The 60,948-nt window shown below is 30.9% G+C and overlaps 6 protein-coding genes and 2 long non-coding RNA genes across 11 annotated transcripts; 4 read left to right on the forward strand and 4 right to left on the reverse strand.

Moving 5' to 3' along the window:
* The first annotated feature begins 11,102 nt into the window (after nt 1-11,102).
* On the forward strand, nt 11,103-13,779 carry LOC103502037 (transcription factor DIVARICATA). Of its 3 annotated transcripts, none has more exons than XM_051079496.1 (3): nt 11,246-12,449; nt 12,563-13,005; nt 13,300-13,779. In XM_051079496.1, exons 1-3 carry the CDS (start codon nt 12,025-12,027, stop codon nt 13,347-13,349), a joined length of 918 nt encoding a protein of 305 aa, XP_050935453.1. In that variant the 5' UTR covers nt 11,246-12,024; the 3' UTR covers nt 13,350-13,779. The 3 variants fall into 3 exon arrangements, with proteins under 3 accessions (XP_008464055.2, XP_050935453.1, XP_008464057.2); XM_008465835.3 differs by having other exon boundaries at nt 13,321-13,779; XM_008465833.3 differs by lacking the exon at nt 13,300-13,779 and having other exon boundaries at nt 11,103-12,449; nt 12,563-13,265.
* Nucleotides 13,780-26,284: 12,505 nt separating this feature from the next.
* On the reverse strand, nt 26,285-28,396 carry LOC103502034 (50S ribosomal protein L4, chloroplastic). The gene is made up of 2 exons (XM_051079497.1): nt 27,424-28,396; nt 26,285-26,504 (listed from the first exon to the last, which is right to left on the reverse strand). The coding sequence occupies exons 1-2, from the start codon at nt 28,274-28,276 to the stop codon at nt 26,467-26,469; spliced, it is 891 nt and encodes a 296-aa protein (XP_050935454.1). The 5' UTR covers nt 28,277-28,396; the 3' UTR covers nt 26,285-26,466.
* Nucleotides 28,397-31,772: 3,376 nt separating this feature from the next.
* Nucleotides 31,773-33,097, forward strand: LOC103502098 (josephin-like protein). 2 transcript variants are annotated; one of them, XM_017047645.2, is made up of 3 exons: nt 31,773-32,041; nt 32,123-32,257; nt 32,547-33,097. In XM_017047645.2, exons 2-3 carry the CDS (start codon nt 32,171-32,173, stop codon nt 33,015-33,017), a joined length of 558 nt encoding a protein of 185 aa, XP_016903134.1. In that variant the 5' UTR covers nt 31,773-32,041; nt 32,123-32,170; the 3' UTR covers nt 33,018-33,097. The 2 variants fall into 2 exon arrangements, with proteins under 2 accessions (XP_016903134.1, XP_016903135.1); XM_017047646.2 differs by having other exon boundaries at nt 32,126-32,257.
* Nucleotides 33,098-33,136: 39 nt separating this feature from the next.
* Nucleotides 33,137-33,685, reverse strand: LOC127144030 (uncharacterized). The gene is made up of 2 exons (XR_007815607.1): nt 33,385-33,685; nt 33,137-33,312 (listed from the first exon to the last, which is right to left on the reverse strand). It is a non-coding gene; the product is annotated as an uncharacterized LOC127144030 (long non-coding RNA).
* A 25-nt stretch (nt 33,686-33,710) lies between these two features.
* On the forward strand, nt 33,711-35,150 carry LOC107992047 (uncharacterized). Its single transcript, XR_007815608.1, has 2 exons — nt 33,711-34,421; nt 34,540-35,150. It is a non-coding gene; the product is annotated as an uncharacterized LOC107992047 (long non-coding RNA).
* Nucleotides 35,151-36,054: 904 nt separating this feature from the next.
* LOC103502033 (uncharacterized) lies at nt 36,055-36,559 on the reverse strand. The gene has a single exon (XM_008465830.3). It carries the CDS (start codon nt 36,468-36,470, stop codon nt 36,180-36,182), a length of 291 nt encoding a protein of 96 aa, XP_008464052.1. The 5' UTR covers nt 36,471-36,559; the 3' UTR covers nt 36,055-36,179.
* Nucleotides 36,560-46,668: 10,109 nt separating this feature from the next.
* On the forward strand, nt 46,669-48,202 carry LOC103502032 (uncharacterized). Its single transcript, XM_008465829.3, has one exon. It carries the CDS (start codon nt 46,834-46,836, stop codon nt 47,989-47,991), a length of 1,158 nt encoding a protein of 385 aa, XP_008464051.1. The 5' UTR covers nt 46,669-46,833; the 3' UTR covers nt 47,992-48,202.
* Nucleotides 48,203-49,791: 1,589 nt separating this feature from the next.
* Nucleotides 49,792-52,742, reverse strand: LOC103502031 (uncharacterized). Its single transcript, XM_008465828.3, has 4 exons — nt 52,612-52,742; nt 52,401-52,508; nt 50,597-52,248; nt 49,792-50,342 (listed from the first exon to the last, which is right to left on the reverse strand). Exons 3-4 carry the CDS (start codon nt 52,072-52,074, stop codon nt 50,117-50,119), a joined length of 1,704 nt encoding a protein of 567 aa, XP_008464050.1. The 5' UTR covers nt 52,075-52,248; nt 52,401-52,508; nt 52,612-52,742; the 3' UTR covers nt 49,792-50,116.
* Nucleotides 52,743-60,948: the final 8,206 nt, after the last annotated feature.

The following is a 60,948-nucleotide window of genomic DNA, read 5'->3' on the forward strand; positions in this document are numbered from 1 at the left end:
TACTTCAAATAGTACTTCACATTGAATAACATATATATATATATATATATATATATATATATATATATATATATATATATATTGGTCCAAAGCCATGGGATCCACTTATATTTAAAATTACTAAAATCCTAACTGATTGGATGAATAATGATTTGATAACTAAACTAATGAAAAGTAACCGAAAAATGGATTAGGTTGAATTAGTTAATGTTAGAAATTGATATTTAATTTGGTTAAAATAGACAAAGTTACAAATTAACCAACTTGGAGAGGAATATTGAGATGATATTATTTAAACATAATTAATAATAATATAATATTGTTTAGTTCTCACATTTCCAATACTAATTTTATTTTTTAGTGCTTTCAATTTATTTTAAAGTGTCAGCCACCAACCACTGAAATTATTTATTTTGTCTTCTTTTATATATATATGTATAAAAATGTTAGTACACAAAATAAAATAAAATAAAATAAAATAAAATAAAATAAAATAAAATAAAATAAAATAAAATAAAATAAAATAAAAGGGGGTTCACCAGCAAAATAAAGAAATATATATATATATATATATATATATATATATATATATATATATATATATATATATATTAAAAATTGGTTGTGTTCCCCCTTGAGCCTGTGCGCATGCAAAAGAAAAAGGAGACGCAAATCCCATTTTATCAACTACAATTCCAACCAATTATTGTCAATCAAATTATGCCAAACACCCTCACAAATATACTAATTAAATTTGGTTATGTATCAATATTTTTCTAAAAATACACAAATATAATTAACTTTATATAACCCATAGACGAAGTAAATCAATCTATAGCCTTTTTAAAAATATTATTATATTCTTACTTAATTCTCTAAAGTTGCTACAATTATATATATTACGAAAATTAAAAAATTGAACATTCCATCCAAAAATACATACATACTATTTAATTATATATATATATATATATATATATATATATATATATATATGCTTGACTTGAATATTATAGGTTCAAATTTTACAACACATATAGGTTAGACATGCTTAAACAATTTATCCATGTCGTATTTTTAAATGTTCAATTGTATTCTACTTAATTTTGATATATATAGAGGCTAATTTTTTTAAATTTTACCATTTTCTTTATCAAATATTAATTTATAAATTTTGAAGGTTGTATGATCCATTAAACCTTTGAACTAATAGTTGTCTCAATTTAAAGTTTATACGCGTATATCAATTTGCACTTTCTTTTAAATTTCATCCAACTAACATCGTTTGATAAACTTATAATTTAAGAGCTCGTTTAGATTTACTTAAGAAAAGTATCGTTTTTTTTTTTTTATAAAGAAAACTCATTTTTATTCCAATTATTTTTTATAAAACTTGGTTAAAATATACTTTAAAGTCAAGGGACGATGGTTATAAATATAATAATCAAATTCAAAATATTAACATATATTAATAACATTTTAAAAAATTATAAATATAGGAAAATATGTCATAGTTTTCTATCACTGATTTACAATATTTTAAATGTTGTTATACAGTTAATTATTATCCCTAAAAATGATAATTATCCTAAAATTCTATCTTAAGTAGTTGCTAAACACCTTAATTTCTTTCAAAATAACATATTTTCTATATTAAACACAAGAATATGTATTCCAAGCACACACCTAAGTTTATAAGTTAATTAATTTAGAATCTTTGTTATGATCATCTCTAGATTTTTTCAAATGTAAATTTTACAAAATGACAAGGAGTAAATACGTGGACTGATTTTAAAGAAAATTTTGCAAGAAATCCTAAGTGGATCCATTTATATTTATATAAAGTTTAAAAGTTTAATTGATACGTATGTTTTAAAAAAAAAATAAAATAAAAACAAAACAAAACGGATGGCCTAAAAAGTGACACACTTATGCAAAAGTTTTTAGATTTAAATGAATATTTTTTCATAGTTTAAATTCATGTCGTCCTTACGATTTAAGGGTATAAATCGATAAAATTCCTATATTTTTTGATCAGTTTTTATTTCTACTATTAATACATAGAAAATAACTTGCTCAACCTGGAGAAACTTGAATATTATGGTAATTAACGTTCAATTAAAAGTTTACACCAAATTAATTATCATTCAAACAAGTTTATTTCAGTGGTTTGATATTATTCAAGTGAAAACAGTAGTCAGCAACAAAACCTAATTAAAAAAAAAAAAAAAAAAAAAAAAAAAAGGCATCATTAGAAGTCAAAATTAGACTGGAAAAAATAGGGTAAAAACAGACACTTTGTTTGGCAAAAGTATTTGAATGTTGAAATATTTCAAATATATTTGAATACTTTATTTATGAATTATTCCAGAATCCAATAAATAGAAAGATTAAAGGGTAAATTAAAGGCATTTGGGAACCCAATTCGGTAATCAAACCCATAAAATTCGATATTTATCATTGAAAGCAATTCCACTAAATCAAGAAGTACTTTTACATATTATACTTTGAAGATAATCCAAAGAAAAATTAATGATCATTTTAACTCTCACTTTAACTTTAATCTTCTTCTTGTAATATCATTTTCTTGATCTTCTTTTAACTTTCACAAAAACAAGATTATCCAAACGAGACAGTTGGCAAGGTTAGAGCAAGTCATAAAGATTATAATCTTTGATTAGGGTTCTCTGATTGCAACCTCTATTTTTTTTTTTTTTTTCTGATTATATTTTTGTCTAATATATTCACTCCGGTTTAAGTTTGTTATTAATATTATAATCTACTAACATATAAAATTGAAAGCTCGAAAGTTTAAGATTTCGTTCGAAGATACCATTTAAATTTTTTTAATTTAATAGAAATTTCTTTAGATACAAAATTGAAATATTGACATTTTATTACTTCTAAACGTTTAAATATAAAAAAGAGACAAACTTCATCATTCAAAGGTTATAATTATAATATTTAAGATAAGGAATTCAAACACATTGACTATTATCCTTCAGATTTTTAATACATGATATTATTATTCACGAAACGTTAAAATCCACTTGGTATGGATTGTTTAATGTCCTCCAAACCCGTAGAATTTTTATAGAATGGAGCCTTATTAATTAATAAATTAATAGCAATTAATCATTATTGTTGATTTGAATTAATTAATAAATATAAATATATTATTTATACCAAATAAATTTTTAACTAATACATCTATAATTGATGTTTTATCTTGTCTTAACGATATAAAACTATTTAATATAAGATTTTATAATTAATTATTTTAATTAAATTGCATTTAATAAATTATGTTTCATTATCAAATGAAATAAAATAATTATTATTTAATTAATAGCCTTCATCTAATTTTTGACTCATTATCTGTTCCCTTCCCTTTCTTTAGTTTTAGATTCTAAATACAAATGGATAAATCAAATAAGCTCTCTTAATTTTTGGATATTAATTATCTTGTATATCCTAAACACGGATTTTAATTATCCAAGACATTTAATATCTATGCCCATGTAACAATATACAATTCAAACGACTCCTAAAAAACTTTTTAGAGTTTATAAATAGGTAGGATTGGGAAAAGTGATGCATTAAATAATGAAAAATGAGATATATATATATATATATATATATCGGTACTACAAGAACAAAACTTTTGTACTTCCATGGTGTTTAATGCTTGTATACGCGTTAAAAAGTTTCTATTGCATGAATAACTATTCAATATATATTGATAGGCTTGAATCTCTCTATAATTATTAAGATCGTACACGACAATGAATCAATAAAAGTGATATAAAAAGAAAAGTTTCTACGCTAACTTTATTAATTACTTGATCATAATATTAACATTTGATCGTAACGCTAAATCAATAATAACACGTCAAATTTTGAATTAAAGTAACAAGCATTACGATGAGTGTATTAAAAATATTGACACCGTGGATGTAAGGAAGAGGGAAGGGAAATCGAATCTTGTGGGAAGTTTGGAATTGAATGTAAAAAAAAAAAAAAAAAAAAGGAAAGAAAATGATAAACTATAGCATGAGGCCGGGTTTGTTATATTTTATAAATATTATAAATATATTTTTTTTGTTAGTTTTAATAATTTTAAATTAAATTTTAAGAAGATATTAAATAAAAATAAAAAAGGTTTTTGCATCTGACAGCAAAAACGCATCTGTTTCCGGGCCCGTTTCCCTCAACCACCCGCCCCGTTTTCTTTTTTCTTTTCTTTTTTTTATTTTATTTTATTTTTATTTTGGTTTAAATATATTCCTTATTGCAAATAAATAGTTTCTTGTTTTTAGTTTTTAGTTTAACTTCTGTTTTTCTATCTTCGATTTTCAAAATATTAAATTTAACTTTTCAGTTTAAGTTTAAGTTTAGTTTCAATTTAAATCTTTATATTTCAAATGTTATTAGATTTATTTTAGTTCAGTTCCTTGATTTTAAAATTTGTTTTGTTCATTCCACTGTCAACCAAAGATTGAAAAACTAACATTTAGTTAAAATTCAAAGTTAAAACTTTAAATTTCAAATTTAAATTTCAAAACTAACGGATTAAATTAAATCAAATTTAAATCTTAAAACTATATTTGTGATCTCCTGAAACATATAAACTAAATTAAAATCAAATTTAAATTTTAAGAATTAAAAATGTAATGTTTCGTAATTTAGCAACGAAAATGAAATTAGAGCATGTAAACTTGAATTTTAGATCATTTTATCATATCCCATATGCCAGTTTTTTGTAAAACTTTTTTCTAAATAATTATTTGATGATTTTCCTATTCCCTTTGGTAGATTTTTTGAGAAAAATAATAAACTTTTTTATTTGAAGTGTTGATTTTAAATAAAAATGAAAGTGGTTAAATCATTGACTGATACTCTGAATTAATTATGTTATAAAATAGTAAAGAGTCAACTTGATGCAATTATGCAGGGGGCTTTAAACTCAACATTTCAGATTACTTAGTAATATTAAAAGAAATTAAAACATTATATTACACATAATTTAATTAATATTCTTTTATGTGTTTCTTTCTTGGTCTGTTTTTGGAAGGTGGAATTTCAACGCTACCAACATACTTGTCAAAAATAGTTTTCTTTTTTTTAATGCATGATTTAGCTGTGATTTTAACATTATTGTTTTTGAAATAATGAAGGAAAAAAAAAAAAAAAAAAAAACAACCCAAACCCAACAAAACTTAAAAAACAACCAAGAAACAAAACATACTTGATAAGACCCTATAATATCCTTCAACTAAATCACAGCACGAGCACACACGGTCGCAACAAAAAACCACGTAATTAGTGCAAAAAATAGGCAGCAAACTTTAACACACACCAAAGCTTAGACTAGATATCTTAACTCAACCCAATTCAACAAACTCATCGTAACTCAACCTCCTAGCCGACACACAATGTGAAACTCCCATATCGAGAAACTATTAAGTTACTTATAAGTATTAAAAATTAAATAGTTTATATATATATATATATATATATATATTATATTATATAAAGACGATAAAATTGAAGAGGGCTTAAGTCCTCGAGACCTATACTAAATCTATCGATGATCTCGAGACTCCAACCTCCCAACCAGACACACAATATGAAACTCTCATACATTAAGTTACTTATAAGTATTAAAAATTAAATAGTTGTTTTTTACATATATCATATAAAGACGATATAGTTGTGTGGAGTTTAAGTTTCCTGTACCTATACTAAATCTACCGGTGATCTTAGGACTCCAATCTCTCACCACATGACAAATTTAACGATCAATCACACCTCCCACTAACACAACACAACCAATCCCTTTTATCTCCAACCTATTTCTCACAGTCAACCAAACGTAAGAGAAGTGGGGAAAGATATAACCTCAAATTAAAAGAAAATCAGACCAAAGAACACTAAGAAAGTTTCACAATAAAAGATGGATAAGACGATAATAAATATAAAAGTAAATAATAAAAACAAAGCTCTCTTTTATGGACTTATTTGTTTACTTCTTTTTCAAAATTATCTATGTGTCAATGTTAAATTTAATTGTTGAAAATACTTTTTAATTTAATATTGTTTTTCTTGATAGAAGAGCAAAGTAAAATAATAAATACAATATTTTTCTAATCCAGAAAACGAAAAACATTCACAATATGCATAGTTTTGACCAAACCGACATAATACACTTAAATTAATATATAGAAGTCAATTAAATTAATATTACTATAATATATAAATAAGTGTAAGAAGGACAAATTAAAGTTGAAGGGGTTGAGCCCAAATTGTCAAACAAATTCGAAGAAGAGGGGACCAATCATTTGCAAAGTACGAGATTATGTAAATTAATTAATCTAAACTTTAACTTAATTACTAATTTAGTCCCTTTCACTTTACCCTTTTATCATACCTTTATTTTATATTAATTTCCCTCTTTATCTCCTACCCTACCACATACTAATTAATTTCATACTTATATATAAAAGAAATAATTCTATCCTGTCAAAACAACAAACGTTTTCTTTTGTTGTCACGATGTTTTTGTTCAAACAATCATTCGGCAATTTGTTCTGACACGTTGAATGCTTATCTTTTCTTTTTATGGTACATTGTAAATACAACAAAACCTTAGTATCCGGTACATGGTAAAACAAGTAAAATGGTAAGAAATTTGACTCCAACTTGAGTGTAGAGCTATACTCGCCATGTGATATATTCAAACACAAGAGACAATTTCATGATACCCACTTGCTAAATAAAGACATATAAGAAAAAAATAAACTTTTATTTCTTTCATATTGGTACAATACTTAATTTACTCTACATCTAAACTTTCATGCAAACACAATAAAAAGAAAAAATTGTTTACAATTGAGAAGTGATTCTTATATCTTATTTTAATTAGCAAAAAAGTTGAGAATGTAGAGATATATATATTTACGCATTTCTTTTTGAAAATTATATATATATATATATATATAGAGAGAGAGAGAGAGAGAGAGAGAAGCTACCACGAAAGTTCCAAAAGACCATTATTTATTTTTCTTGAATATATGTATATATTATAAAAATTAGAACTTTTTTGTATCTATCTCCTTAGAAAAATGTGAGAGTTGGATGTAAAAAATAAAAAATAAAAATAAAAATAAATATATATATACATAAAAAAGAAAAAAGAAAGGAAGAAAAGGGAGTAAAATAGTTAAGTTGTTTGAATAAAAGTGGGGGAAAAGAGAGAGAGAGAAGGAGAGGGACAATTGCTGGGAAACAGTCGGTCACATCAGAAGGGGACCGCTTGGTCCTCTCTTCCACACACTCCACGGAATGGGCCTCGTGCACCACGCGCCTCCTCCTTCCACGCCCCGCCATATTTCCTCCTCCAACTTCTTCTTTATCGTCTTCAGAAGCCCCACCTTCCATCAATGTCTGTCCAACTTTTTAAAATCCAAACAATTGCACCAATGGAATGTCGACAGGGGAAGAAGTGTGTTAGTAGCTAGAAATGTTCTTTTTCTTTTTACTTCAGATGAACATTTGAATCGATAATGTTAATTTTCCGTAGTTAAAACACAGACTATGTAGTGTAGTAGGGTTATAATTAAGTAATAGTTGATGGGAAGATGTGGACCGGAAAGGGTGACGGGGGGAAGAGGAAAGAGGAGAGGACGGCGGAGGGGGTTGGTTGGGTTCAATTATGTGTGTGCCCAATTGGGAAACGCTGGCATAATTGGGAGTTCATGTGTGTACGTGGGGTACACTCATTGGTGGTCACCATTATCTATCTGGACCATTTGTCCAAGACTTGATTATGTTTCACATTTGCCCAATGGGTTGAGGACACCTGTAAGAAGGAGAGCAGTTGGATGAGAAAGATTCTCGAGATGGTAACCCTAAAATAAGTCACAATTATGTGGAAGACTGCCCAATGAGAAAGCATGGTCCCACCCGTGGGCCCCACGTGGGGGGGGGGGGGGGGAGGTGACCCCACTCTATCAAGTTGCATGACATCAATCAGGGCCGTTGGTCTGGATCTGTTGTCACTTCTTGGGGAAAAAGCTTAATTCTTTTTTTATTTTATTTTATTTTATTTTATATATATATATATAGAGAGAGAGAGAAAAAAAGTAATAATAAATTAACTTTATTTAAAAAAAAAACAAACATATGGTCTTTTTTAATTAATTTAATATTTTGTTGTTTCAATATATTTTTTTCTTTTTGGGGGAGAGGGAGAGGGAGGGGAGGGGAGGGGAGGGTGGTTTAATTATTTTTTAGATTATGTGGGTAAGAATATTATATTTTCAAAAAAGAGAAAATTAGAAAGTATATATGTTTGTGCACTCAATTATTTTTTTATTATATAGTTTTACATAAATATAATCATGGCCGTGTCTTTTGAATAACCTACTATTATTGTTTTCTTTTTTTGTTGTTGTGCTTTTTCCTTTTCTTCAAAAAATTTAAAAAAAAAAAAAAAAAAAAAAACCACCATTTCATTCAATATAATGGCCCCCCCCCAAGAGTTTCTAAATTTTAGAATAGATGTAAAAATCAACCTCCACGTGTCTCGTATTTCTTTTTTAATATTTCAAAAGACAAATTAAAATCTATAGCTTTTGCTTGTTCGCAAAATGTATATTTTTTAAAAAATTAAAAACTTATTATTAGATTAGAAATTTAATGGGTTTAATGGAAATAATGACTTTAAAAGATGGGATAGAAATAGCCATCTTCACACTTTTAAATCATTTTAGATATGGTTTCGTTTGTGATTCTAAATAATCTATGCCCTGATTTTTAAAAAAGGATTGAAATTCCAAAAGCAAGTTATAACTTTGTAGGATAGTATTGACAATTTGAGTATTTATTTATTTGTTTAATTCAAGCTATTGTTTGAAGACAAGCCACCACACCTAAAATAGCAAAACTACCTAAGCTATTACAATATTCATTATTTTTAATTGAGTAGTTTTGAAATAAATCACATGTTTACTTTTTGAACTTAAAGTTTTGTCGATTTAGTTTTTGAAATTTAAAAAATGAACAATAAATCTATAAATTTTCAACTTTATATCCATATGTCTGAATTCAACATCGTTAAAGTTTAGTTGATCTATTGGTTATCAATTTAAGTTTTATGTATAAAGAAACTCTAAACTTTGAAATTTGTGTCTAATGATTAAGTAGGTAAATGCTACTCTCACCATTATTTTGTATTGTGCACTTTTGTTTAATTTTAGTTATGTAATTTCAAATATCCAATCTAGTTCCTCTAAATCCAATAAATCATAAATTAGTTTTTGGAGTTAATTTATTGTAGAAAATTTCTCATTAAAAACCAGTCATTCTTAATATTAGTATTATCATTTGTTTCTACACGATGAAAATGATTTTTTTTTTAATATAACAAACCGGTAAAATATTTGCACTATATAGAACAATTTTGAAAAATGAAAAAGCCCACAGGCCAACTATGTGAAATACAAAAAATACCCAAATCAATACATGATTAATCGACTACAAACGCATAAGTAATCTTTTTTTAAATGATTGTGTCCTACAGTCTAAACGATGGTTTAGATCATGATGCAGATTGTGTAGTTCATTTTAAATGATGGGGGAAAAGATTTCAAATTTAGACGATTCGGATAATAAACTCTAAATGATGACAATAAAGGTCTAGACATAAACAATTGTATAATATAATCTAATCACAATGCAAGGATAGATTAGCATCCAATGAAATAATATACTCTAAACGATTCTGTTGGTCATGTTAAACGATTGTGTTGAATATGGTAAATGATTGTGTTGAACATGGTAAATGATCGTGCTGATGATGGTAAGTGATCATGTAGTCCAATGCAAATGATCACGAAAAACTTTAAATATAACGATGATACAATACAATATACACGATTGTTTAGATTTAGTACACAATCGTTTAAAAATGCAACGGTTCATAGTGTTTTGTTAACATTTTTTACTAATCTTCTAAACAATTTAGAATTTTACCAAAGATGACGAAGATAAAATAGAAAATTTAAATGATCAGATCTTATACTCTAAACGCGGAAGAAAGAAAATTTAGAAGAGGAGATGAATAAATTGCAAACAAAAAGAAAAAAAAGTAGATGTATAGAAGTACAGAAATTATCTCATAATATTCAAAACCAACAAGCACATATACAAAATTTATAAAAGAATAATTGAATTTCATGAACTTTTCTTATTTTGTTATAGGAAGCCTAAATATTTAGGAGTTTTATTAGTAAATTAATCTCATGAATGAAAATATATTGGCATATTATCTTGTTTTTATATGAAAATTATTATTGTTATTTAAATGATGAAATTCAATATTTATACAAAAAAACAGAGATTATAAAAGAATAAAATTAAAAGTGATATAACCAACATTATAAATCTACTTTAATTTATCAAATAAATTTGTAAATTAAGGAGATATCATTGATGATATTTTAAATATACTAAAATAGTAAAATGAAAAGATGATTTTTCTAGTGAAATTATCTAAAATGATAAATTAAAAAAAAATTACGAAATTATATTAAAATTTTAAAATCTACCAATAACATGCACAGTTAGTTATTAAATAAATTTGTTATAAATATATATCATTGAAAAATGAAATTGTTACAAATGTAGTAATTATATTCAAAATAATTAAATATATAACAACATTTTTTTTAAAAAAATAAAAATATAGTAAAATCTGTCAAAATCGAATCTATCCATGTAGTAAATGTTGATCTATAACCGATAAACCATAAAAATCTATCAATAATAGAAATCTATAATTAGACTTTGCTATATTTGTAATGTTTTAAAAATATTACTACATATTTAATAATAATTCTAAAAATTGTTATCTATTAAAAAAAAATTTAAAATTTGAAATTATTTAATATTTTTGAAAATATAAATTTATTTAATAAATAGAAGATTTTGCTAAGAACAACAAAAGAAAAAAAAAGAATAGATGGGGAGAATTAAATAAAGAGGGAAGTTTTTCATAAGTTGGAGGATCCACACACTAATCACACCCACCAATCACAATCCAACACATTCATTCATCCTCTCTCCCACTTCACTTCTTCTTTTTTTTTTTTTTACTTTTTTTTTAAAAAAAGAGAAAATATAATAATTAATAATGATTTATTTATTTATTTATTTATTTATTTATTTATTTATTTTCCAGTGTTTCTTAGATTCATTCCTTGAAGCTCGCTCCACTGCTTCGCTTTTCGAGCTCCTACTTTTCTTCCCCTTTCTCTTCTTCTTCTTCTTCTTCTTCTTCTCTCTGTTTCTATCCCACAGCTTAGAGTTCAGTCCTCTCCCACTCCGATTCTCCCCTTTTTCAGCTTTCCTTCTATTTCCCACTTCCATCCCTTTTCACTCACTTCTACACTTTCTTTCCCTTTTCCCGATTTTGATTTCCCTTTTCCCGCAAAATTTTCACCCTCTTTCTCCCTTGTTTTCCCGGAAAATTTCACCCCCTGTTTCTCTCTCGATTAACTTTTCAATTACTTAGGGTTTATACCAATTCTGGGTTTATTATTATTATTATTATTATTATTATTATTATTATTATTATTCTGCTTTTTTTTTTTTTGTTTTTGTTTTTGTTGGTTTGAATTTATAAAGGTGCAGCGACTTTTTTCATCTTTTTTGAAGAGTAGATTCCTCAGAGTGAAGAAGGGAAAGAAAAAGAGAGAGAGAGTATTCTGATTCCATTGAAATGCTTGTTGATTTAACACCCTTATTGTCAAATTCCTATTGTGAAATATCCACCATTTGGTGCATTTTCTCTCTGGGTTCTTCCTGTTTCTTCTCTATTTAACATTTCATTTACAAAAAATCCCTTCCCACAAATCATTTTCCTTCTTCTCTCTGTTTTTCTTTTCTTTTTTTTTTTTAAGAAAAAAACCATGAACAAATACCTTCTTTGAATCTCTTTGAATTTTGTTCCCACACAGCTTCATGAAGTGGGAAATGGAAATTCTCTCCTCTCCTTCTTCTCTTGTTTCCAGCATGAGTTGGAGTTCCGGCGACGGTAAGGCTTCGAGATGGACCGTTGCCGAGAACAAAATGTTCGAGAATGCTCTTGCGATTTTTGATACCGATACACCTGATCGGTGGCAGAAGGTTGCGTCGATGATCCCCGGTAAGACGGTTGGGGATGTGATCCGGCAGTATAAGGATTTGGAAGCTGATGTTAGTAGTATTGAAGCTGGTTTGATCCCAATTCCTGGCTATGATACTTCTCAATTTACATTGGATTGGGTCAATAGTCATAGCTACGATGGATTCAAGCAATCGTATGGCCTCATCGGTAAACGATCGTCGGGACGGTCGGCGGATCAGGAGAGGAAGAAGGGAGTTCCATGGACTGAGGAAGAACACAAGTAAGTGTTTGGTTTGATTGTTGAAAATCATGTTCAATTCAGGAACAAACACCATCTTTGTAATGGAATTCTGTTGAGTTTGATTGATTTGTAATTGGTAAACAAATTTGCAGGTTGTTTTTGATGGGGTTGAAGAAATATGGGAAAGGGGATTGGAGGAACATTTCAAGAAATTTTGTTGTAACTCGAACTCCGACTCAGGTAGCTAGCCACGCTCAAAAGTACTTCATCAGGCAGCTCTCAGGCGGAAAAGATAAGCGGAGAGCGAGCATTCACGATATAACAACCGTTAATCTCAACGACACGAGAAGTCCATCACCCGAGAATAAGAAATCGGTGTCACCGGAGCACGCGACGGTGCTCCCACGCCACTCGAATCCATCATCAACCGTGCCTAGAGCTGCCTTCAATTGGAACCAACAACAACAGCACAACACTAATGGAGCAGCCATTGTTTTCAACCATTCCAATGGGAACATTTTCATGTCCCCGGGCGCATTCGGTGTCAACTCGTATGCCGCCGGGCTTCGGCTACCTGAGCACCACCTACAAAAAGGTTCTGTCAATGAACCCTTCATTGGACCCCAAAATATGATCTTTCAGATGCAGGCTGGCCATTGCTTTCCCCATGGATAGTTTGAAATTTGAATTGAACCTTCCTTTTCTTTTCCCTTTTGAAATGCCAATGCCAATGCCAATATGACCTCTTTGAGCTTTCATAGAGTATAGTTGTAATCTTAAATATTATTGTCACATACTTTAATACAACTCCATATCTTGAAGAGGACATGATTGAAATTGAATTCATTTTCACAATGTTTTTTTTTCTTTCTTTGGAGTCCATTAAAAGGGGCTTCTCTGCAAATTGCAGATTCTATGTTGGGAAGACAATGCATTTAGAGATGGGCAATGTGCTTTGCTTAGTCAATGAAAAATGTTGTGCAACGAAGAAGCTATGTTCAAAGATTGGTTCTGCTTGATAAGATTCTTGTCGAAAATTCGAATCGACATGAATCGATGAGACAAATGGAAACTCGTCTTCTTGAACATCAAGCCGAAACTGGAGAAGATCGGGAACTTCACATTCAATTTGAAAGAAAGGAAGGGGAGCTTTGGGTTTCTTTTTCTTCTTTTTTTTAGACAATACTCATCATATGCTTACTTGAGTCATTGTCTAATTTACTATTAAGCATGTTATTTGGCTATGCATTTTTGAAACATTATTGTTATTCAACTGTCAGTTTCTTGTTAATTGCCCAAGTTTTTTAAACAATTTTTTTGCCCATTGGGTTTAATAATATAATTAAATTATGTTTTTTTTTTGTTAGAACTTATGGATTGAACTTTCTTTTCCAACACAAAAAGACAGAGACAAAATAACAGGTGAAATACAGTAAACAAAACATTTGATTTGATTGATTTTCCCCTTGAAGAGTTCCATTTTCCTATGATTTTTCATCATAAAAATTTGAACTTGGAAGCACTGTGACAAATTACAAAAAAAGGACGTAATACTTGTAATCTTGTTAAAATTAGACCATTAAACTTATAATAACGATAGATCGCTATTTTAATTTTTTTCTTTAGCAAAGATGTAAATGCAATAAGATCATAGTTAGTGGTTGTTTTTGCAATATGAGCTTAAAAAAAAAAATACAATTATTAAAAAAAGTCATAAGAACACTCAATTTGGGATCCCATTGAATAAAATCTCTCTCTAGGAGGTTAGGGGTAAAGCTGAGTATGAATGCACTACACAAACAAAGCATCATATGCTTCAAACCTTATTCCCTTTTCTTTTATAATTATTTTCATTAATACGAAATCCTTTTGAAATATAGATCCTCTTATATAAACTAGAAGATCCGTTCTAAGTATGATTAGATAACTCGTAATCTGCTTCAAACTCAAGATTCAGCTCTCTTATTAACCTTTACATTATTTTAATCATTTCCTTTATGGGTTTAGATTTTGATTACAAATCCACACAAACTCTTCCCCTTTCTCTTTCTCATAAGTGGCCCCAACACACACACACACACACACACTTGTTATCAAACTTCATCCTCAAGAGAATCCTTATTATTATTTTATTTAGATTGTATCTTACTAGAGAATAATTTTATCTCATGCCCTAAATAATAATTATTTGTTATTACCAAGCTTGATCATTGATTAGGACATTGTGAATTCGAAGAATTGAAATAGGGGTAGAGATTGGGACGATGGAAGAACCCCAATTAAAGGTTATGATAATATGATTGAGTTTAAAGGGTTAAGAAGAAGAGTATGGTAAGAAAGTTTAGGTTAGGGTTATGAATCCATTCATGGAGACAAAAACAATCCAACTTTTTTCATTAGTCATAAAGAGGGATTTTAGCCAAAAAAAAAAAAAAACTTTTTTTTGCTTAATCAGAATGGAATATAATCATATCTTGAGAATATGAAGCTTTGAGATTCTGTTTTAGTGGGCAAAATTTCATTGACTCAAACAATAATTTTCTTTGATGTGTATATATCTTATTCAAAACAAGCTTCACTCTTAATCAAGTGCTCTATTGAATTTCTAACACTAATCATAGATGATTAGTTTCTAACCTTTACTTAATAAACTTTCACACCCCCCTCCCTCAATTATCGAGTTAAATTTAAAGCCGTTCAATTAGCCTCTCTTTGTTACAATGTTTAGTATTTTCTTTTACTCATCATCTCTCACTTTCTTACAATATTTATTATTTTTTATTCACATTAAAATAGTTTACACCGTAAATACATACTATTATAACACATGTTATGATAACCAATTCGTATTCATTAGACATCCTATAGGATTTCTTTTTTACAACAAATTTACGTTCTTTTGATCATTTTGTTTTTAGTTTTTAGTTTTCCTTTTTTAAACTAAGCTTATTTCTTCTCAATTTCTTTCGAAGTTGGGTTTTAAAACATATTGATAGAAAGTAGGGAAGAAAAGAAGGGAATTTTGAAATGAAAAGAGTATTTACAAACATAATTTTTGAAACAAAAAAATAAAAATAAAAAACTAAATAATTACCAAAATGCCTTGGTTTCTTGATATTAATATTTTAAAATTATACATGATTCGTGTTACTATATTTTTCTAAGCTTTCACTTACTAATTAAAAAACAAGATAAAGCAATGGATCAAAGTAATATTTATAAGCTTAATTCTTTTGAAAAAAGATCGAATAATTATCAAACAATACCTTAAATAGTCATGTTGAATATAAAAATGACAACACATGTACCGAACAAAAATCTTCACATTGTACACCAATTACCATCGTAAAGAGCAATGTTTGAAACGTCCAAGACGAAAGAAAAAGAAATTGAAATTCCTCATACTATTGAAGAAAGTGACTTTTCTTATATTTTGTTTGATTGATTGATTGATTTATTTATTTATTTATTTTAAGCTATGAGAGAAATGGTATATTCATCCCCCACCACTTAAGCAAAGAATTACAACCCATAGAGCTTTTCATGAGTAAGTGACAAAAACAAACCACCATCTTTTCTCAAAGTGCTACTCTTTTTTTCTTCTTCTTTTCCTTTATGCAACTTGCTTCCCTAAAAGAACCTCTTGCCTTCAACTTTATTCTTCTTTTCTTTTTGGGGAGAGAGAGGTCATAACCTTAGCTAAGTAGCTACCACAAACACATAATCACAACTTCAACCTTTCGGTCCTTACCATATTCTTATTCGTTCTTCTCTTATTATTTCTTTTAATACCAAACAACATATACATGTATATATACATAATAAAATTATTAAAAAAATTATCTACAAAAACATATAAAGATATAGAAATAAAATGTTAAAAATTTCTTATATTTTATAAATATTTAAATGTTGGTATAGGTATAGGTATAGGTAATAGGCATTTAGAAATTTTGGGAGGGGAGGAAGAAGAAGAAAGAAAAAGGGAGCAATGGGCTTTAAAACACTGTTGGAATGTGGGAGAAGTGAAAGTAGGAAACAAATGGGAAAGAGACCCACGAAGACCCAATTCCCCTTTCCCTCTATTCTTTTCCATATCAATTAATTGTTCTACTTCCTCACCCCTCTCTCTCTCTCTCTCTCTCTCTTTCGTGTATTATCATCTCTCTCTTTCTCTTTGTTTTTTTTCTTCCCCTCTATTATTTTTAGTTGCTTTGATTATTCCATTCTTCAACATCGGTTTTTTTTTTTTTTATTAATTTGTCACGTCAATGATTATTAAATGCAGTCCAGTCAAGGATTAGTTCGCAAGACTATCTGATTTTATTTTAAGCTAGCCACTTATTGACTTAAAAAAATTAAATTGATTAGTTGAAGATGGATTTAATGTTATATCATTTGACGATGTAATATTGATTTTTGTCTTAAGTGACTTTTGTGACTTTGAACCATAGTTAAATGATTTTTTTCAAAAAAAAAAAAAATAATGAATATTTTGTAAATGTTGAAATAACTTTCGATCCAAAGGTTTGAAACTAAATATAACATTTAAAATTAAAAACACTTTTCGTTTCAAAACTTTTCAGAAGAGTTCTAATACATTTAAATTCTAGTTTATACCTTCTATACTTAAATTTGCAATAATTTAGTCTCTATAATATGATTTTTTTTCCAACGATTTAGTCTCGATATCACAAAAAAAAAAAAAAAAAAGAAACCTAATCAAAATCAAATGTCAACTTTTATTCCATAACGACTTAGTGGTTAAAATATTACAAATAAGTTTATTGATGTACATGTAAGAAATTTGTTGTAATCATAATAACATTTTTCACCCTAAGAGCTAATTAAATGTAATTAGTGGGAATGGTAAACGAAATGAAGTAAACCGTATTTGTTAAAGTTCAACGAGTAAGTAAACAAATTTAAAACTAAATTTATTACTTCTAGGAGATATTAAATTAAAACAACTATTTGATTAATATTATAGGGTACTTAATTAATATAGATTTTAAACCTAAATTTAATTTAGTGAAAATAAAAAGAGAAAGAAAAAGTGGTTAAAGAGAATAAAACAATTTGACAATTTGAAAAAGAGTGGGTGACTTATTCAAACTTAACTATTTGATGATGATGAAGGAATATGATATAACATTGATGTATTATAATTATTCTTCCCCATATTTTAACTATTTTAAATCACTTCATAATGGAATAATTATTTGTCTATTTTGATTGATTTACAAATAATTGATTGGTGATCCACACCACAAGGGAATTTTAATGTTATGCTATAGTTTCATATCTCTCTCTCTATATATATAAATATATATAGCAAAACGAATTTTTCTACAAATAGGTTATTAACAAAGCTTTTTATTCCAATTTAGTTAGGTAGAAATTACTAGTGTGTTTGTAATCTTTTATTTTGTTGTTAAAACAAATATAACTCAATTGAAATACAAATGTGTTAGTATGTTGGTTATTTGTCGTTCTTATAAATTTTCTCATATTATATATAATAAACATAGATATAAATACAAAAGAAACACAAGCATTCTAACTCGCCGTTTAGTTAACCTCTAGGATATGAATAAGAGAATGAAACACTTATTAAATGTAGATATCGTTTTTATACTTTCAAGAGTCGATGAGTTAATATATTGATATGTTTCTCTTAAAATTTATTATGCTTGTCATGTATAATGTTTAGCAACGTAGTATATTTCGATGTGTTTTTAATAAATCACTACAAGAAAAGGAACCTATTATGACAGTTTTATCCCAAATTGAAAGAAAGGAGGAAATAAATGTCATCAAAGGTCAAAAAGCGCGTTTTTTGTGGGAAAAAATGGTGTTTTCGAAAATCACAAATACATGACAGTTATTTATTATTATAGTTTTTTGTTGTCATAATATGTAAAGACATTAAAAAATTAATTAAATATTATGTAATTCAAATTTATTAAAATAAAACTTATTTTAAAATAAAAAAAGAAAGAAAAGGGACCAAAACCCCATCTCTTCACCCAAAAACCCTCCACCCCCTTTCCTTCTTCAAACGCGAAATCCCTCCTCGTGAACGTCTCTGTCCCTGTTCCCATCTCAACGTCGTTAGCCATTGCTGCTACCCTTAACTTCTCCATCTTCGAACGCCGTCGGTCGCTACTACTGTGAAGGTTCGAACGCTGCCGCTCTCTTAACGTCCCCGTCCGCGTCTCCTCTCCCTCAACGCCGCTGCTACCCTTTGAACGTCGCTCTTACCGTTCGAAGGCCGCCGCTCCCCCAAACCGTTCAAACTTCATCGCTCCCTGAAATCCTTCGTAAGTCTTAGTTTTCACCACTTCTTCTTTTATCTTTTTATTATTATTCTAATTGAGATTGTGATTTTCGAATATCGTCACTGCCTCCTTTTTTGTGGATTTGTTTGAAAAGAAAGTTGAACTACCATATTGGAAAAACTTGCATGTACGACATTGTCTAGACATAATGCATATTGAGAAGAATGTATACATGGATATAGTAGGAACATTGCTTGATATGCTAGGAAACATTTAAGATGGGATGAATACTAGACTTGATCTAGTGAAGATGAATAAGACCAGAATTGACACCAATGGTTACAGGTAATAAAACTTACATACCTGCAGCATGTTATACATTGTCAAGAGAAGAGAAGTATCAGTTTTGTAAGACTTTATCTGAAATTAAAGTTTCAAAACGGAATTCATCAAATATTAGAAGTCTTGTCTCATTGGATAACTTAAAACTTACAGACTTTAAATCACATGAGTGTCACGTTTTAATGCAACAATTGCTCACAATTGCAATATGCTCAGTCCTACCGAAGAATGTGAGATACACTATAAGTAGACTGTGTTTTTTCTTCAATGCGATTTGCGCTAAAAGTTTCTCAGTATCAAAGCTTGATGCATTTCAAGAAAATATAGTTATGACTTTATGTAATCTTGAGAAGTATTTTCCACCATCGTTTTTCACAATTATGGTTCATCTCATCGTTCATTTTGTGAGAGAAGTAAAGCTTTGTGGTCTTGTATATTTGTGGTGGATGTACCTATTTGAACGACACATGAAAGCGTTGAAAAATTTTGTTCGTAATAGAAATCGACTTGAAAGATGTATTGCAGAAGCACAAATATGTGAGAAAGGCTGTTGAATTCTGTTCGGAGTTCCTTTTTGAATTAGATCCAATTGGTCTTAGGTCACTAAATTCAAGGGAAGACAAACAAAACAATAGACCATTGTTAGCGAGAACATATGTCCAGTCCGATATACAATAATTGAAGCAAGCACATCTTCACATTTTACAGAACACTAAAGAAGTACATCCATATATAGAGTACATATTCTTATGATCATACAACATCACTATTAAGTTACCCTTCACAACACATAATTTTTGTTTGTGACCTATTTTGTAGATGACATATAAACCATCTGAAAATGAAAAACCCAAGAAGAACAAAAAATGAACAATGGCTACAAGTTGAACATAAATGATCATTTGGTGCATGGATACGAGATCAGGTGAATGACTACTTCAAATGATTTGTTGTTTTATTCTTATTGGTTACCAGTCCTAGCGACTGATTGTTCTTTTTAATAGGTGATAAGTGAATTACACGAATGAAAGGTCATCTCGAATACAATACGATGACTTGCACATGGCCCCAATCCTGGTGTAATGACGTATGAGGGGTATATGATTAACGGATCTTGTTACCACACAAAGTCCCGGGATGACCATCGAACTATTCAAAACAGTGGGATTATGTTAGTGGCAACGACAATGTAGGTGTCAGTGCAAAGGACAAAAATCCAGTCATTGGTGACATGTCTTTCTATGGGATGATTCAAGATATTTGGGAAGTTAATTACAATACGTTCAATATTGTTCTTTTCAAATGAAATTGAGTTGAAAATAAGATTGGTGTTCGAATAGACGATCTTCATTTCATGTTGGTCGACCTTAGTAGAATCGGACATTCTTCAGATTCCTTCATTATTACCACACACGGAAAATAAGTCTTTTATGTCTCAATTCCTGTTGATGCAAGATGGTCGATTGTTGTAATGCCACCACAAAAAGACTTTCCGTACAAATGTGCTAATGATGAACTTGGAGATATGTTGCCACACTATCCCCCAATCTTAAAATGGAATACAACAAACGACATTGATGAAAGTGGGGATACATACATTAGATCTGACTATGAAGGCACATGGGTTACGACTTGGCTTTCATAGGAATGTAAAGTAATTAGAGTCATACTAAGTCCTTTTTTGGTTTTGTTTAATGTTCATGGTCATCGTTGTTGTTTATTTGCAGAACAATGTTAGTTTCAGATACGGCTACTTTAGAAACTACTGTTATAAAGCGATAATATTTCATGTTGAAGAGTTTTTTTTTTTTTACAACTTTGAACATTATTAAGTCTTTCTTTTGCTATATTCAAAGTACTAGGTATTCTATTATAGTTACTATGAGTTAATTCTTGTGTAAGTGTGTAAGAACAATTTGTTACTTATTTCACAGCCAACATTTGAGACGTTTTGAATTATGAACTTCCTTTTGCGCTTTTGAAACTTTTTTTCTTACCATTACATCAGTTTTGTTACTAATCGTCTCTTCTTTTATGTATGAAACCAGAATTGTAGATATGTTTGATTCGCATGATATTGCTACATTGGACGGAAGAGGGGAAAGCAGTACACAAAAGAGAAAACATGGTCCAACTGAAATGAAGAAAATTACTCGTGCTAGGAGTGAGGGTCAAAGATTAGTGATTGAGTACATCGAGTTGGGTCAACCAATTGGTCAAAATGCAACGAAACCGAAGAGTTTCATAGGAACGACTGTAAGGTTCTATGTTCTGATTACATACTCTGATTGGCCTATGGTGCCAAAAGAAATAAAGGACAAAAAATCTTTGAACTAATCGAGGTAACAATCGCTATCAACATTTCAAGTTTAGTAAAATATCCATTTCCATTAATATGTAACATGTAATGTGAATATTATGTAGGCCGAATTTGTAGTAGACCCTTGATCAAAGAAGAGTCTCATCTAGAATGCTGGCTCATGTTTTCGTCAATTCAAGTACAGGTTGACAACAACATATGTCTTGCATTAAAATTCCTGCCAAATGAGTACTCCTTCATAGACCAAGAACATTGGAATGAGTTTGTTGCATCTCAGTTGAAGGAAGACTTCGAAGTAAGTATGACGATCTGATCCTTTTTGAAACTTGATTTGCAATTTTCTAAGCTCCATTTGCTAATTCATTATATTTATATAATCAAATGTAAAGAACAAGAGTGAAGAAGGGAAGGAGAAGCGGAAGCAACATAAGTACAACCACCGAACCTTTAGAAAGGGGTACGCGAATCTTATGGAGAAGTTGGTAAGTTATGATTTGTTATATTTGCCTATAGGAGTTTTTACACGCACACAGCTGCATGCTGATTTTTGAATTCTGAATATAGTAATTAATTCTGAATATGCTGATTTGTTATATTTTCTATATGTCTTCTTGTATGGTGTAGGATTATATGATGTTTGAATTCTGAATATAGTAATTAATTCTGAAAGGTTTTATTGATAAAAAATGGGTGTTATCCATTTCTGTTTCTTTCCTTTCAAACTGGTTCTTTGGGTTCTCCTGCTATTAAATATTGCTTTGCATCTATTGTTTCTACTTATTTCTCATCACATGGCTACCTCAGTTTGTGTTTCTTCTTATTTCTTCCATATGCTACGTAACTGCGAGTTTATAAACTGATTGGGATGTTTATAAACTATTTTTAATTAATTTTTCTCTTTTACTCTCATGAAAATGAAATTCTGTCTTTGGGATTTTAATTACAAACTCTTCTGCTACAAATGAGATACATATCAATTCATTTCATTGTGATATGGAGAGAGGTACTTTTCTGTCAATGGATGCAAATTTTTACATTTATGATATATGTAAAGTTCTTGCAATTGTTGTGTATTATTTTAACTTTGGCTTGGTGTTTGAACAATAAGAAAGTGTCATCATCAAATCAAATTGATCGATCCATAGTTTGGAAACAAGCTCGGATGGATTGTAAGAGACAAATTCCGCACGAAGAGACGAAGGAAGTTGTGAATATTATAGTAAGTAATTGCATTTTTTCTAAATTTTTTTCTATACACAACTACTAATTTCCATTCTTTCCACTTTTTTAGGATGAACTCGTTGCTACCCAAAAGACAACTATTAATTTACGTAATGAGGATATTCTAACAAGGGTTTTGGGTGGTAAGGATCGTCACGAAATAGTCCGCATTGTGGGCAAGTATGTCACGAAGAAAAAGTACTTCCATACCGCAACACAACAAAAAACAAATAAAAAAGACGATGAGAAGGCCAATTCTAAAGAATGCAATCGAATGGCCAAAAGAATTAAAGAGTTGGAGGCCGAACTGTTGAAAATGAAAGAAGGATGATTGCCTAGGTGAATTAAAAGAAGAGTCGAGTATGGGTTCTAAAGGAAAATCATCCATCGAAGGGGCTGAAAATCTCAACGAGTTCGAAGATCTATCCAATGATTTAGAATCACTGAAAAACGTAGAGGATGTCGTTGGATTGAATGAAGAAATAAAGGTATGTTTTTCTAGAGACCCTTAATCCATAACGTTACATGTTCTATGTATATATTGTCCTTACCATTGACTTGGATTCCTAAAGGTGAACATAGCGAAGGATGAGGAGCTGCTGGAAGGTGTGATGTTAGAGAAAATGAAGGTTGAAACCCCGTGTAACTAAACTTGTGTCAGGTATACATTTTTAACAAAGTCTTCTAAATAGGTTGGAACCCCATGTAAGTTGGCATTCGAAACCAAAGATCATGTCGTCGCATGAAGGACCATATTTTATTCAAATGTAGAAGGTGACAATGTTAAAGTGGCAGTAGATGTCGTGGTGGATGAAGATTGTGCAATTCTCATTCCATCAAAGCAAGGGATCTACAAAATGTCTCAGGAAGTTGGTTTACACATATTGTGACCATGACATCTTGTCATTACTGACAATATAAAAGTAATGCATTTTTCGTTCGACAATATCCATGTCACAATTTATATTAACCCTAATTGTAATACTTTTGGTAGATAGATTCTAGGGGATTTAATAAGGATATGGCTACATTCACGCCTACACCAATTCAAACAGCTCTAGTTGCCCTACGATTCTTACTATGAATAGTTAAACATATGGGGTCAGCAATTCAAATCACCACACCATTTGAGGCATTTGGGGTTTGTAGAAAATGTTGCATAATGATCAAGTCGTTTAAGGATTTCTCTTCTATGCGCCCAATAACTACCACTTGCCTTGATGCGTACATAATGTAAGATATGTTATTACAGCGATACTGTTCAGTAGATATGTTTGAAATTTCTCTTCTTTCATTGTCTTTTTAATTCACTTGTAGGTACTTATACACACATATGGAATCAGCGAAAACTTTGAATCTATACAAGTTTTTTTATGTTGGTTCTATTAGTTGTGGGAGATCTAAAGAAGAACGTGCCCAACTGTTGACTACTCGATTAATTGGAACATATTATGATCAATAATACATTTTATGGCATTTATTTTCTGTCATGAAAAACACATTTCATGACAATTTCATGACATTTATTTTATGACTACTAGAACAATAACTGCAACTTACTATGACAACGTTTAACTATCATTATAGACCCTTTTTTCTAGTAGTGAATGTTAGACATACTTAAGTTTTGTATGACTTGTATTTAACACATCTAAAAAGTTTATATACTTGACCAACATGTATTGAAATGTTGAAATCATATCACACGATTGTGATATGTCGCTAGCCAAAACAAAATGTTTGTGCTTTCAAGGTGCTTGAAATAACTTTTAGGAAAAAATATTTTGAAAATAAAATAGATTTTCCTATAAAGACATATGAAAAGGTTAGTAGAGGTAGGAGTGATTTTGGATGCTCCCTATGTGTTGTTATTATTTTTCTAACAAATAAGAACTTAAAAAATTAGATTATTATTATTATTTTTTTAGGAAAAGAAACATATGAAAGAGAGATAGATTTTAAAACATATTGACAAAATAGAATAACTTTTATTATTGTGCACCAAAACAAAATTTTCATTTAAAATAATTTTAAAATAACATGTTTATTATTTTTATTTCTCTTTGCAAAAAGTATCTAAATTAGAATGTATTCCAAATGAACATAGTAGAAAGTAACTTTGCCATTTTTTCAAGACAAAAACAAAGAAGCTCTTCACTTTGGTCTTGAAATTATGCAATAATGAATCTTTAGTACGATAATTATGACAATGAAAAATCACCTCCCACTTATAGGAAAGAAAGTTGTGCCAATTACTATTAAACTATATTTATTTTAACAATTATTAATGAAATATTGAAATGAAACATCGGAAACGTACTTTTATAGAAAATTTGAGGTTCTAAAGGAGAGAATTTCCATATTTTCCCTCTTTTATTTAACCCTTATTCGTTCTAATACAATAAGTATAGAAGGATTTGAATGAAAAACATCTTAATCCAAAAGACATTTAACATTAAATCGCTTTGACTTAAACATCAATTTTAATAGTCGGGAAAGATGACCCCTTCTAACGAGCCTTAATTCCCTAGTAAGATCAATTGCATAAAGGGAACTTTGTTTCCCTAAATTTTTTTTTATTGGTTAAATTATAAATTTGGCATTTGAAGAAAATTAAAATTCTATGCTTATGATTTTGATTAAACCTTCAAGATAAAATCTAAAACTTTTTTATCATCATAAAAACCGAATTGGCAATTTAAACTTGTTTATAATATAATATCAACTTTCACAATGTAAACTATTTTTAAGAAAATAATAACAAGCCTCGAATAATTTAAACTGTAATGGACAAAGATAGGGTAGAGTTTTCAGTGCCCTAATATTGCCATTATTTTAGAAATCAACAAAAACAGCTCTATTCTAAGGTATAACCTCCGTGGTTAACATATCAATTACCATTCATGATTTGATTTTTTTACCTCACAATAAAACTAAAACTATTTATTTATTTTTTAAAAGTATATTTTTCTCTAACTTTCCGGTCTGCCAATCTTGTGGTACATATGGTTTACACGCACTTACGAGTCTTTGACCTTCCCCAACCCGAGCACAAATTGTTCATGCATATATTCTCGATCACCACCTTAGAAATTGAAATTCGAATCCCCACCTTCACTCCACCATCTTCAACTCAAAACACAAACCAAACAAAGGGGAGGATCTAAATGAGCACCCCCAGCAAGTTAGTTAAATAGTTATTTCTTTCATTTTGACATCCGAGAGTGTTTAGACTATCTAACGTGTACCTTGACTAATCTCACAGCTACAACATTTGAGTGTCAAACGATTAATGGAATAGGTGGCCGCCATAGATTAAACTCAACTTCTTAGTTAGTAATTGATACATGTCTCCTCTTTTACAACTAGATCAACCTTGATGGTCGGTTAAATAGCTTTTGAAGTCGACTTCAAGGTTAGAGGTTCGATCCTCCTTGCCCATGCTTTAATTCAACATCTTTACCAAAAAAAAAAACCCTAAATTTACTCCCGAAGTGTAATTTTGAGCAGGGACCGAGATGATATGCAGATTCTTCTACGTTAAACTCTTAGAAGAAAGAACCCAAACGATTCAAAAAATGATCTAAAAACTAGTTCATTTTCTCTCTGAACATTTCCACATTGTTATAAACTGCCATTGGAGATGTTAAATAATAACGGAAGCTCCTATCTTGGGAAGAAAGTAGAGCGAAGCCATAACAGAATGCAAGTTCCAAAAGAATAAAAGATTATTCTTCAAGAGATCATCTGCTAACAACACTAAGGATATCGAGGAAAAGGGGTCAAGAAAATACCTTTTTGTGTGTACAAGAACAAAAGAGAAAAAAATCCGATCAAAGCCTGAAAGTTAACATACTCCAAAAGCTTCTACCATAATTTGGACATGGCAGAATCATTCTGCTGCATCCGAATCCTCACCTGCCTCCACCCCTGTCACAAAATGAAGAAGATGTTAATGGAAGAACTACAATCTCTCTCTCTCTCTGTTAACTAACTTCAGTGTGTGTGTTTTGTTTTTTGGTGTAAAAAACCGAGCTTCGAGAATGGATTCCAATCCAAAAGAATTATGCAAAGACAAAAATTGTTAAAAGTTCGACTAAAGATCAGCGTACTGATGTGTTAAACCTCACCACCTCCCACACTTCTACTGTTCCTCTCGAGCCACATTCCCAATAAAACAGCAGAAAAAAAAGCTTGCCACAAGATTCTCTTATTTATCACAAATGCGAAAGTTCATCCAGATACCTTCCATTTAAATGTGAAATAGTGGAAAGACAAACGAGAAGACGTTAATGGAAAAATTAACACTCCTACAATCTAGACAACTAAACAGATAAACTGATGAAAGTAACCTTCATATACTTGATATTCAGAAAGTATAAACCAAATGATTAACGAACTGGGATACAATTTCTGTGCTGCGTTTTATGTGAAAAAAGGGAAGTAGCAGCAAGAAAGAGAAATGTTAAAAAAGCAAAGGTTTTATGGTGAAGAAAGGCAAATATCCATCCTGAATTAGCTTTTCCACTTCAATACTCCTCTAATAATTCAAACAGAAATGAAACAAGACAAAGAATGTAAGAAATCTGAACAAAAATGGATTTTACAGAATGACAATGCAAATTTTAAGAGAAACAGAACCAAAACCAGAATCCATAGTATAATTCTAAGGCAACCCATCATAAAAGGGTATTGACGAAATCAAGAATTCAAGAAGAAGATGACACTGTAATATGATTTGAATGTTGAATTAAACAAAGTTCAAGTATGGAACGATGATGCAAGCTCTTAAAGCAGTTCATCATTTCTTAATTGAATAATTGAATTGGAGAAAGGCAAGAAAATCAACCTTCTTCTTCTTCTTCTTCTTCTTCTTCTTCTTCTTCTTCTTCTTCTTCTTCTTCGATTCCTTCTTCGTAATTAATTCCATATCTCTCATTCAGATAATCTACCGCCGCCGGCGTCAAAACCAACTTATCGGAATCCAAAATATCAAACAAATTCAGCGTCCTCGGCGTCAACAACTTCAACGTTCCAATATTACGGCTAGATAATCGCACATTATCAGAAACCTCCGTCATTAAGAACAACGATTTCTCCTTCGGATCAATTCCCCAACGTTTCAGCGCAGCAATAAATTCTTTAGTTTTCGGCTTCTCAAACTTATCCCCAAATTCCTCCACCACTATCGTATTAACCGCCGCACTAGCCACGGCCGTCGATATCGCCAGTCTCTTCTCCTTTCTGTTGATCTTAATCGACCAATCTCTAGGTTTCGGCCCGAAGACCACCCCTCCACCTGGCCGGAGAGGAGTACGCATCGAACCGCGACGAGCCTTCCCGGTTTTCTTCTGCTGGTAGGGCTTTTTACCGCCTCCACTAACCTCAGCTCGAGTGAGAGTCGAGGCAGTCCCACGGCGCTTGTTTTGTTGATCAGTGATAATGGCGCGGTGAACGACGGCGCGGGCGGTTTCCGGCGGAGCGGATTTGAGGTCGAGGTAGGTTTCACCGACTTTTTCGCCGGTGAAGGAGAGGACGGGAAGAGTAGCGAGTTCGGAGGAGATGGATAGGGGTTTGGTTTGGGGTTTAAGAGAATTGGGTTTGCAATTGAAGAAGAGGTTGGGATTTTGGTGTTTTGGGGAAGAAAGGAAGACGGATGAAGTGAAGAATGAGAGGGAGGATGGCGAAGTGGAGGCCGCCATTGTTGGTGCGAATGAAGAGCTTCGAGGCGATGTGTTGCGTTCTCAATGGACGTCGCTCGTTATCCACTACCGCTGGAGATCAGTGGCAAACTAGTAAAATACCATTTTTGTCCCTTTTTCAAATAAATAAAAAAGATAAAAACAATTGAGTAATTTTTATTTTAAATTTAGTAATTTGTATCCTTTTCCATTTTTAAAAAAAGAAATTAAATTGTAAACTGAATTATGTGTACCAAAGGTCAAAGTTGTAGTGAATTTTTAAGCCATTTATGGAATCGAATTCTTTTATGCACAAGCGATAGATCTTTGAAGACTTTTCTTCTCACGTAAATGATCCCTTCCACTACCCTCGATGAACCCCTGCAATCTTCTCTACATGAATCAACAAGACACCATCAAAGGAAAAATCACCTCTTGAGGCTTGGGGGTGCCTTTTTCCAAAGTACAACATGGAACGGAAGAAAACTTTTGTGAGAGGGGATTGATTTTTCTTTTCTAATTAAATGAAAGTTTTCACTCTTCTTTAGGTTTTAGTGTCCAATTGCTTAGTCATAATTACATGACCGTTTAGACATAAATATGCAATCGCTTAAAAAAAGGTACACAATCGTTTATAAATAATTCACTGACAAACTAAATAACATGTAAAATGTCATTTTTACCGTTGGTGATATAAATAAGGTTGAATCCCAATCGAGCGATCCTCATTTGCTTCGTTTTCTTCTCATTTGCGTTCTCTATTCACTCTCAACACTCATCGTTCTTCTTCACTTTTCTTATTCCCTTCGTTAGCAAGAAAAGTCTTCGTCCCTTGGTTCCATGTACTTTAACTATTCATCTAAACCTAGAATAAAACCTATCATTTGAACATAGAAACATGATCTCTTAACCTAAAATCACTACAAGAAAAAACTCATTTCCCGACGATGAGATCATCCAAAATGTTCAAAAAAGTGTCTGGAGTTAAATTCCTGATGATGAAACTGTCGTCGGAAGTTTGGTTGGGATATCCCATCAAGAGACCATCTCGCGGCGCTCAAATATCATCTATCATGCAAAAGATTGTTGAGAGTTTGAATTCTTTTTTGAAAAAAAAATACCTTCTATTATTACTTTTATTTTATTTTTTTAATTTTTGTAGCCTAAAATTTTGAACTCAAATCAATAATAATATTAAGCAAATTGTATTCATACATTCAAATCAAACTTGTATCATGACAATTAAAATGCAAAAAATTTCATCTCATAATTGAAATTTTGTAATTCATTACCTAACAAAGTAATTTCTCTGTTTATAATTTCATCTCATAATCAAACTTGCATCTTTATAATTCATTACCTAACACATTTGGTTATATCTAGTACTATGAAAAAAATCACAAAGTAATTTCTCTGCCGTGTAAATAAAATAGAAGATTCACCAACAAAAAAGAAATAAGCTAGAGAGAATGGAGTCATTTACTATATTCTTACAAAGTTAATTAATAGACCATTAGAAAATCTTCAACATAGCCTTCAAGATATAGATAAGTTCATTTTCAATGTTCATGGAAAGCATAGAATTAATCAAAGTCATACCAAGTCTAAAGAAGGCTGGAAGGCCTTGAATCAAAGTAAATATGGACAAACATTAGAGAGAACCCACATTTCCCTTCTCAAATTCACCCCCTTGTATCATGAAATCTTTGATTACACGATGAAAGGTGTAGAACCTTTGAATCCAAAGCCCTTCTCTCCTAATAAGGTTAGTAAAGTTAATAACATCCAGAGCTGACTTGAATTTCCATGTGTAAGAGGTAAAGTCGTCTCATGATAGATTAGATATAATACCTGTGCAAAGAGCACGGAAATTCTCTGCCGTTTTGGGGACATCAATCACAATCCTCCCAGCAAGCTTCCCTACTGGATTACCAATACTAACATCAAAATACACCTTGTTTGCAACTTTCTCTTGTAAAGGAGGTACCTAAAAGCAAAGAAAAGAATACCAATGTCGCCATTTTCAATGTAAGTAGCAACTAGTTGAACACAAAATCAGTATGATCGTTCTTTATATTGGTTACCTCACCACCTAGTTCGGACGGAGCTACGAACAACAATCCTCTAAGACAAGGGGTGGGTTAAAAGAAGCTGCGAGAGAAGGAAAGTGCAAGAAACCGAATAGAAAACTGGAGGAGGACGGCAATTGAAGCGTATGAAGCTTAACCGAATTAGAGGGCACCTGAAGTTTTGGTATCGGAACCAGATGCGAATGCAACATTGGAGCGGCGGTGACAGAGGAAGAGAAGGAGCGGCGGGGTTGGTGTGCCTGTGAACGTGACGGTGTTGTGAGGGGAGATGGAAAGTGAAAATTTATGGTAAAAACTGTTCGGTTTGGTCTCATACATATACATTTTTTGTTTATGTAAGATTAATACTAGCTTAGGTCTCACTAAAAATTGAATTATCTCACTTGCATGTTTATAATACGACAACTTTAAATCATACACTTACACCACTTAGTAACATTTACAAAATGGGTCATATCTATAATGTTGTCACCATAAGGTACTCAATCTTACCATATACTATAAACTTTTTAGATTATTACTTGATCATGATTGAACTATATGTTTAGCACATATATTGTTCAAACTAAGTTACATTAAATAATCATAGATCTTTGTAGTGCAAGACCAATGAATAAAATACCTCTTTATTTTATTAAAAAAATGTTCACAAACATAAAGAATACAAGCTTCAAGATTTAAGAAGTAAATCTATGTTCATCATTTAAGACATAAATCTAGATACATCTACATTTATTTTATTTTATTCTATTTTATTTTTGTTTTACATCATATCTAGAATAGATGTTGATTAGAATGAGAATTTTCAGATAAACCAATAGTATAGAAAAATTTTCTAAAAAAGAAAAGGTAAAATTAGAGGGAATAATCTCTACCTGACGCCAGGATTATAATAGAAGCAACAGTTATCCAATGCATCATATGAGATTGACATGTGTCACAATGTTGTTAAGTAAATATTACAGGGTTAAAATCAAGGTCAAAATTGGTATTGATGAACAAAAAATCATGTGTGAACGTATCAAATAATTTGAATTCGATATGAGAAAATCCTGATATTTTATTGAGATTTACATTTAAATTGTAATCTTGTTTGGAGTCTCAAACTTCAAAGTGAATAAAGAAGTAGTTTACTCAAGGAAAATTCCATTGTTCACTTTCAAATATGTGATTATATTAAGAGAAATCGTGTGTCTATTCTACTAATCCATGTATTTAAATTGTTTCAGGAGTGCTCTATTCCTTTTTTTTTTTATTATCTCTAACTTAGTTTTGAATGTTGTAATTGTAGTGATTGAGTTTGGAAAACATGATTTTGTGAAAGAGAAAAGAACAACAATAACCACAATATTACCATTCTTTCTAAATATTGAGCATTGAATATCGATTAGTGAGTATTATAGTATGAAGAATCGAGTATCAAACATATAACATACAACATTAAATATCGAATATCAAGTCTTCGAATGACCCATCCGTACAAGTGCCTAAAATCAAGAAGATCCCGCCGAATCGATTATCGAACAGCTGAGTTCCGAAACGCAGAGTCCGAGCTGATTCCTTCGAAGTCGAAATCCGTCGCCACCCTCCTGGCCTAAGTTCACGGCGTCGTCTGCCCTCTCCGCGGTGATATACAATTGCTAGATCTCTTCCATTTCTGACTATTCTCGAAGGCTTGCATTTGAAACGAGTTCAGGTTTGTCTTTTTTCTTGTTTAATGCCGCTGTTCTAATTCTGAATCTAGATTCAGATATTCAGACTTGTTCTTGCTTCTTAGTAGGAATTTTCGAGATTTTGTACTGAGGATTTAAGATCTAAGACTTAGATGATGGTGAGAGAGGATTGCGGAGTTTATCACGAGAGGCAAAAGCTACAGTTGTGTCTCTTGCACGCTCTCAATAACCTATTTCAGGTATCTTTTCGTCCTCAACCATTTGACTGTGGAAGTTTCCGAACCGTTCTCTTGTTGCTTCATATTGAAATGTCGTTGTATCTTGAAATTGATTATTTGGTGTGTAATTAAGATGCTGATTAACGGAATTATAATGTTTCTCATCATTAAGAAAGAACTACGGTGCATAGGATTTCAGAATTAGAACTTATCCTCTCACTGTTTCACGATTTATTGCATTCTTTATGTATTTTAAAAGCCTTCTTGTCATTATATCTTCTATTTGCACCATAAATGTCTTTTATAACAGGAAAAGGATGCATTTACTCGAGCAAACTTAAATGCAATTGCTGAAAAGCTGGTGCGCGATGAGCCAAACCAAGAAACTTGGACGCCATTATCAATTGTCTTCAAGCCTCATCACAACACAGTAACCGGAAATTATGACATAAATGTCCTAATTTCAGCTCTGGAAGAGAAAGGGAAGAGTGTAGTGTGGCATGACCATCGGAATGGAGCTTCTACAATCGATTTGGATGGACCTGATGATACTCGTAAACTAATGGGAATTGTACTTAATGTCTCAGTTAGAAGGTTTGGTGGCATTTGGAAAAGTAGGCACTGGGTTGCTTTAAGAAAGATCGATGGATTATGGTATAATTTGGACAGTGATCTGCCTGCTCCTCATCCATTTAAGGACACCGAAGAAGTAAGAGAATTCTTGGATCATGTAATCAATGACAACGGGGAAATTTTGCTTGTTATGAATGACAGGAACTAAATCTTATCCATTGGATACTCATGTTTGTGCTGGAATCAAATGTAAAATAAGAAATATAGCTGGATTGCTTTGAATGTTTATTTGCTGCCCAATTTGCATACAAAATCTACTTGACTCGATTTAATATTTATGGTTATTTCATATTGTTTATAAAGAAGGGAAATGATTTGAAGTGAAAAGTAACAAGAAACAGTTCATGCCTAGAATCGAACCTGAGTGTTTTGAAGACAGGTACCGTGAGGGAATTTTGAATTTGCTAAGCTGCTGGTCAATCTGCTATTAGACGAAATGGCGCCTGGTGTTACAGAGAAATATTGTCTGTTATTTTGAAAAAAAATTCAGATATTATAGAAGCCATAGCACTCACCAACAAACTCTACTGGTCAAGGCCTAAGGGCTCTACCATCATCAGAGGTTAGCTAACTTTGCTTCAACTCTTACTGTGAGTTCTCAAAAGTTTATGTTATCTGATCTCATCATCACCCATACACCATTATCATCATTGCTAAGAACACAACCGCAGTCTTTTTGTCTGATGAAAGCCTATGTTATATATTTTAATAACAAGGATGATGCATCACCACCAAAGAATGCTTCCTGAAAGGGTTGTTAAAAAAAGGACAACTTTACGGACTAAGTAGATGTATTTTCCCAATAATTCTCTTCTCAAACTCTTTTTCTTCTTAAATGAACATTATAGCTTTAGAAATTCCCCCTTTTTCCTTTTTTTTTTTTTTTTTTTTTTTTTTGAAACGAGAATCTTTTGAGTCTTTCATCATTTTCTTTTTCTCTGTCTCCCTCCTATTTAATATTGACTTTGCTTCCTTTGTGATTCATAAGTCGCTTTCCACTATTACTTCTGTTCCAAACTAGTGAATGTTTATAGAGAATTGTTTTCACTGAAAAAGAATATAAGAAGAAAAAAAAGAATACGGAAAAGATAGACAAAAATAAAATAAAAAGTCTGAATTCTTAAGCATATTCTCTCTCCTAAACTTTCACATTTAAAGTGATTTTTTGTAGTCAATCTACCTTACTAGATATATTCAATAGTTCAACATTTGCCAGCAATTTAGTCCACTAAAATGCAATAGAGGACGAAATGATTATTGCTATATTTATGGTTTTGTTTATTATTTGATGCCAATTTGTTGATTTCTACCATTTCAGTACCTACTTCATGCGTGCAAAGCTTTCTATATTCTCTGTTTATCTTGACATCCGCATAAAGTTCATCATGTCTTTAGCTGTTGGATCAAATATTTAACGGTTGAGATCGTTTGATTAATAAAGTGTTAGCCCTTATATTGAATTGAATGACCCTCACTCTTGTTTGTTGCTTCATTGAAATTTAATACACAAAAACAAACAGAGCCTTGTTGAGAGTTTGCTTAAGAACGCTTGGTGGGCAGGCTGCATTTTTCAATCTCTCTTTTTCCTTCTTTACTTTCTCCTCAGTTTGGTATTCCATTTCATTTTAATCTCTCTCTCTCTCTCATTCTTTCTCTCACTCTTGGCTCAGACCTTTCTTCTAATTGGCTATGACGACGACAACATTGGAGCAGAAGGTTAAGAAACCGAACTCCTCCAGCAACAACAACAGAACTGGGAGAAGCACTTTTCAAAAGTGTAGATTTCGATCCCCCAAATCCCTTAAAGGACTGCAATTCTCTCCACTGTGCTTTCTAAAGCACCTAGCCGATAAAGTGACTCGAGCTTTGCATTTCATGGCTATGAAGAGAAATCGACCCCTTCAAAAACAACCTGTTCCGGCCGTGCCCCTTGCGAGTTCGAAGGCAATCCAGGTCCCGGCCACCGTCGATTCGCATAGAACAGAGGCTGTGGAGGACTGCATCAAGTACATCAACGCTTCCACTTAGCTCACACCAAATTCTTCTAAGATTTTCTCCTGAAAGTGCGTATATATGTCGGGGTTTTGTGGGTTTTAATGTTTGATATCATATTGGTGTGGATCATGAAATATATGATGCAATATGTTCTTTGTTTAGATGAAAATTTTGGGGAATTTGAAAACGTCCATTCGTCCATCACTCTCAATTTTCCATTATTTTTCTTTCTGTCATTTTATTAATTTTCATTCCATGATAGAACTTAAGAAGTAGATTTTACACATTTCTGTTGATGGGTCCGTTTGAATTTTCTGTTTATATAACCAAATTTTTGTTATTGGACGAAAATTAATTGTAATCGAGACTTTTAGTTAGAGATAAATTGAAAATTTGACCAATATTTAAATAAACCGAAAAAATTTATCATACTGACTTATTCTTCTTCCTTTTGAAACTCATACTGAGTCGAGTAAGATTTGTTACACATCGGTCAATCTATAAGTCTTTCTTCGATAATTATTTGAATTTTAATCTATATTCTTTGAAAATTAACTTCATAAACGTTTCATCTACCTATACTTTTATTTATACTATTTTGCTAAACTTATGTTTGTTTTTTTATTAGGTTAAACAAAAACGAATGGTCAGTAATTTTAACTTTTATTTCACCAAAATTCTTTTAATGTACATTATTCATAGTTGGAGGAATAAGCTAATAATGATAAAAGAAAAAAGTTTGCATTCTTTATACATCAAAAAAAGGAACGAAAAAAATAAACAAAAATGGAAGTTATATTATGTTATGTGGGTCATAGTAAACAATTTTCTTACTATTAAGCAAGATTTAAAACATGTAAAATAATAGAAAACAAGGATGGGAAGACAAACAACAAAGCAAAAATGACTATTATTAGCATTCATTATTAAGTAAACACAACCATAAGAAGCTCAATAATTCAAAACAAATGTCATAATAATCCATCTAACAAAAAATCAGTAAAAACATTTGTAAAATCAATCCTTCTCAAAAAAAATTTGTTATTTTCTAGTTGGATTAATTCATATTCCATCACAATTCCCACACTTTCTCCTAAGAAAATCGACATCATATTAGCAGCTAGATCTTTGTCGTATCAATTAATTGAACATAATAATGATAAATAAAATAAAGTAATTACCAACAATAATTAATAATGTAACCATAGATAGTATTGAAAAATAATCAATCAGAGCAACATGAGAAAAGAAAAAAGGCAACAGAACAAAGAAATTATATATGAGTTGAAATGGCGCCGCCGCCCCGCCGCCAGTGTCAGTCTTTCTTGGCAAAGAGACCACCAAAGACGCCGCCGTTCTTCTTGGGGGGGATTTGGACGGAATTCTTTCGGCCGCGGACGGTGCCGGTGCCGTTACCGGAGGTACCGTCCTTGCCTTCGACTTTTTGAAGAACAGGGTCGGTTTCAAGAAGCTGATCCTTATTCAAGCTGCCGATGATCCAATCAAGAAGGCCCTTTTCTTTCTTGCTTTCGCCGGCGCCTTTGGCCGCGGTGGCTGCGAATACGCGTCCGGCGGCGGGAGAGAATGCAATTGGAAGAGAGGCCATAATGTTGTTTTTTTAATTGGAAAAATGGAATGAAATTGGGAAGAGGATATTTGGGTAAAATAAGAGGCGATGGAGTGATGTGAAGCGCGAGCTCACCACAGGCGCCTTATCCCTTTGATTCAAAGTCCTCATTTTTTCTTCTTCTTTTTTTTTTTTTTCGTTTTCTCTCTTTTATTATCATTCTTTCTTTCTTTCTTTTTTGTATGTTTTACGATTAATCTCCACTAGACTTGGCTCCTAATTCGACACGTCGATTTTTCTTTAGCTTTCTATAATGGGCCCATGGGCCGATATGGTTATTGGGCTGGCCCATTAGCATCCACGGCGCAACTCCTAGCTACATTTTTCTTTTTCAACCTTTTTTTGGTAGGATTTTGTTGGATTTATTGTGACAAGGATACCTATGGTGTTGTTTTTGGCAACTACTACTCCAATCCCTATAATATTACAAATAACAAACAAAACCTTATCATATATAAATAAAAAATATATATTAATTAAACCAAACAAAATTCAAATGCACCATTCTCCACTTTATACAAATTTCAATTCAAGATTACTAATTCCCCCCTCTGGTGCAACTAAGAATAGGTTATTAGTGTATAATATTTAGATACTGTAATCGTCATTCGGTGAAACTACAATGTAGTACCTTAAACTCAAAGATTTGTGTTGTATGAACTTTAAAATTTACAATTCAATTCCTTTGGTTTCGAACTTTTTAATTCACAAATATACAGAGACTCACAAGATGAAATAGACTGAGCTAAATTTGTAGTAATTCAAAAAAAAAAACGAAAAAGGGCCGGAAATTGATGGGCTGTGTATAACGAACACAAACACATTAGAGGTCATTTGTGGGTCCATAGTTATTTCTTATGGGCCGGCCCATGGAGTTATTGGGGTCCAAGTTAATGAAAATTTAGAAAGGAAGAAAGGGTCTTAGAGGTGGAGAGATTGCAGACGTGGCGACAGCCTCTGCATTGGCACAATAATTAAGGGAGTTGTGTTTTATTGTATTGATTCCCACGTGGATCGCTGAATTCCAACTTTAGTTTTTCATTATTTTCAAAGGGAAATATAATTTGGTTTTTGTATTCAAAGTTAAAAGTAGTATTGGTTTTATTTGTATTAGGACACACAACAAATCAAATTAATTGTACCTCAAAAACAAATAAAATCAACGCCAAATATTTTGTAAAATTAATTATATGTGTAATCCTTGGTTTATGGAATTTTAAGATTAAGATGACTTTGTAAATTGATCTGAAGTAGGAGAGAACGGACATCACGGAAAATTAATTTAAGAGGTAATGATTATGATTTACTGCTTCCTTCTCTTATTATTAGCATTCCTCATTATATGATAAGTTCCCAAGTGAACCGTTAAAAGTAAAATTAGGGTTTATGAATTATTATTTTTTTGTTATTATTTTTTATTTATGAAAATTTTAGTAAATATCATTTCTTTTTTATGGAGAAGGACATCTTTCTTCTTATATTTCTATACGTTTAATCCGACTTGTATCATCGATACTTTTAGGAATTGAATCATTACGGTAAGGAAAAGTTTAATTCAAAAGGAGAAGAAGAGGCAAAAATTGGAAAAAAATATCATTTGACGATCCTTAAAAAATGAAATAAGCAAAGTTCCATCGTTGAGTGAGAAATGAGAAATTCATGGAAAGTTGCAATCCCCACAGCGTAATAGTGAACCCACACATCTTCATCGACGTTGTTTTTTAACCGAAAGACTGAGAGCTAACTATCAAAACTTTGGACTCTCGGGACACATTAGTTTCTTTAATTTTCTATATATGTTCCTATGTAAAACATTATTGTGTACTCTTTATATACTCTAAACTATTATGATTTGTTCAATGATATAGAAATTTTATAAAATTTATAATTCAAGAGGGAGAAAAACATGCAAAATAAAATAAAAATTCTAATTTCAAATTATGTATTTATAGGGAGATCGAAATGGACGTGTTTTATTATGTAATTATTTTACTTTTATCTTTCCATTTTTTTTTGGTCTATTTCATCAAAAGTCCAAATTCTCTCGTAGCAATGATAAATATGAGATTTCGTCTAAAAATAAATTAACAATTGAAAAACTCGCCTACAATTGAAAAACTAACTCTAGTGAATAAAAGAGTGTGTGAGGTTTTTCGTATGAAGTTTTTTTTTTTTTTAATTTACCATTGTTTTTATTTTTATTTATTTATTTACTATTATTGTTTATCATAGTTGGTTTTGGTTTCATCAACTTCAATATCATAATAAACTCATAATTTATACGTATCTTAAAAATATATGATGTATTTTATCTTTAATTCTTGAGATTTTATTGGTTAACGTTTTTAATTTTTAAATATTAAGTTTCTTTTTTCTATTCTTTTCCACTATAGTTTGTATTAATCTTAAGTAACAGAAGTGTTACATTCTTATTTCAACTAAAAAAGACAAAACAAATTTTTAAAAACTTTTATCTTTTAAAATTTCTAATACCAAGTTATTGAAAACACAAGTGAAAAGTAGAAACCGAAACGAAAGATTTAATTGTTTAATAAGTATTTATAAGCTTAATTTTTAAGAACAAAAAATGAAATTTAAATAACATTAACAAACAAGTACCAAATAAATCTAGACCTCAAATTTTGTATATCGTATTTAATGATCATTAAGATTTTGAACTTTCAAATTTGTTCGTAGGTATGTGCGACCTGTGAGATTCATAATCTCTCTAAGAAAAAACATGAAACCCATTATTTATATAATTGTAAATAAAAACTAGTTGAGTTAAAAGACAGAATTTATAAGTTGCATGTGACCAAACAAAAACATTTAATTTCATTCTGATAGCTACGCTATACTACACTACACAGCAGCTAAAGTAGTGGAGCTGCTACATATTATATCTGAATTAATTGTGTGTGTTACGTTTATTATAAAGTGAATAGCTAGGGGTTAGTTACATATATATATATATATATATATATATATATATATATATATATATATATATATATATATATATATAGCTCCTATTATCCTTCAACTCTAAATAATACCATTATCAATTTCACTCTCTTTCTTTTCAATTATTTAAAACCCACTCATCAATATTTAATTTTCAAGTTTGAATAGCAGTAGTCGATCAACTACATCTGAAATAATATTTATTACTTCATACTACCTTCCTTCTATTTCCACCTTGACATCTAACAATATTTCATAAGGAAAAAATTAGATTATTTGATATTTATACAAAATTTACAACAATTTATCATATCATCAATCTCCCTCAAATATAGTAAAATAAATAAAACCAAACAAACAAGGTTGAATATATCACAATCCACGGTCTTTGTAATTATAGTTATCTCAAATAATGTCACTAGTTTGAATATTTTAAAAGATGGACAACTAAGTTAAATTAATATAGCCTTAAAAAAAACAAAAGATGGAAAGAAAATATATTCTCTTTTTCATCATATAGGTAAATGACTAAGATATTGTAGGATAAAATATTTAATAAATCAATACATTATTTATTAAGTAGTACTAGAAAAAAAGAAAAGAGAGAAGTGAAGTGATTATGAAATTAAAGGATGGTGCGAGGTTTGAAAGTTGAGTTAATGACTGTGACGGTTGAGCCTATGAAACTCCACGTGGTTGTATGTAATTGGCATAATTGTGTGTTAGGGTACCTGTTGGGGGTAAGATTAAGGGGGAACACTTGTTCCATATAATTAAGCACGTTGACTGTTGAGTAGGGTTTGGTGGGTCAACCCAAAATAATGTCGGTAGCTTTTTCTTTTATATATATATATATATACATATATTTTTTTTTTATTTCTATTAATTAATTAATATTGTAATTTAAAAATAAAAAGAAAAATATTTAATACCATAATTGATTTTTTCTGTATCAAAATGGTGTGCCAAGATTTGAATTCTTTAAAACCATTTTTTTCAATTTTACTCTCAAGTTTGTATGTTCCATATACATATATATTGTTTCTTTAAATTCATTCAATTTATTTTGAGTATAAATATGATCTAGACAAAAAAAAAAAAAAAAAAAAAAAAAAACAAAAGTAAAATGGATCGATCGAGAAAATAGTATTTAACCAAATGAATTTTTGATTATTATTTATTATCAAAGAAATTCTATTGTAAGGAGGATGTTAGATAAAGACAATGAGGGACGTAGTAAGTATTGTGGAAGAAAGGTGGAGAGATAGTTAGATAGGATTTAGAGACCAAAACAATAAATAAATAAGAAGTTGGGTAGTCATTTTTACTTTATAATAGATAAAAATGATTTATAGTTACTAATAAAGTAGTCAAATAATTAAATATTAAATTATAAAAGATTTTTGAAAAATTTACATCTAATTTTGAATTTTATCGTGGTTAATTGGAATGTTTTATCATGATGCCTATATTATGAACAGTTTGTTAGTCATCAAAGTGGTCAAATTGGTAAATCTTTATACATCAAATTAAAGTTGATTCAATTATTCATGTTCATTTGATGCTAATGAATAAGATGATATTATGAAACATTAATGATTTGTCGTGACTAGATTGGTTTTCGTTATTATAAAACATTTAATTTGCCAAATTTAATTAATAGTTTTATAATTTTGAATCTTATTGTGGTTAATTGAGGTGTTTGGTTAGATATTATTAGTATATCCAAAGATAACCAATGTATCTAATTTGGGCATTTAAATTATACCAATTATATAAAACTAAATCTAGCATTAGTTAAGTATAAATATTGTACATTGTTGTGCCTCCAAAAGAAAAACTTCAATGTATAAGTTAATTATTATTTAATATTATATGAATCTGTATTGTATCTTTATGTTTATTTCTCAAAGCAATAATGTATAAGTATATCTATTTTGTAATTGCATCATCTGCTCCCATTTATATTCATTCGCATGCTACATCTATAATCAAGTTTAATGGACTCAATTTCTCTGATTGGTGCAAACAAATTTGATTATTTGACACTCTTAAGTGAGAAACCTGATGCACTTACTTCAACTGCTAGCAGTGATGAGGATATATCTTTTTATAATGCTTGGGAAAGATCAAATAGATTGAGCTTAATGTTTATGTTAATGATTGTAGTAAACAATATCAAATCTGCAATTACAATATTGAAAATGCCAAGTATTTTATAAAATTTATGGAAAATATGATGAGAAAGCACATTGTTTTGACCTATTTGCTAAATTCCTTGAAAGTCATGGTATATGTGCTCAATATACAATACATGGAACACCACAACAAAATAGTGTTGCAAAAGGACATAATATCGTACATTAATGAATGTGGTTAGAAGCATGTTAATTAATTTGTCTTTACATGTATTCTTGTGGATGTATGTATTAAGAACCACTTAATATTTATTAAACATAGTTCCTAATAAGTCAGTTCCAAAGACACCTTTTGAACTATGGACAGGAAGGAAACCTAGTTTAAGACACCTACATGTTTGGGGTTGTCAAACAGAAGTAAGAATTTATAATCCACACGAAAGGAAATTGGATTTAAGAACAACCAGTGGTTCTTCATTGGTTATCCAGAAAAATCAAAAGGGTATAGATTTTATTGTCCTAACCACAATACTAAAATAGTTGAAACTAGAGATGTAAGGTTGATCGAGAATGACGTAATTAGTGGGAGTTGGAACCACGTAAAGTGAAAATTCAAGAAGTTATGGTGGAAATTCCTTCATCTATAATTGCTTCTCAAGTTGTTGTTTTTGTAGTTGTTGACTATGTTAATAATCTACAAGAAGAATAAATTAATTGTCAAATGCCACATAATGATGTTATAACAAATGAACCTGTAACTGAGAGATCACAAGAGTTAAGAAGATCTGTAAGACCAAGAAGATCAACTATTTCTAATGAATATGTGGTTTATTTGCATGAGTCAGAATTTGACTTAAGCATTAATAATGATCCGGTTTCGTTTTCACAAGTCATTAAAGGAAATAATTCTGCCAAATGATTAGATGTCATGAAAGAAGAGTTAAAATTTATTAATGATAATGAAGTCTGGGATCTTGTAGAATTGTCTAAAGAAAGTAAAAGAGTTGAGTGTAAATGGGTCTTTAAGACCAAACGTGATTCAAATGACAATATTGAACGATACAAAGCTAGATTTGTTGCCAAAGGTTATACTCAGAAAGATGGCATTGACTACAGAGAGAAATTTTCTCTTGTTTCGAAAAAGAACTCGTTAAGAATTATTATGGCTTCAGTAGCTCATTACGATTTAGAGTTTCATCAAATTGATGTGACAACTACCTTTCTAAATAAGAACTTAAATGAAGAAATGTTCATGGATCAACCAAAAGGTTTTATGGTTGAAGGAAAGGAACATATGGTGTGTAAATTAAGGAGATTAATATATGAATTTAAACAAGCTTCTAGACAACGGTATCTTAAGTGCAATGATATCATCACATCTTTTGGTTTTAAAGAAAACATCGTTGATCGATGTATATACCTAAAACTCAGTGGGAGTAAGTTTAATCATTGTTATATATGCTTACTTATAAGAGATCTGATCATCTTGAGGTGATTGGATATTTAGATTCAAATTTTGTTGGATGTGTGGATACACGAAAATCCACTTTTGGATATATGTTTCTATTAGCTGAAGGAGCAATTTCATGAAAAAGTGCCAGTATGTTGTTGCTGCATCCACTATGAATGTTGAATTTGTAACATGCTTTGAGGGTACAATTCATGTTTTATGGCTGAACTTTATCTCAGGACTTGGAATTGTCGACGGTATTGGCAAGCCACTGAGAATTTATTGTGATAATCTTGCATCAGTTTTCTTCTAAAAGAAAAACGACAAGTATTCTAAAGATGCTAAACATGTGGAATTAAATACTTTGTTGTTAAAGAAGAAGTTCAGAAACAAAGAGTGTCAATCAAATACATTAGCACTTGATTGCACATCTATTAACTAAAGGATTGCTACCATAGACATTCAATGGTCATGTTAAACGTGTGGGCATTAGTAGATATCATTACTGAAATCAAAATTATGTTATTTGACACTTTGAGCTCATTTATTTATTGTTTTTGATTTTATCTTATGGTTATGTTCTTATGATTAATATATATATACATAAATGAATTATGTAAACCAAACAGGACATCGTCTTTGATGAAGACTTTTATTGTTGAATCATTATTGATTATCTTTATTATAGATCATATTAATAGAAGAACTATTTCAGTGATACACGGAAGGAAGTATGTTTATGCAATGATGTATGACTGTCATGATTCTTTAGTAGTCTCTTTGACTTGACATGATATCTTACGAAGTTTAATTTTGCGCATTATGTCTATGAACGTATATTAAATAATGTCAATGGGCCAATTGGGAGAATGTTAGATTTATTTTAAATATAATATTATTATTAATGTGGCCCAATTGCATTATATGTTATTTATCTCTTTCGGGTCTATTATTTTATTAGGCCCATTAGGTAATGTCTTAATTAAACATCATGATGGAAGATGTCTATAAATACAACATTAGGGATTGGTTCTCCCTCATTAAGTAGTTTATTCTTCTCATCAAGAAACCTAAATTACAGTTCTAAAGGAAGGTTTAAGTAAGAGAAACACAATTTGCTCAAGAACATTATTCATGGATCAAGGTACGTTGTTCTTTAACTAAATTTAATTTGTAAAATCATCTAGTTCAAAGATCTTGGTACTTATATTGTTATATATAATGTTAGGATTTTATTGTATAATGATGAAACTACAGTTTAAATCTGAGTGGTTGTGTATTGACTATTGAAGTTGTAGTTGAAAACTAAAACTATAATTTTACTTCATCTTTCTAAAATTATTTTTAATTTTTTTTTCAATGTGATTTTATTAATTATTTTATACTTATTAAATAGGAAAATTATTATAAATACATATTCTATTTTTTTCCACATTTCTTTAAGGTCTAAAGTGCCTCTTGAAAAAAAAAATACTACTTATTTATTAAGATTAAAAAAGAAAAAAGAAATTCCACACTTTGATGATGCAAAATCATTCAATAGACTAAACACACTTTAAACTATTGACTTTATTCAAAAGTGCCTTAAAAAAGAACGACTTTCATTTAAAAAGCATTTTTTCCAAAGTTATTCCAAATACACACTCCCTCCCTTTATATTATCCTTTTTTTTTCTTCTAATATTTTTATAATTTTGTTGACATTTTTCTTTGTTTATTATTTTATTTTTTTATTAATATATATATATATATATATATTTCCTTTTATTTCTTTTTTCAATTAAAATTGTCATTTTCGTCTAAAATAATATTTAAAACTGGAAAATTATGCACAAATTTTAAGAACTTTAGTGACATTCCACCACTAAGCTTTAAACCATTGATAATATATTTTAATTTGCACTACAGTAATGCTTTAATATTAATTATTTGTTAATGTTACAATACAATTGGAAATAAAATTTCTTTTTTTCAATAGGAGTTTTTATTTAATTATGGTTATTTCTTTTTCATACTAAAAGTAAAAGAAAAGTGTGATTAATTGTCTACGTTGTCATTACTCAAATATCATCGTTACAACATTTTCACAATATTTTTGTTATCCCACTTTATTGTTTAGTTGAATTTCACTATTATCATTGAAAATAATATTTCAAAGTTTCTATGTAAAATTGAGATAATCAAACATATTGTAATGTCTAAATTGATGGTATGTGTTAGTCAAATAGCAATGTTGGTTCAAAACGACTTTTTAAGATCTAAATAATTATATGAGTCTTTAATTTAATTTCTAAAGACATAGCTTTTATACTTTTAAAATAAAACTATAATAATTTTAAGACATCTAATAACCGTTTGTTTTTTCGATTTGTAGTTTTCTTTTAATTATATGTATAAATACTTTTTTAACCTCAAATCTTTTAACTTTAAATACAAATACAATAAGCATAAATTTGCCAATGAAGTTATTATGTTTTATCTAGAAGAGTTTTTCTCAACGAGACTCCATTGTCACCTACCTCGAAAAAGGAAAAATTGTTGGGAATCACTGTTCGGCGTTTTCTCAACGTTACCACTTTCAACCAATGAGTTATCAAGTCCAATTAACGAATAATTTTGTCATCCTCAACTAAATCCTAAAGGGTTTTTTTTTTTTTTTAATGTATATAAAAAAGATAAAAGTAATTAAAAGGTATGAAAATTAATTTTTAGAAAAAGGAAATATAGTGCTTTAGTAGAAAAGCAATAATTCAGGAGATACAGCCTTTTTCCCCACAGTAGGGCTGTTTCTGGACCAATAATGCAATGCAGCAGAAGTAGCCTTAAATCTCCTCCTTCAAAATCAAATGACAAATATTAAAATCCAATATTAGATGCCACACTCTTTTCCAAATACTAATTTTAATCGCTACAATTAAATCAAATCAAAAGTCTTTTTTGGAATATATTAGTAGGCCGTATGATTTCGAAGGCCCACTTTTTAAAGCATATGGCCCACTTTCATTTGTTTTATGGGCCGGAGCCCACATCTCCTTTATTAACGCTTCCCGTACACTTTCCATTTCTCGCGATATTAATAAACCGATAATTTCGTAATTGAATTTACGTATCATTTCACGTAATTCGGTTGACTTCTGAACGTTTTGATTGGAAAAGGTTAAAATATGCTGAACCCACTTCAGTAAAAGTAAAAAATCCACGGAAGGGGGCACCGAAATTTATGAAGAGTTAAAATATAAAAAAATGCTCTTTAAAGTTTATAATAGCTTTGGGTTAAAATGGTGTAAGAAATCCAGGAAGCATCGAAGCGGGGCTTTGGATTCTCATTTGGAGAGGGATGCACTGTGTCAGTTATTTAATGAAAGTAATTTTCATGAAATCCCGGAAGAAATAAAATAAAATAAAATGTATGTATGTATGTATCTATCTATATTATTCTATCTATGTTATGCATATAATGTTAATTGTTTGTATTCATATTCAATGTTTTCCAATCCATTTTTCCGCAACATGTGCCACTTGCACGTGCGTCTACTCGCACGTCCGATTGATCCAAACCTCACCGTTTCGATTATTCACATTGTTTATTGTAATAAGAAAGAAAGAAAGAAAGAAAGAAAGAAAGAAAGAAAGAAAGAAGTAAGGGATGATGAAGTTGCGTTACAACTACTCTTTATTAGCTTTATTCTTCCATCGCCCCCACACTCCGACATCACATTACCCCCCATTTCCTCTTTTCATTTTCATTTTCTTCATCTTCTTCCCCTTCCTCTTACAATGGCAGAAGCTCAATGCAAAACTCCCTAATTCCCTTTTTCTCATTCATCCCCATGGCGCCAATACTTCCCCCATCTCTCCCCAACAAACTCCTCCCTCTTTTCCTGATCCTCCTTCTCCACCTCGGCTGCTTCCTCCTCACCACCTCCCCCTCCCCCCGCCCCCGCCCCCGCCCCCGCCGCCGCCCCCGTCCTCCCCCCTCCTGCTTCAAGCCCCGCAACTCCCTATCCTCCTCATTCTCCTTTCTCAAACGAATCTTCTCCTCCAAAACCTGTACCATGGCAATCCAGACCGCTCCCCCTCCTTCCACTCCCGCTAGATCATCCCAGCACTCCATCCTCACCCTCGTCCAACCGGAGATTCCTCCTCCTTCCCCCGCCGTGGAGACTCATCCTCAGGATTCAGATATCACTGCGTCAGAGACTGATCAATTCTTCCCCCTTCGTAACGATATCTTCCCCTGTACTGCTTGCGGTGAGATTTTCCCCAAATCGCAACTCCTCGAACAGCATCAATCCATCAAACACGCCGTATCAGAGCTTGCCGATTCGGATTCCGGCAAGAATATCGTTCGGATTATTTTCGAAACCGGATGGAGGAGTAGAGAAAAAAGCCCCAAAATCCTTCGAATCTTGAAAATCCACAATAGTCAGAAGATTCTCTCCAGATTTGAAGAGTATAGAGAATCGGTGAAGGCGAAAGCGGCCAGACACGGTGGCGTTAAGCGCCGGGATGAGAGGTGCATTGCGGACGGGAACGAGCTCTTAAGGTTTCACTGTTCGACGTTTTTATGCGATTTGGGACAAAATGGAAACTCAAGTATTTGCGGGCAGCAATTTTGTAGTATTTGTGGGATAATTAAATCGGGATTTTCACACAAGTTGGACGGAATTTCGACGGTGGCGAGTAGCTGGAGGGCACACGTGGCGATCCCAGAGGACATCGAGGAGGAATTCAAGTTTCTCAACGTGAAACGGGCGATTTTGGTCTGTCGGGTTGTGGCGGGTCGGGTTGGGTGCGATGCCGATGAGCCGGAAAAAGACGGCGGAGGGTTTGATTCCGTGGTCGGAAGGAGTGGGAGTGGGGCCCAGTCCACGTTGGATGAAGAAGAGCTTTTGGTTTTTAATCCCAGGGCTGTGCTCCCCTGCTTCGCCATTGTATACGAAATCTGAGGAGCTGATCCTTCCTTCGGTTGACGTTTGATTGGTTGATTGATTAGTTTTTTTGCATTTTTTCTTTTTTTAATCTTGCTTTTCATGTGATTTGTAGTGGCGAATGTTAAAATAGGTACTTTTTGTTTTCTTTCTTTTTTTTTGGTTTCATGAAAGTGTATGTAATTATTAATTTATTATTATCAGTCTAATTTCCCTACTGTTTGTTTCACTGTGGGTCAAACTCAAATAGTTTGGTAACCAACGGTATGAGAGTGACGAGGTCAAGTAGAGAAATAGTTACTATATATATATATATATAGTAATTACTTGAAATAATGGAACTATGATAAATAATAAGATATTAAAGGCTCTAGTTTTAAGTAAGATGTTTGCTATCATTATATTTCTCTGTCATGTCATTTGTGATGGTATTAGAGGTTGGATCTCCCATATTTTCATTGGACTTTCTTCTATGGTTATTCCATTCTTTGGAGAAATTTTTTTAACATATGTTTATTTTTTCATGGAAGAAGCGTAGACAAAAACAAAGTTTTACTCCGTCAAGTTCTTTGTCAACTAAACTTACTATCGTAAATTTTCATGCTTGGAAAACATTATTAATAACAAAGAGAAAAACCACAAGATCTTGTAGAAACGTTGATAATTAATTAATGTTGTTTTGAAAGCAATCATTTTACTATGCACCTACTACAAAATCGTCTCAACATGATACAACAACCATTTTAGTGATCGGAGAATAACTCGAGTACTTGATCTCAACTAAAACTTAATAACACAATAACCGAAAGAAGAAAAAAAAGAGACGGTAACCCTAGAAAACCAAAATAAAAAATCAAATAAAACACTGTATTATTGTATAGCATATAGCATAGAGATTCAGTAATAAGATAACAAACATGGTTGAAAAGTTAATACAATCTCCAAATTGTTGAGGGTTGAGCCCCTACTTGGTTTTAAACTTTCAATCACACAATTTTCATATGTTTAATTGAGATAAGGTCCCCCGGGAAGAGTTTGATCGTACAAGTTGTTGGCCTTCTCTATAGGTGAGTTGTAGTAGTGAGCTAATAATTGAAGGGATCTGGCTGGAAATATGGAATCTTAATACACAAAACTTATAAAATTCAATGAAGTGGGTTCAATTATGCCTCTATCACGTGACAACAATATGATCCAAGATTGTAACTTTACAGACAAATTTCAACAAATATAGAATTGAAATCATTCTTCACCTGATATGTGTACTTAGTGAAGAAGAAGAAACCATAAAAGATGGAGTGCAAAATGTAGGGAATTTTCTTTTTCTTCCAAACTTCACGCCACTAAATTAGGGATTGGAAAGTTCCATTTCGAAAGCCCATCTTTTAGTTCTAATATGGGCCGGGCTGTTCAGTCCCAATGTCATGTATTTTGGGCCTAGCGCTTTCAAAGACCATTGAGCTTACGGAAGTTCAAACTTTACATTATGACATTTGGGGAGGTCAAAAATAAATTGTCCAATTTTAAGATGTTTACAAAGAGATTACGTTCCTATAATTTCTCCGACTGAATAGGATTATTACTCGATAAAGCAAATTAAGGATTTAAATTAGTCAACACATGATCTCAAAAAATAAACAATAACTAACTACTCTACTATATAATAAAGGTTAATCAAGGATATTTCCTCAATAAGCGAAGGATAGTCGTAGATAAATACGACAAAACTTTCAATTAATTCACTCACATATAGCTATCTATTTTCAACTGAATCTCATATATATTCTTCTTTTCATTCAAACTTATCAAATGAGGAAATAAAAGAAGGACGGACGTAAATTTATATATGGAATAATCTCATATTATTTTTCTTTTTTTTTTTCTTCTATCTAGAAATCAACAATTTTGTAAAAAGAAAAAGAATAATTACAATTTCCCATATCAGAGAAATGGAGAGGAAAAAAAAAAAGTAAATAAGGAGAGGAGGAAGCTTACAGTTACGGTTCCAAGAGAAGGCATTGGAATTAGGATGAATATTTCCCCAAACAAAAATCCTGTCACTGATCAAACCGCCATTGCATTCCAATTGCGAAACTTGGGATTTTATGATCTTTTCCTTTATTTATTGAAGGGTTTAGGGAAATTAAAAATTTTCTAAACACGTTTCTTCAGCACCATTGGTCCAGAGAAAATTGGCGTATTTTGCAGCATAAAATGGGTTACCGGACTCGGCTGAAATGGCTTCCAGAAATGACTCTTCCGCTGCCCACAAATCCTTTCTCACTCTCCATAAGAACGTCGCGTATTTGTTGAACGCATCTGCATCCGGCGGTTTCACTGCCACTGCCTTCTTGAAGTATTCCTCCGCTCTGTTCATTTTATTTGTATTATTATTAGATACATTAAGGAAATACTATTACTACCACCACACCCATAGTATGAACAATTTGGTTTTTGTTTAGCTTCAGGCCATCTAACGATTCAAACTAATTATTTATGAAAATGCAGTTCTAAAATAAAAAGAATATTAGTAAATCCAACCTAAACTTTTTTTAGTTTGAAACAGAAAGTGTATTTTTCCAGATAGATAGGAGCGAAAGAAAAGGGAAATTAGAATTTTTACCTGTCGTAATCATGGGCAACGAGGCAGAGAAATTGGGCATAATTAGTAAGCAGGAGTGGATTATTAGGATCTTGGGATAATCCCGTTTGGTACAAAAGCTCTGTTCTGAAATACTCCACGTAATTATCCGATTCAATGTTTGCTATGACCGGCGATACCAATCTCCTCACCGTTTCTTCATCGATTGCTTCATTTCTCAAAGCAGATTTTAGTTCCGAAGCTTCTTTCAGAATCGAATTCCATAGAGAAACCTCTTCTTCTCTGATGATTCCCCCTGTTATCGATGATTCTTCTTCAGCCGAAGCCCCAATCGATGACAATTGGGAAGTCCCGTCTGGCATGACGGTGGGATAATTGACTGACCGATCGAATCCATCGCCGTCTGTTCCACTGGCAATCGGCCTGACCTTTCCGCCGCCGCCTCCATTACCGCCGCCAATGGAATTTGTTTTCCCCGACATTGAAAACGTCTTGATTGTAGAGGAATGGAATTTCTGTGGCTTTTGGTTCTGGATTTGAACGGATTCCTCAACCGTCTGTGTTATAGAAGGGGAAGGTGAGGAAGAAGAAGCAATTGCAGAGTTGTTTCCCATGGAATATACTGTGAAATTCGCTAAGAGAATCATCACGTACACCATTAAAGTTGGAGTGTGTGAGAAAACTTGCTGAAATAACCATACAAATGAAGCGTGCATTTCTTTTTCAACTCTATTCAGAATGCCTTGTAAATCTTCGTAAAAGAGGATCTCTCTTAATTTTAGGGAATAGCTGTGAAGTTCTCTAATCATGAAAACCATGGAGGAGAATGCCTTCTTCACTGAACAATAAGCGGATTCTCTTGCTTCTCTGATACCCTCGTGCCATTGCATTTTCCTCTTCAAGATTCGAAGAGATAACGGAAGGTCAACACTATTAGCTTTCCGTTCGATATCGTCTGGAATTATCTCACTTTCTTGAGTCCATTCCGGAGGTTCTTGGTAGATTTCTGGCCATGGAGATTCTGTTGAAACTAGTTGAGGGGGTGTAATTTGGATCTCATTTTGTAAAGAAAACTCAACAGTATTAAATTCACGATCAACATTGGAATTGGAAACGGAATCCGAACTCTCGGCGTTGAAATGGGTGGTGTTCTCATCAGAGGAAAATTGAAACCTAAGCGCCAACTCCTGAATCTGTTTGGAGAATTCTTCATCTGAGAAACCGTCTTCCATATTGGCACTACACGCTCTTCTGATCGTCCGAATTCTCGGCTTATAATCGCAGCAAGAACGAGACCGTTGAAACTTCGCGAGCTGGATTCCGAATAAACCTGGTCGACTAAGCGTGTAAACACAACGCCCGCCTCCAACGCTACGGTTTCGCCGCGTCGTTGAGGAAGGAGACGAAACTATGGAGGCTAGGGTTTGCGAATAACAAGAAGAATGATGAACAATAGGCTGTGACCATTGTAAACACGTCGTAGCAACCTTCACTCCCATTTCGATTTCCAAAATTCGAAGAAAACAACCAAAAGTTGGTAAAACGAATTCAAATCACCATCTGCATAACAAAATGAACAAAAACAGAGAGAAACTCTTCCGTAAAATCTCTCAACCCAACCGAAAACGCCTATCGAAACGTTATCCAACCAGCTGAATCTTCTTCCAATTCACCTGAAACAACAAAAATCCAAAAGATCAAATACAAATTCAAGTGATTAAAAGATACTTCCTCTCCCATACTCTCAAAACTTTCAAAAAACACAGCCACAACTAGAAAACCGAATCGAATAGATAAGAAATTAGCAGGAAATCATAGAACGAACCAAAACAGAAAGGGAAGACGAAGAACTCGGAAGGATAATCTGGAAACGAAGCAGGGCCGTAGCTTTCTTGAAGCTTTATCAGTTACGAAGAGGCGTCTGGTGAGATATCTTTATATACGAATGAATTTCTTTACGCACTTTTTAAAATTAAGAAAAAGAAAAAGAAAAAGAAAATAAATAGAAAAATAAAAAAAAAAATAAAAAATCTCACACTTGAAGCCGAGTGAAGAAGTTAACATCGGGATCACGCGGTGTGAATAGAGGGACTTTTTAACAGTGGAGAGGGGGAGAAATGTAGTATCGGTAAGCGGTCAGTTTGGTTAGGGGAAAACGAAAAAGGCGAAATAGGAAGTTGGGTTGTAAAACGTGGGGACGGGTGAGTAGCCAAGAAATAGCCTTCCCGCATCAGCATTTTGTTGAGCCCAAAGCGGCTAGTTTCACGGGTGAGTTGGGTCTGATGTGGCCGTTCCCAACGTGCCACGTTTTTCCCTCCATTAATATCGCGGCCTTCTATAACCGTGACACAACCGACTTTCTAGCTTCCTTTCCTCACACGTGTCGGTCTATCTCATACTCTTTTTTTTTTTTTTTTTTTTTTTAAGAAATTATTTAACCAATTAAAACATTATCGCTCCATTTGACACTAAATTAAGGATAAGCGCCATTGACTCTAAATTAACTTTTTATTTTATTTTACTTTTAAAGAAACTAACTTTATATTCACAAAAAACCTGCTTTTTCACGTAAAAGATAGTTGACTAATCATCAATATTAATTCTGTGATACAAAATTTATTAAATTCTATTTTAAGAAACATTTTATTTCTTTATTTATTTTTATTTTCTTGTGGTTTGTGAGTTTTGGTGACTTTATTGAATGCTTAATTTGTTTGCAAATTCATTAGATACCCGTTTATCATAAAATATTCAATTCATATTTAAAATATTGGTATATACATAATAACTTTTTCAAAAGTTTCAAATGTAGCCACTAAGACCACATTGTTGGTGTTTGCATTAATACCCATTACAATAAAATTTTTATATTATTACATATACTATTTCATGTTCTTTTGACAACATTTTGTTTTTCCAATGAAGTTTATATGTCGTATTAATTATTATGTAGTATATATATTTAGTACCACCGCATGCTCTTTTCTTCTTCTTCTTCTTTTTTTTTTAAGCATCTTTTAATAATTAAACAAAGCTGGCAAAAATTTATGAGCCGTTGTTTTTCCAAACCCTTTGATGAATATTTACTTTAGACAAAAATAATTTGTAATATAATTTGAAGAATTTAATATGAAAGGTGAATAATGTACAATATTATTATTTAAAAATAATTACGACGGAAAGTAATTGTATAATTCAAAACAATTACAGTGAAGACCCACCTATTTTCCTAACTGATTTCTTTTATTAATTATTTGGATCATGTTAAAATGTTTGGTTATTCAATAATCAATCGATATAAATTCATTTCAAATAGGTAATGTTTTTCGAAGTGAGGGTAATTTGTAACGTAATTCATAATCTTAATCATCTAAATATTTGTTATTGTACTTTCAAATGCAAGTACCTTGGAAGATCTACCGGCTTTGAAAGCAAAAATCAATGTAATAACTTTGACTTTAAATCTTAGTTAACAACTCCTCCATAAGGTTTAACTGACCTTCATAATCTTGATCACCTAAATACATGTACTTGTCATATAAAGGAAGGAAACCTAATGTAAAACTTGTTCAAAACAATATATCATGAATCCAAGAGAACAAGGGAGGCTAAAAAAAAATTATCAAATCTAAAGGAAAAACATCGAAAATGAGAAGTTGTAAGAAGGTGGTTGCCATAGTTTTGTCGGAGGTGGTTTTCAAAGACTAAAACAATAACTAGTTGTGTTAATAGACTTGTAAACCTATTAGACTATTTGTGTATTAATAGTTAAATGCAATTTTTTTTTTTTGACAACTAACTCTATATTAATTACAACAATGAATATTGTCTTTGATTGTGTTCCTGATCTATCATTATGTATTATTAGTTAAATAAATTTAAAACTATGGTTTCAACTTGAAACTTTGATCTTTGTTGATGAGAAAATTGGTATAAATTTGGATCAATAGAGTTTTTTTTTTTTTTAGTTTAAGAGTACTAAAACTTTTCAATAATCATTGATATTTTTAAAAATTAATGGTAAAAATATTTTTTTAAAAAAGTGATACTTTAATTAAAGTTTTAAGCACATTTTTTTTTTGTAATTTAACGTTTCGATTAATATAAGAGGTCAAAGTTATGGTTTAAATTTACATTTTTCAAAAAAAGGAAAAAAGAAAAAAAGAAAAAGAATTAATTACATCGTTTTATTAATTCGTAAAAGTGGCAATATCGTAGATCTAAAGTACTGCACGCCATCGTATAGGAAAACGTCTCTTTCGTAGTGATATTGCTACTCTCAAATTGTAACTATATCTCTATCATTACAACTTTCTATGATCAACTTTTAAATTCATAAAATATATTTTTGGTTTACACATTTTAAAATGTAATCCATAATATATATATATAAATTTAGTTATACCCATTTTAACAATTTTCTATAAAATTTACGTGACTATATTGACTAAAGTGAATTTAATTTATTAGTTTATATATAATAGTTAAACGACATATAATTAAATTTATCTATTTATCTTCCTCTACTAACTTTACCATTTGTCACTAAGTATTTTAAAATAACATTTGATTAGGTGGTCAATTATTTATGTTGTTTTTTTTTCTAATTAATATTTATTTTCACTCGTAAGGTCTTTCACATATTTTCAAGCCACCAAGCAAGGGTGAATACTATATGATATATATAATAAATTTAGCTTCATCCATTATCTTAAGTGTTTTTTAGGATGATACTACTATTTACGTCTATTCCTTGATCCACCGACCCTAAACATTTTTTGTCTTTTCATATATGTTAATTTTCGATGACATGAGCACATGGCTACCATAGGCTCATCCTATATATCCATTGTGAAGGGCACACAACGTTAGCAAGCAATTAAAAGCATAGGAGATTTTATTTATTTTTTCTTCGTTTGATTTCCTAAAAACATAAAATAAAATAAAATAAAAGAAGTTAGAAAAGTGCAAAGGGGAAGATCCAAATTGTAGGCCTTTCTTTCTTTCTTTCTTTCTTTCTTTCTTTCTTTCTTTCCTTTAAAGTGAGATTCCATTCAATTAAACGCCAAAAACCACTTTATTTTACATTTATTCTTATTTTTAAAATGGAATAGATAAATAAATAAATAAAAACCACTTTATTGACCATACTCATTGATGCTAATGTTAGCATTTAATTTTATAACGTTGATTGGGGAGGCCACTATTCAATTTCAATCAATCATCTTCTATTTACTAATCAATTTTTTTTTTAAAAAAAAATTAATTATAATTCTTTTTACTATACCATAGAGAATTGGATGCAAGCTCGATATTACTTGAACGGTATCTATTTTGATGCTAACATACTTAACTTTAAACCTGCCTTAACTAATATAAGACACATGCCTTCAACTAAAATGGTAAAGTTTTAAATTTCTTTACCTCAACTCGAGTAATGTTGAACTAAAAGAAAAAACAAAAAAAATTCTAAATCCATGCTTGGTAAAGTTTATAATTTTAGATTTCTTATAGTATAAAAACAATGAACACGAGGCTTTATTGTTTTTAAATCATTGTACGTTTATCTTCTTATTTATCGTCCTTTTTCACATTCCTAGTTATGGTAACAATACTTTAAAGAGCCATTTGATTTAAGACAAGAGGTGAAGTTGATTAATCTAAAATTTATTAAATTGAAACGTTGTTTAGTCAATAGCCGACTGTATAAGAAAGCTAATAAGTCATATTATTGATTGATGTTCCCTTGTATTATTTGTGTTATACCTGTGTAAATGATTTAAAACAAGGTTAGAAACAAACCTTATAATATAATTAGGGAACTCTAGGGTAGATTTGGTAATAGAATCTATTTAGGATGGAGAAGAAGAGAGAGGAGAGAAGGAGAAAGAAGGGAAATGGTTGATAACTCAATTGTTGAGATTAGTCAATCACAAGAAATAAAAACAAATGAGAAGAAATAAGATGTATATATATAAATCAAAAAGAATTGCCACGTGGAGCCTAGAATCCGACAGAGACTCATAGATGCCAATGCCACGCCAATCTCCTTATCTCCTCATCCAATTCTATTTCTTTCTCTACCTTTTCCATCTCCATCACTCTCCTTTGTTCTTTTCCTCTCAAATTTCTCCTCATAAATCACCTTTTTTTCCCGTTATTTCCTTTTTTTCTTTTGTGTTTAAATGTTACTTTCATCCCTCGCCCTATCTACTTCCTATACTTTTTCATTTAGTCTTTCTACTTTCAAAACCAAAATTTTGGTTTAAAAAATCGTAATTTGAAGTGCAAATTTTAAAGCTTATAGGCCAAATCAAAATATAACCAAGACTTAATGATTCTTATATCTTCAAATATTTGGATTGTCCAAAATATAAAGATCAAAATGGAGGGATAGAATGATTTGTTAAGAATGTAACCAAAATCTTACATTAATTAGATAAGAAGTTGATCATAGGTATGTAAGTGAGAATAATTATCTCTATTAATATGTAACATTTTTTTTAGGTGAAACTAAAGTAAAAAAAAGATAAAAATTTATCTATATTATCTAAACATGGCAATAAAATTTTGATATATTATTACATTTATTTGTCTTTATAATTCCACAAATCAATATACAAGTACTACCCAGAAGTTTAAAACGAATAAATAAATAAATGAATGAATAAAATGTTGATTTGGTGAAATGAAATAGGGATATTTTGGTCAGAGAAATATATAAGAAAAATATCTAAGGATTGTTTGAGTCGTTTTCGACAAATTGAAAGAGTTGCCATCATCAAGAGTGGGGCATCCTCATCCCAAGGGACAATCTATTGTATGATATTCCAATTTTCAAGCCCGCTTATCTTGTAGTATTAAGTTTTCGTCGACATGTCGACGTTTTTATGGGATTCACACAATTTATGTAAGGAGATAAATGGATGTTAAACATGGAAAATTAGGAAACAAAATATCATTAATATCAATACAATATAAATAAATGACATTTTTAAATATAGTAAAATAAACTAAAATATTTACGACATATAGTAGAATTTTGGTTTTTATCAATGATAGACACTGATATACTTATATTACCGTCTATCAATATGACTGATAGTAACAGATTAATGTCTATCATTAATAGAATCTGAAATTTTGTTATTGTAATGTCTATCATGGATATATATATATATATATTTAATTAATAATTTTAGATTTTTGGTGGAATATGATATTAATTATTTGATTTTTTATAAATAAGTAATTTGGAAATTAAAGTCAATTATATGACGGAATATAATTATATTTATTTGGAAAAGAAGATAATCTATGAGAAAGGAGATGATTGATTTAATTGGACGAAAAATATATATATTTATTTAGAAGAGAGAATAATAATTTAAATAAATATATATGTTTATTATAGATTTTGGTGAGAGAAAAATAATAATAATAAATAAGTATTATTATTATTATTATTGGTTATAAATGTCTGAGATTTTTGTGCATTTAAGGAATTTATTGAGAAAAGACAGTGAAAATAAAGATATATGTATATTTTTGTATTATATATATATACTAGAAGGAAAATGAAATAATAATAATAAATATTTATTGTTATTATTTTAGTCTATAAATATCATTGAAATGCTTAAGTTAGAAAAGAAAAAGAAAAAGGTTCTTCTTCTTATTCTCTAAGATAACCCTTTCACTATCACTTCATCAGTTTTAGTTAAGATTGATCCATTTGGCAAAGTTTGAAGATTTAAAGTGATGAATCCCTTTGGCAAAGAAGATTTAAAGTGATGAATCCCTTTGGCAAAGTTTGAAGATTTAAAGTGATGAATTTTCCATTAAGGATAGAGAAAATTTTCAACTTCCATTTGAGTAACCTTGGTAAGCTAAGGTAATTAAATTAATAATTTATTAATTTAATTCAAGTAGCTAATTTTTGAAGATTTAATCTTGTATTTTTTCCAATCAAGGTTGAATTGGTTCCGATCCCAAGTTTTAAAAAGTTAATTAATTTGGGAGAATCTTTGGATGATTGGTAATTGCTAATTTCATTAATTAAGATATTGTTTTTCGATTTATGATTAGGATCAAATTAATTGGATAATTTTTATTGTCAACTATTGGGGTACTTTTTTTAGTTAAAATCTCAAGGTAAGAGATTCTACTACTAAGCCTTCAAACTGAATTTAAGAGACCGCGTGTAATTATAATTACGCATTGAAGGTAGCTAAAATGCATAACTTGATGCTATTGATAATCAGTGACATTATATGGATGATTGATGACGATGATTGATATTATGTTTATGACTGCTAGTATATTGATGATGATGACTGTTGATGTTGATGTTAATGCATGATATATTAATCACATGATTAAAGACGTTAAGATTAATATTCATGTCTTGTTTATGATAATGTTATGTTATGTTACATGATATTAGAGTCGTACTCACATGTCTTGTTTATGGATGAACGTTCTGTTAACTTTGTCTATTAGAGTCGTAACCACATGAGTGTCCCTCGAGATCACACTGTGTAGTCTGATGGGATCACCAGTCCAATATGACATACACATGATTACGAGTGATTCAATGAGGTCACTCACAGCCCGATTGTCTTAGTGTTTCCTTCGGGTACAATAAAGACCAGTTTGTCTTAGGTGTTCCTTTGGGTTCACCAAAGACCAGATATGTTCCTACGAGATCACAGATTGCACGTGTTCGAGAATGTGCCAGTTCAAGGGTACTTTTTTACAGGACTTTAATGGGAAGTTAATAGACACCTAGCGAGACTAGTAGTGAGTCTCTTATTAAGTATATGTTTATACTCGCTCTTTCTATGTTTAATATTTCAGACAAAGGTAAAGGTAGAGGAAAGCTGGCGAGCGACGGAGAAGGATCCGTGACATGCCATATGGGGACTCAGTTTTGCTTCTGCGTCTATTCAGTATTCTGTTTCTAATGAAAATTTAGTTTTCCTTTTTTCAAGAAAGTGTCTATTGTTGTTGTTTCTTTTTAGTAATGACCTCAGCTTAGTATAAAGAGTTAAGTCGTTACAGTTATGTTGTAAATATTTTGTCAAATTTGTCTTTTTTGACAATTCATCGTTAAGGCAATATATATTTTAACATGTTTAAAAAGAAAAATTATCGCAAACGACATAGCTCCTAAAAATATTTACAAAATATTGTAAAATTACTAATAGAATCGGAATGTTTGCTATATTTTATAAATATTAGGGTTCGTTATGCTATATTTAAAAATGCTCGATTCAATTTTAAAATCGTAAAATGTTTATTTACTAATTTAAGTTTATTTTTATTTTTTTTGTTCTCATAGTTCTTCTCGAAATATCTATCATAATTTGTATTAAGACTTTGATTTTTTCGTTGACGTCAACTTTTTAATCTTGTTTGATCCTCGTTTATTTTTTAAAAAACTCCAATTTATTTGTTTATGATGATTGTTTTAAACCAAATGACTGTTAAAAAAGTTTTCAAATATATTAGAACCATACTGAAATATATTTTATATACACTAAAATTTTGTTATATTTATAAATAAGTTAACCTATTTTACTATATTTGAAAGTAACTTGTTTATTTAATTATACAACATGAAATATAACAATTTCTCTATTTATCTTTCAAGTTTTATGAATATCATAAGATGTTCATGAAGTAGGAAAAAAATGTGAATGTAAGTTTGACAATAAATATTGTAGTTTGTTTAACAAAGTGTTATTAACTCATTTAAATTATTTTTTTAGTTTTTAATTCTTATTTAAAAATGTTCATTGAGACGCACACTAAATCTTATATGGTTGAAAACAATTTTTGAAGTCTCTCGAGTTTGAAGGGTTTTGGTTTTCTCTCTCTTATAGTTTCTATGAGCAAAAGAAAACTGTTAAGGGTTGAGTGGGGATCCTTTTTGTGATTAGACGGTGTCCTTCAACATGCCTCTCGAGGTTGGGTAGGGATCCTTATGGGCATTGGGGCAAGGTGTTGGCGCAAAGGCTAGTGCCTGAAGCATGTGGCTATGAGGTTAGTCAGTGCTGTTAAGGGCCATGCCATGACCTGTCTGTGTGCGTGCGTGGCATGCCCATGACAGTGTCATGGCATGTTTAGTGCTAAAAGGTGTGGAAGTTTGGTGATTTTTAGATTTTTTTTTTTTTGATATTTTCTAAGTATGCGAAGATTAATTTAAAATATTAATTCATTTGTTTTAGACCAGGATGAGGTTGAAGATTTCTTAAGCTAATGAGTTGGGTTTCAATAAAATGAATTTCAATGTTTATTCCTAAACACGAGTTTAAAGCTAAATGTTTCTAAGCATGTTTTGAGAATCTTGAATAATATTTCTTTACTGA

Source organism: Cucumis melo, chromosome 11 (assembly GCF_025177605.1).
Source record: "Cucumis melo cultivar AY chromosome 11, USDA_Cmelo_AY_1.0, whole genome shotgun sequence".
NCBI lineage: Eukaryota > Viridiplantae > Streptophyta > Magnoliopsida > Cucurbitales > Cucurbitaceae > Cucumis > Cucumis melo.

Bases quoted from the DNA above. Each gene is read 5' to 3' on its own strand.
- LOC103502034 (XM_051079497.1), bottom strand. From the start codon at position 28,276: ATGGCGGCCTCCACTTCGCCATCCTCCCTCTCATTCTTCACTTCATCC. The intron at 26,505-27,423 runs GTTGATTTTCTT...ATTTTGTGACAG, and splicing joins AGAAGAAGAAGAAGAAGAAG to GGGTGGAGGCAGGTGAGGAT.
- LOC103502032 (XM_008465829.3), top strand. From the start codon at position 46,834: ATGCAAAACTCCCTAATTCCCTTTTTCTCATTCATCCCCATGGCGCCA.
- LOC103502098 (XM_017047645.2), top strand. From the start codon at position 32,171: ATGATGGTGAGAGAGGATTGCGGAGTTTATCACGAGAGGCAAAAGCTA. The intron at 32,258-32,546 runs GTATCTTTTCGT...CTTTTATAACAG, and splicing joins CTCTCAATAACCTATTTCAG to GAAAAGGATGCATTTACTCG.
- LOC103502031 (XM_008465828.3), bottom strand. From the start codon at position 52,074: ATGGGAGTGAAGGTTGCTACGACGTGTTTACAATGGTCACAGCCTATT. The intron at 50,343-50,596 runs GTAAAAATTCTA...TAAAATGAACAG, and splicing joins GTTGCCCATGATTACGACAG to AGCGGAGGAATACTTCAAGA.
- LOC103502037 (XM_008465833.3), top strand. From the start codon at position 12,025: ATGAAGTGGGAAATGGAAATTCTCTCCTCTCCTTCTTCTCTTGTTTCC. The intron at 12,450-12,562 runs GTAAGTGTTTGG...ACAAATTTGCAG, and splicing joins TGGACTGAGGAAGAACACAA to GTTGTTTTTGATGGGGTTGA.
- LOC103502033 (XM_008465830.3), bottom strand. From the start codon at position 36,470: ATGGCCTCTCTTCCAATTGCATTCTCTCCCGCCGCCGGACGCGTATTC.